The sequence below is a fragment of the Dipodomys spectabilis genome, unplaced genomic scaffold (genome assembly GCF_019054845.1).
Source record: "Dipodomys spectabilis isolate Male_0828 unplaced genomic scaffold, ASM1905484v1 ptg000098l, whole genome shotgun sequence".
Taxonomy (NCBI): domain Eukaryota; kingdom Metazoa; phylum Chordata; class Mammalia; order Rodentia; family Heteromyidae; genus Dipodomys; species Dipodomys spectabilis.
The window spans coordinates 8,900,664-8,970,197 of NW_024870775.1; the positions used below are offsets into that span (position 1 = coordinate 8,900,664).

At 50.2% G+C, this 69,534-nt stretch overlaps 3 protein-coding genes across 6 annotated transcripts; 2 read left to right on the top strand and 1 right to left on the bottom strand.

The window, feature by feature from the left end:
- The first annotated feature begins 1,461 nt into the window (after positions 1-1,461).
- Positions 1,462-31,751, top strand: LOC122113679 (zinc finger protein 316-like). The gene is made up of 10 exons (XM_042686742.1): positions 1,462-1,708; positions 2,466-2,588; positions 6,251-6,378; positions 6,820-8,495; positions 17,879-17,944; positions 21,899-22,290; positions 22,493-22,599; positions 23,148-23,274; positions 23,728-23,841; positions 28,222-31,751. Exons 2-10 carry the CDS (start codon positions 2,504-2,506, stop codon positions 30,519-30,521), a joined length of 4,995 nt encoding a protein of 1,664 aa, XP_042542676.1. The 5' UTR covers positions 1,462-1,708; positions 2,466-2,503; the 3' UTR covers positions 30,522-31,751.
- Positions 31,752-37,731: 5,980 nt separating this feature from the next.
- Znf12 (zinc finger protein 12) lies at positions 37,732-45,719 on the bottom strand. Of its 4 annotated transcripts, none has more exons than XM_042686996.1 (5): positions 45,474-45,719; positions 44,412-44,476; positions 42,035-42,161; positions 41,731-41,826; positions 37,732-39,896 (listed from the first exon to the last, which is right to left on the bottom strand). In XM_042686996.1, the coding sequence occupies exons 2-5, from the start codon at positions 44,424-44,426 to the stop codon at positions 38,266-38,268; spliced, it is 1,869 nt and encodes a 622-aa protein (XP_042542930.1). In that variant the 5' UTR covers positions 44,427-44,476; positions 45,474-45,719; the 3' UTR covers positions 37,732-38,265. The 4 variants fall into 4 exon arrangements, with proteins under 4 accessions (XP_042542930.1, XP_042542927.1, XP_042542928.1 ...); XM_042686993.1 differs by having other exon boundaries at positions 37,732-40,106; XM_042686994.1 differs by having other exon boundaries at positions 37,732-40,106; positions 45,313-45,719.
- An 11,313-nt stretch (positions 45,720-57,032) lies between these two features.
- On the top strand, positions 57,033-62,911 carry LOC122113680 (speedy protein E4-like). The gene is made up of 6 exons (XM_042686743.1): positions 57,033-57,135; positions 58,070-58,306; positions 59,231-59,289; positions 59,802-59,887; positions 62,516-62,684; positions 62,852-62,911. The coding sequence occupies exons 1-6, from the start codon at positions 57,033-57,035 to the stop codon at positions 62,909-62,911; spliced, it is 714 nt and encodes a 237-aa protein (XP_042542677.1).
- Positions 62,912-69,534: the final 6,623 nt, after the last annotated feature.

Genomic DNA, 69,534 nt, shown 5'->3' on the forward strand with positions numbered 1-69,534 from the left:
CCCAATGTGGAAAATCTCAAAATAATCAGTGCAAAAAAAGGGACAGAGGCTTGACTGAGCAGTAGAGCAACTACCTAGCAAACTCAAAGCCCTGAGTTCAATCCCAGTACAAAATTAGAAGAAAAAAAAAAAGAGAGAGCGAGAGAGAGAAAGAAAATAAGAAAAGAAAGAGAGAAAGAAAGAAAGAGAAGAAAGTAAAGAGAAAAGGAAAGAAAAGGGGCTTGAATTTAGGGCCCAGCACTCTTCAGCTCAAGGCTGGCACCCTACCGCTTGAGCCACAGTTCCATTTCTGGCTTTTTGTGGTTAATTGGAGATGAGTCTCTTGGATTTCCTTGCCCACGCTGACTTCAAACCGTGATTCTCAGATCTCAGACTCGAGAGTAGCTAGGTAAGATTACGTTAGTGAGCCACAGGTGCCCGCCAAGTGAGGATCGGGTCAATCCTTAGCAGGAGGAAACCTGTTTCTCGGGCAAGAAACATGTCTGGAAAGAGAAAGAAGTCATGAGAGGCCAAGGCCCAGAGCAGCTGGGAGAAGCGCCTGGAAAAGCAGAGCCCAGGGTGGGCCTGACCACCAGGCCTGTGGGTGAAGGCAAGGGAGGCATGGAGAAGGACCGGCCCGGCCTGCCCGTGCAGAAGGTGGCTCGGGTGGCTAGTTGGGTCTATCTGGGTCACAGCAGCTGACCTGGCTGGCACCAATTCCCCCACCTGCCTGGGCTGCCCACTGGGAGGATCCGGAGGAGGGGTCCGGAGGGTGCGCCGCTCTCCCCCGCCCCCCGGGGGGCTTCTGGTTTCATCTAATTGCTAATGACCCACAATTTGTACACTTGCCAGGGTCGCCCTGAGGCCAAGTCGGCCTCTCTTGGGGGTGGGGAGTCGGGGCCCTGGGCTGCGCCCCTGCCGCCCGGAGCGGCGCGCGCACCGGGGATGCGGCCAGGGACGCAGACGGGGAGGCGCCCCGTCCGCGGCTGCCCGGTGAGTGTCCGGGCCCGGAAGGGTTAAGCCCACCGAGCTGGCGGCGGCCTAGAGCGGCGGCGGCGGCGGCGGCGGCGGGCCGCGGCTGCGGCGGGGGACGGCGGGCGGACGGCGGGCGGGCGGGCGGGCGACGGCGGCGGCGGCGGCGGCGGGGGGCCCGGGCGCGGGGGGCGCGGCGGGCGGCGGGGGCGGGGGACAGGATGCGGATGCCGGGGGGACTTCCTGTGCCGGCCCCCGCGCCCCCGCCCCGGCCCGGCCGCTGCCCGCAAAGACGCGCGCACGGGTGGGCGGGCGAGCGATCGGGGACCCGGCCGGGCCGCGGCGCTCGCCCCCCGCCCTGGCCACTGCGGTGCCGCCCGGGCCGCCCCGGGGCTCCGGGCACCTGTGGCCTGCGGTCAGCCACGAGCCGTGTCGCCCGGGCCATCCCGCGGGACCGATCGAGGGCTCCGGCCGCGGCCCTGCTGGGAGCCGCCACGGTCCTCCCGGGCCAGCCTTGAGCCCAGCGCGCCACCCCGGGCTCTGCCTCCCGGCCGGGTTCCCCGCCCGACAGTCTCCGCCAACTTCGTCCCGGGACAACCCTCCGCCCCTTCTCCCGCCCGTGGGCCACCAGGGCAGCCCTGACGGCGCGGTCCCCTCTTCGGATCCGTCTGGATGGAGGCGCCGGCTGAGAACTGTGGCCTCCACCTCGCAGCCTCCGCGGACCACACCTCCCCTCGTTAGAGAAATGCCGCACCAGGTGAGGCCCAGGGGACCTGCACCGGGCGCGGGAACGCCTCCCTTCCGAGGGCCAGCGGGAGCCAGTCAGCCTGGGTACCCCAAGGAGGAGGCCCGGACCCGTCGCCACCTCTGGAGGGTGAACTGTGGGGAGCACAGGCCTGCAGGTGGCAACTGCCTTGGGGTGCAGTGCTCTGAACAGCTTGCTTTTCAGGGAGCTGGGGTGGCACCTGACCCATGTGGCCTGCTGGTGGCCTTGGAAAGGCTAGGCAAGCCTCTACCACAGTCTGGGATGCAGGAGGCCCTGGAGACCACAGAATTGGCTTTGGAAGGGCACAGGGGAATGTGACACAGATGGCCTCTCTTTTAGGACCTCAAATGTAGCGTGACTCCAGCTCCCTGCCCTTGTGAGGGGCTGGATTCTAATAAGAAGCAGCCATGTGGTGGAGCCTTGTGAATGTTGTTTGTTTCGTACCAGTAACTGGTCTTGAACTCAGAGCCTCACCTCACCCTCTGGGCTTTTTCACTCAAGGCTGGCACTGTACCACTTGAGCCATGCCTCCAGTTCAGTATTATTCTGATTAATTGAAGATGGAGTCTCACAGGCTCTTCTGCCTGGGCTAGCTTTAAACCTCAACCAACTTCAGTCTCAGCATCCTGAGAAACTAGGATTATAGGTATTAGCTACCAGCCCCTGGATCCCACTGCTGTTCTAAGCAGCAACCTGCCCAGGATATGCCATCACCTCCCCTCTGAACAGCTTTCTTCTCTCCTCTTAGCACAGCCAGCTAACAAGGATCCTGGAGTGACCTCCAGGATGGAGCTGGGGCCAGCCACAGAGACCTTCATGCTGGAATTGCGAAGTCTTGAGGATGGAGGTCCAGGGCCCGACCCCCAGTCAGGTGAGGGCTGGGGTTGGGGAGGAGCCATGACAGAGCTTTAGTATTACTGTGACAGAGAGAGGCCTCCAGGGCATCCACTCATGCCTGCCCACAGTTGCCTGGAGTCAAAGCCTGCAGGTTTGTCCTCTGGCTTTGTCAGGCTAAGCTTTTGTGAGTGAGGGGCTTCCTGACCTCCCCCTCCACACTTGGCACCTGTATTGGGTTGAGGCTCAGGCTCGGTTTCCCCAGTAGACAGGTGGCTTCTACCACTCTCCTCTCACCTGCCCCTGGCTCTGATTCCAGTTCCCAGATGGAGTTGAGGGGCAGAAGGGCTCTGCCTTGCCCCCTTGTGACTTTTCCCTATAGCTTCTACCCTTTCCCATTCCTCCTTGACCTCTGCTCCCACCTGTTTTCCTCTTCCTGAAGCACAGAGGTGCCTCGCCTTCCAGGCTGTCCCTCCTCGGAGATTCACTATAGGGTGGTCAGCTCATGACAGCCAGTGTTCAGTGAGGGCCTGTAGCAACAGAGTGGCTCTGAGTTTATAAAAGAGCTAGAGGTGGGGCGCTGGTGGCTCCACCTCAAATCCTAGTACTCAGGAGGCTGAGATCTGAGCATCATGGTTCAAAGCCAGCCTGGACAGGGAAGTCTGTGAGATTCTTATTTCTGATTAACCAGCAAGAGCCAGAAGTAGAACTGAGACTCAAGTGGTAGAGAACAAGCCTGAGTGAAAAAGCCAAGCAAGAACACAAAGTCTTGAGTTCAAGCCCCAGTACTAGAACTTAAAAGGAACTGGGGAATTGCAGGGGTCAGCCTGGAACCTATAGATTAAATGATTCTTCTACCTGTAAACTGAACAGAAATCTCTCAAGGGTATACAGACAATATTTAACCACATGTTTACTAAAATTTCCTTCTTGAGGCTGGGAAGGTGGCTCAGTGGTAGAGCGCTTGCCTTGCATGCATGAGGCCCTGGGTTCGATTCCTCAGCACCACATAAGCAAAAAGAAAAAAGCCGGAAGTGGCGCTGTGGCTCATAGTGGTAGAGCACTAACTTTGAGCTGAAAAACTGAGGGACAGCGCCCAGGCCCAGAGTTCAAGCCCCACGACCGGACCCCCCCCAAAAAAAAAATAAAATAAAATTTCCTTCTTGAAAATGCTGGTATTGCTGCCCCAGAAAGTCATAGTAGAGCTGGGCACGGGTTGCTCACACTTGTCATTGTAGCTACTCAGGAGGCTAAGATCTGGGGATTGTGGTTCTAAGCCAGCAGGAAACTCCTTGAGATCTCCAACTAACCACCTAAAAGCTGGAAGTGTAGCTGTGGCTCAAAATGGTCAAGCACTAGCCTTGAACAAGATAACTCGGTGATAGCACCCGGACCCTGAGGAGGGAAAGAAAGGAAGGAAGGAAGGGAGAAAGGGAGGGAGGGAGGGAGAAAGAGAGAGAGGGAGGGAGGGAAGAAGGAAGGAAGAAAGGAAGGAAGGAAGGAAGGAAGGAAGGAAGGAAAAAAAGAAAGGAAGGAAGGAAGGGAAAGAAAGTCAAGAAGAAAAGTTAGAGTGGCCCATGTGGCAAATCTAGACATGAAGAGATTCACAGGGGTGTAATCTATGCAGAGCAGGCAGGAGTAGAGGAGATAAGAGAAAATGGACTGCTAATATGGACAGGTTTTTAGGTCTTCATCCACTATCCCAATGGGTACAAATGTTTCATGAAAAATGAACTCTGATCTATTAGCCTAAGCCAGGGTTATTAGAAATATATTTATATATGGGTCTGGGAATGTAGCTTAGTGGTAGAGTGCTTGCCTAGCATGCTTCAGGCCCTGGGTTCAATTCCTCAGTACCACATAAACAAAACAATTAAGAAACACACACACACACACACACACAGAGGAGCCTGAGATCTGAGGGTCCTGGTTTGAAGCCAGCCTGGGCAGATCAATCTGAAAGACTCTTATTTCCAAATAACCAGCCAAATCTGGAAGTAAAGATGTAGCTGAAATAGTACAATACCAGCCTTGAGTGGAAAAGCTGAGCTAGAGTGCGAGGCCCTGAATCCAAGTCCCAGTACCTGCACAGAAAAGCATAGGAATAAAAAAAGAATAGGATTTATTTTGATATTACAACATTAATACTCAGAATGAAACTGAATGTGGATTTTGTGTAGAAGGGACAGTGTAGCAGTAAGGTGTCTCCTGTGTTTCCAGGCACAACACTGGGATTGCTATATTTATTCTAACTCTCATAATATCCCTGGGAAAGATACAGGACCTTTTGCAAAAGAAGTAGCCAGAGTTGCCAGGAGTTAAGCAGTTGGCTATGTTGACTTGAGGCTTTAAGTTAGTCCCTTATGTTCCTGAACAGCATCTAAACCTCTTCGGTCTTTGAGTGCTTCAATGGAGACAATTAATGTATTTCCAAGCTTGAGGGCATTTAGAAGCATCTTCCAGGTTCGAGAGTCTACTCAGGGTCCCTGATCCTGTGGACAGCTGATAACTGGAAGAGTGAGGACCTGCACTGAGGACGCCTGTCCCACATGAGACCTGGCAGTCTCTCTGACACTTGGGGATTTCTAGAAGCTGTTTTGTGGCAACCATTCCAGGCAGCCTTACAGAAATGCTTTATTATTGATCAAGCATGTTGGTAAACTCATAATCCCAGCTAGCTACTCAAGAGTCAGAGGTAAGAGGATAACAGTCTAATGCCTTCCTGGACAAAAGCATGAAATCCACTGGAAATGTGGCTTAGTGGGAGAGTGCTTGCCTGGCATGCATGAAGCCCTGGGTTTGATTCCTCAGTACCACATAAACAGAAAAACCCAGAAGTGATGCTGTAGCTTAAGTGGTAGAGTGCTAGCCTTGAGCTGACAGGGCTCAGACCCAGAGTTCAAGCCCCAGGACTGGCAAAACAAACAAAAAAGCATGAAACCCTATCTGAAAAAAAAGCCAAAAGGGCTGGAGACATTGTTCAGGTGGTAGAACACTTGCCCAACAAGCATAAGACTTTGAAACCAACATTCAGCACTATACAAAACAAAAACAACAAAGGAAAAGAAACCCAAAATGTTGTACTTGGGCTGGTACTGGTGCTTGAAATCAGGACTTCGTGCTTTTGCTTGGCTTTTGCACTCACAGTTGGTTCTCTACCACTCAAGTCATGCTTTAAATTCCAGCTTTTTGCTGGTTAATTGGATAGTCTTGTAGGTTCACTTGGGCTGGCTTGTCCCAAGTAGCTAGGATTGTAGGTGTGAGCCACCAGCACCCCACAGAGGTGTTATCATTTATAGAGAAGGTGGTTTTCATTTATTTAAGGTGTGATCAGGGCTGAGGTCACTTTGGTAGTTGGGACAGTGAGTTCACTGACTTCCGCTGGAATAGTGTGGGCAGCCCTTGGCACCTGCACTGGTATGGGTGTCAAGATCTAACCATGGAGCTTGTGTGAAGAGAGGGACAGAGGAGGGTATAGGGAGCTGGGATCCCTTAGAATGAGGTGACCATAGTGTAGGCTCCTTCCCCTGGCATTTCAGATTCAACCAGGTTGCCATTGTCACTTGGTCTCATGCTTATGGGTTCCTGCTGCTCGCTCCTTATTTTAACCTCGAGTAGCAGTACACTGACAAGAGAGTGGTCAGGTCCTGGGAGCCCCCTATAGCTCCTTCTCTCTGGCTTCCTATCATCCCATTACAGGTGGTAGTGGTGGAAGTGACAATCAGGAAGAGGTGCAGGAGGAGAGCAGCAGCCCACCACCAGCAACAGTCCCTGCCTCATCCGGGACCAGTACCATCACTGAGGAAGCCCAGCTGGGACGGCAGGACGTGCAACAGTCAAAGCAGCAGCCAGAACTGCAACAGCAGCAACCACAGAACCAGCCAGAATTGTCACAAGAGCAGCAAGGGCACGATGGGCAGAAGCAGCTGTCTTCACCACAGCAGGAACTGCAGGAAAGCCACCAATGCACACAGCACCACGAGCCCCAGCTGCAAGGAATGGAAAAGCAGAGCCAGGAGCAAGTGCCAGAGCCACAGCTGTTGCAGCAGCCCCAAGTGCAAGATCAACAACTGCCACGGGAACAGCTGCAGATAAGGCAAGAGCAGAGCCAGGAGCAAGTGCCAGAGCCACAACTGTTAGAGCAGCAACAGGAGCAATTACAGCAGCAGCAGCAAGTGCAAGATCAGAGGTTGCAGCAGCAAGCACAAGATCAACAACTGCCACAGGAACAGCCCCAGAAGCAAGAGCAACATCTAGTGCAGCAGCAGCAGCAATTACAGCAGCAGCAGGCACCAGATCCACAGTTAGAGCAGCAGCAAGAACAAAGTCAACAATTGCAGCAGGAACAAGTGCAGCAGCAAGAGTACCAGCTGTCACAGCCAGAGCAGCAGCAGCAGCTACAGCAGCAGCAAGTGCAAGAACGGCAGCTGCAGCCACAGGAGCAGCCACACCAGCAGCAAGTGCAAGAACAACAGCTGCTGTTACAGCAGCAGCAGCAGCAGCTGCAGCACCAGCAAATGCAGGAGCAGCTGCAGCAACAGCAGGAACAGCTCCAACAGCAGCAAAGGCAGCAGCAGCAGCTATCACTGCAGCAGCAAGAACAATTACAGCAGCAGCAAGTGCAGGTGCAACAGCTGTTGCAGGAACAGCTGCTGCTGCAGCCACAAGGGCAAGACCTACTACAGCAGCAACTGCTCCATCAACAGCAACTGCTCCAGCAGCAGGAGCAGCTGCAGCAGCAACAATTCCAGCAGCAGCAGGAACAGTTGCAGCAGCAGCAAATACTGTTGCTGCAGCAGCAGGAGCAGTTACAGCAGCAGTTGTTGCAGCACCAGCAGCAGGCACAGCTGCAGCAGCAGCTCCTGCAGCAGCAGCAGGCACACATACAGCAGCAGCTGTTGCTACAGCAGCAGGCACAGATGCAGCAGCAGCAGCCTCCGCTGGACCCGGAGGAGGAGGAGGAGGAGGTGGAACTGGAGCTCATGCCAGTGGACATGGGGTCAGAGCAGGAGCTGGAACAGCAGCGCCAGGAGCTGGAACGGCAGCAAGAGCTGGAGCGCCAGCAGGAGCAGCGACAGCTGCAGCTGAAACTGCAGGAGCAGCTGCGGCAGCTAGAGAAGCAGCTGGAGCAGCAGCAGCGGCTGGAGCAGGAGCAGCTGGAGCGGCAGGAGGTGCAGCTGGAGCTGACCCCGGTGGACCTGGGTGCGCAGCCCCCTCACGAGGTGCAGCTGGAGCTGACCCCGGTGCAACCGGAGCTGCAGCTGGAGCTGGTGCCGGCGGCGGGCGGCGGCGGCGGGGCGGGCGTCCCGGGGGCCCCCGCCGCCGTGGTGGTGGCCCCTCCCGGCTACGTGGTGCTGCAGGAGCCCATGGTGCTGCCCGCCGCTGTGAGCGCGCCGGCCGTGGTGGCCATCCCGGGCCCGGCGGGCAGCGCGGCGCTGGCCCCGGCCCGGCAGCGGCGGCGGCGGCGCGCGCGGGACCGGCCGACCATCTGCGGCGAGTGCGGCAAGGGCTTCAGCCGCAGCACGGATCTGGTGCGGCACCAGGCCACGCACACGGGCGAGCGGCCGCACCGCTGCGGCGAGTGCGGCAAGGGCTTCTCGCAGCACTCGAACCTGGTGACGCACCAGCGCATCCACACCGGCGAGAAGCCCTACATCTGCTCCTACTGCGGCAAGCGCTTCAGCGAGAGCTCGGCGCTGGTGCAGCACCAGCGCACGCACACGGGCGAGCGGCCCTACGCCTGCGCCGACTGCGGCAAGCGCTTCAGCGTCTCCTCCAACCTGCTGCGCCACCGGCGTACGCACTCGGGCGAGCGGCCCTACGCCTGCGAGGACTGCGGCGAGCGCTTCCGACACAAGGCGCAGATCCGCCGCCACGAGCGCCAGCTGCACGGCGCCGGCCGCCCGCGGGGGCTCGGCCTGCTGCGCGCCCCGCCGGCCCCGGGGCCCGCGCCGCCCGCCGACCGGACCCCGCCATGACGCGGGGAGCCCTGGGGGCCGGGGAGGAGGGGAGGCCGGCGCTCACCCACCGGGCCTGGAGGGGGACAGAGGCTGACACCCCCCAGTCTGGGACCTTGACCCGGATTCCAGCGCTTGATCCCGGCCTCTCTGGACAAATCAACGGGAAAGAAAAACTCCTTTCCTGCCCAGACTTCCTGAGGTGTCTCAGGTTCATGGTTTCACCCCCCCCCCAAAAAAAAAACAAACCCATCCCCAAGAGACCCATCCCTGTGGCCAAAAACCGCGCGTGGGGAAACAGGAAGGGCAACAGGGATGCCCAAGCTCTTCTTTTATTCTCATTTTTCTTTGAGAAAATTGGGTTTAAAACTTGACGTATAAACGTTTGATGTGGACCAATCGCCAACCAGGGAATAAAATACATACACTGCGAGACACACACGGAAAGAGATTGGGTCAGACTGGACATTATTTCAAGAGAAAAATAGGGAGGGGGGAACCCTGATGCTGTGCTGAGAATTGAGGAAGGGACTGAAGCATCCCGGGCATTGATTGGCCTTGAAAAGTTCTTGCGGGGATGGAAGTTCACCAGGGAGGAGGTAATTCTGTTGGGAATAGTCTTGGCTCCAGCCAGCCACAGGTGGCTCACACCTGTAATCCTAGCTACTCAGGATGCTGAGAGATGAGGATAGAAGTTGGAGGCCAGCCTGCACAGCAAAATCTGTGAGTCATATCTTTGATTAACCACCAAAAAGCCAGAAGTGGAGGTATGGTTCAAGTGGTAGAATGCTAGCCTTAAATGAAAAAGCTAAGGAAGATCACAAGGCCCTGAGTTCCAGCCCTTGTGTGTGTGTGTGTGTGGGGGGGGAAGCATGGGCGCAAACACATGCACACACACACACACACACACACACACACACACACACTACTCCCACTATGTCCTTATTTCAAGGTCTGCTTCTTAGAAGCCTGGTCTAAGACCAACAGCACTAAAAGCAGACCTGGGCAGTGGAGTCCAAGGATGAGATTCTAGACTTAACCTTCCCTAGTAGTAGGCCAGACTCACATTGGGGCCTGGCATGGAAGGAGTGGGAATTCTCCCTGAGCTTGAAGGACATCTAGGCCATGCCTGGAGGTCACTGAGTCCCCAGAGCCACACCCCCCACCTGCCCCATCTAGGCCTGCAGACATAGACCATATTCTCTTGCAGTTGTGCTCCTTACCCTGCCCAAGACCTTGCAGAGATCTTAAGGTCCGTGTCTTTCTGGAAAGTTCTTGTCTCCCCCCTCTCTCTAAATGCTAATACTGGGGCTTGAACTCAAGGCTTCATGCTCTGGCTTTTTTTTTTTTTGTCTTTTTGCTCAAGGCTGGTGCTTTACTGCTTGAGTCACATGTCCACTTCCAGCTTTTTGTGGTGGTTGAAGGGTTGCTATGGAGATGTTTTCTTATCTCCAGATGAGAGGACACATACCTGCCATCCCAGTTACTTGGGAGGTATCAGCTGGATCTCAGGCAGAGGCCAGCACAGGCATAAATCCAAGACCCTATCTGACAACTAAAGCACAAAAGGGCTAGCGGCATGGCTCCAAGGCCAGAGTTAAAACCTTAGTACCACCAAAAAGCTGCTTTACTCATGAGGACAAAACTCCAAAGACAACCTAGCCAGGAGTCCTTTGGGGCCCGGCCCACTCTTTTTCTGTCTCCTGTGTCTTGTCTGCTTGCTTGCTAAACACGGGCAAGTCCCAGGGCCCATCTTGTGTCTCTTCCTTCTAGCTATACCCTGAGCCCAGGTGGTTCTTTCAGCCCCTGGGTTTTAAAGGCCATCCATTGTAAATAGATGCCTTACCATCTGTGGCATGATGGCTCACAGCCCAGGTAAAAAGTTAGGGAACTCCCCATCTGAACAAACAAGCTTACATTCTTTTCATCCCAGCTACATGGAAGGGAAGGAGGTTAGAGGTCAGGTCCACACTGGCCCCTGGAAAAAAATACTGAGACCCAACCTGGAAAATAACTGAAGCAAACAGTGCTGGGATATGGCTCAGTGGTAGAGTGCCTGCCTAGCAAACTTGAGGCCCTGAGTTCTAATCCCATTACCAATCATCAAGAAAAAGAATGCCAGGCACCAGTGGCTCACACCTGTAATCCTAGCTCCTCAGGAGGCTGAGATCTGAGGATCATGGTTCACAGTCAGTCCATGCAGGAAAATCCATGTGTCTCTTATCTACAATAAACTACCAAAAAGCCAGAAGTGGAGTTGTGGCTGAAGTGATAGAGCTCTAGCCTTGAGCAAAAGACGCTCAGGGACAGTGCTCAGGCCCTGAGTTCAACCTCCAGGACCAGCACCAATAGTAATAATAATAATAATAAAGAAGGCTAAGAAGAGGAGGGGGAGGAGGAGGAAGGGGGTGAGAATGCAATCATAAATCATAAAATTCAATGCATATTCTACAAAATGAAAATTGCAGGAAGGGGTGAGTTGGGAGATGTTGGAGACTGATGAAAGGGGTGGCATTGATCAAGATGCATTGTATTCTTAAGTTGCTTTGTTGAATAGCAACTCCTTTGCACAATTACTTAAAGACAAATAATTTTAAAAAAGAAAGGCAAAGAACTGAAAGTGTTAAAACCAAATTTAAGAAAGAGACCTCAGTATAGAATTAATTCCGGGCTGGCACGGTTGTATATTCCTGTGGTCTCAGCTATACAGGAGGTAGAGGTAGGAAGATCTTGCTTCCAGACAGGTCCTGGGAAAATTAGTGACCCCCATCTGAAATATAACCTAAAGCAAGAAGAGCTGGGGGCACAGAGTAGTAGAGAGTACTTAGCAAGCCTAAGGCAGTGACACACACACACACACACACACACACACACACACACACACACACAAAGAGAACTGACTCAATTCTGCCTACAACTCAGACAAATGGAAATTTATAGTGAAGTTGCTGTGATGGGGCGAGTGTCAAGGGGAGAGGAAAATTCAGAGAACATTCTGCTAAATAGAGTTAGGGTTCATTTATGGAGGCCAGCTACAGGAGATCAAATGTCACCTGGGGCGGGGGCCGAGACTGAGGCTTTAATCAGATACTGAGGATGGGGATTCTGGCTAAACTGACTTGACAGGATTTTTACTGTAACTGGACAATTCAAAAGATGGCACAAAGTGCAAACTTGAGGCTAAGGGAGAAAAGCCGCAGAAGAGCCTGAGGTCTGGTGGGGGAGAGAGAAACTTTGCCTCCCTACCCTTGGACTTCTGGGATCTGCAGGTAAGCACACCTACTTTGGTCTCTTTCTTTCATTTCACAGTGCCCTAAATTAGCCCCAAATATGCCTGCTGGGTACTTTGGTACTTTGGCACCCAGGCCAACGGGGGAGCTGGAAGCTCTTCTTTCTTGGTCTCCCTCTTCTCCAACCCCAGTGACTACTCACTCCTAGCATGCCTTGCAGCCTTCTAAACCCAACATGTCTACATTCTGATGGTGCCATCGGTAATGTGCAGCAAGTTCAAGCCTTCAGCACCCCAGACTCTTCCATGGGTCTTCAAAGTCCTCATGCTAGCCAAAATAGTCAGACATCACTTGGGCATGGGGTGAGATGGAGGGAGAGGGTGCTTGCTTCTTGTCAGCATGGAAATCAGGATGTCCTCATCTTGTTCCATGAGTGGCTCTACAGGCCTGATGCCTGTTCTGTTGTCCTACAGTTCAGATTTTCCTGATAGTTGAAATTTGCCCAAATCTGCTCGTTTCTGGGTGAGGCTGTGTGGCATCCCTGGACTGGCGCTGCAGGAGTTGATCACTGCTCTCTTCTCTCTTGCTGTTGCTGTAAGAAGTTGGCTACCTACCTATGACATTCTTAGAGAGCCTGTTAGACCTCATTGAATGAAAATCAGCAGCTCTTACGCTGGGATGCAGCTCAGGGGGGAGGTGGGTGCGCTTTTCAATGCTGTGTGCATCTTCTCATCAGTGGTGTGACCCTGAGAGGAGAGTCTGGCCTAATTCTTCATTAATTTCTTGGTAGTATGGAGTTTGAATTCAATCCTTGTGCTTGCTAGGTAACAGAGCCATGCTTCCAATTACCGCCCCCCCTTTTTTGTACCAGTTATTATGAAATAACATTTTGATTTTTGCATGAGTCTGCATCTGGACTCTGATCCTACTCAGCTTCTTTCATTGAGATGGAGTCTGATAGGCTCAGCTGGAACCCCCATCCTCTTCAGCTCAGCCTTCCTGGTAGTTTGACTGACAGGCATGCACCTCTGCACACAGCTATTAGTTGAGAGGGAGGTCTAAACATCATTTTTTGGTGTCCATGGTGGCCTCAAACTTTGATCTCAGCTAGGATTACAGGCATGAGCCATTGCACCTGGCTATAATTAATAATTTTTTTTGTTGTTGTTGTTGGTTGTGGGGCCTGAACTCTGGGTCTGGGCACTGTCCCTCTTCAGCTCAAGGCTAGTGCTCTACCACTTGAGCCACAGCACCACTTCCGGCTTTTTCTGCATATGTGGTGCTGAGGAATCGAACCCAGGGCCTCATGCATGCAAGGCAAGCACTCTACCACTGAGCCACCTTCCCAGCCCTAATTAATAATTATTAATTCCCATAGCTTGTTACTGCCACCCTCTCCTGTCTGCTGTATGAGACACCCCTTCCCCTTAAATGCTTTCAGTGCTTCCCTCATCTTTCTCTTTTTCCCTTCCTCACTCCCTCCTTTCCTTCTTTCTTGGTGCCTGCATGGGGCTTGAACTCAGGGCCTGGGTTCTGTCCCTGGGCTTTTTTTCCTTAAGGCTAGCGCTCTTCCACTTTGAGTCACAGCACTACTTCTGGTTTTCTGGCAGTTAATTGGAGATAAGAATCCCATGGACTTTCCTGCCTGGGTTGGCTTTGAACCTTGATCCTCAGATCTCTCAGCCTCTCAAGTAGCTAGGGTTATAAGCATGGCCTGCCAGCGCCCCTTGCTCTCCTCAGGTTCTTCCTGTGTGGACTTTCCTTCCTTACCGTATCTCAGTCTCTGGCACTTTTTAGAATTGGCTGGAGCGCTACCTGTCCTGGGACAGCTTCACCCCATCTTCTGCCCCATGGCTGCTGGTGTATGCCTCATCATCAGGACTTTGACACTTGTTCCATTCCAGGCCTGACACGCTGCAGTGTGGTTGTATTCCTCACTCTGTGTCTTCCCCAGGACCAGCTGGTGACCCTGTGGAGAAGCGGAGGCCTAGGATGAAGGGGCAGCTACTTCCCAGTGCAGTGTCTGTTTTTCTTATTCATTCTTCCCTGCTCTTGTCCCACAGGCAAACTGCCAATCCCCTCCCCCCTTCCCCTCTCTTCTAGCTCGCTACACAGTGGGCAACAGTGGAACCAGCCCCTGATCTGGGCAGGCCATCAGTTACATGGTCTGCTTTCAGTCTTCCTGAAAGCTGGAACTGATTGGTTCCCTTCCCTTTTTGGGTTTCCAGCCCAGCAGATGCTCCACAGGAAGGCAGGTGACTGGCAATCTTTGGGTATATCCGTATTTGGGTCCATCATAGTGAAAACTAGTATCAAATTCTACCCAATTCCCAACTGTCTACTAGAAGGAATATGGACACCTGGTCTAATAGCTGCTAGCAAAATACCCTATCACTGTCAGACAGGCCGAGTTGTGAGCGCCTCTTGTAATCCATGGTAGAACATGGGCTGAGTCTTAGTTCATGTGCTTGGCTCTGCTGCTGTCCTGGAGCCCTTTTTGCTCACAGTCTAAGTTCCCACCTTGTAGTTCCTGCTCCTCATCAGCTTTCTTCTTCCTCCTTTCTTCTTCCTTCCCTTCCCCTTTACCTCTTCCTCCTCTTCCTTTTTTCTGGGGGGGGGGGGGGGGAGGGAGGACAGAGTCTCACTATATAGGCCAGGTAGGCTTTGAACTGGAGATCTTTCTGCCTCTGCCTCCAGAGTGCTGAGATTACAGGCGTGCATATCCAGGCCTGGTCCTCTTCCCACCTTCACAGTCCTGCTATACTTCATCAGCCTGTCATATCCTTCTGCCCATGATTCCCACCTAGATCTGGAATAACATGCCCCTCACATGGGGCTAGGTGGGATTGAAAGTTGAAATTTTAAATATTTACTTATTTATTACCAAAGTGGAAGACAGTGTCTCTTGTAGACAAGTGCTCTACCAATTGAGCCATATCCCTAGACCTTCTGGTTTTGTTTTTGAGGCACAGTCTTGCTACCTTTGCTCAGGTTGGTCTCAAACTCACTATCTCCTGCTTTGCTTCCCAATAACTATTATAGGTGCACACCACTACTCAAGGTAGAATTAAACAGTAAATGAAACATGGTAGTGATCATGCATGGTTGTACACAGCTGTAATCCCAACACTTAGTAAACTGAGGCAGCAGGATCATAAGTAGAAAGCGAGTCCAGGCTACCTGGCAGGTTCTGGGTCAGCTTGGCTATGAGACTGTCTCAAAATGTTGAGAGGGGTGTGGGCTATGAATATCCCTGTAATGAACTGAAGGGTATTGGGGTCTTGGGTAAGGATCAAGCCTGGGGAAGGCCAAGGGGAGATCTGGATGTTGGTATAATGTATGCGTGGGACTCTAAGGCAGGGGCAGGACAGTTGATTTTTACCCTCCCCCACATCAATTTATTTTCTGGCTCTGGATCCAGAGACTGACCCTTGAGAGCTGTGTTCTTTGGGTCCCATCCACCAGTCTCAGAAGTACTGCTAGGAAGTGGCGCTGTAGCTCAAGTGGTAGAGCGCTCGCCTTGGGCTGAAGAGCTGAGGGACAGCGCCCAGGCCCAGAGTTCAAGCCCCACAACCGACCAAAAAAAAAAAAAAAGAAGTACTGCTAAATGCCCGTTGCTCATGCCTGTCATCCTAGCTACTCAGGAGGCTGAGATCTGAGGATTGTGATTGAAAGCCAGTTTAGGCACACCAAGGCAGTACTGGCAGGTGACTAGGTGCAGGAGGGATGTTCTCTTTGCTCTGTCTCCCACTGTCTCTCTGCAGTCAGTTTCCACTGGGTGACCTCAATCTGCACACTTCTAGCTCGTTCTTTCTTTTCCTTCCTCTCTGTCTCTGTCTCTCTCTCTCTCTGGGCCTGGGCGTTGTCCCTGAGCTCTTCAGCTCAAGGTGAGCGCTCTACCACTTGAGCCACAGCACCACTTCTGGTTTTGAGTGGTTTATTGGAGATAAGGGTCTCATGGCCTTTCCTGCCCAATCTGGCTTTGAACTGTGATCCACAGATCTCAGCCTCTTGAGTAGCTAGGATTACAGGTGCAAGCCATTGGCATCTGGCTGACTTATAGCGCTTTCTAAGCATGATGGCACCCAACTTTTGTCTATCCTTCAAATCTAAGGGTGTGGGGGAGGGGGACACACTGATAGGCTCATACTCTCCACATTCCCATGCTTTTCTTTGCCTGGTGACACTGCTTTTGGTTAAATTATTCTGTCCCTTGCCCCTTTCTTGGGACCTTATGGGGGGAAGGGTTCCTGCTGTATCTAGATCAGGAAGGATGCTCAAGGGCCTAAGCTGGGGATCTGAGTTTCCCAACCAACTCCTCCCTCCCTCTCTTGTTCCCTCTTTTTAAAATAGGGACTCAATTTTTAATCTAAAAAAAAAAAATGTGTGTGCTGCTACTAGGACTTGAACTTGAACTCAGGGCCCTAGTGCTGTCCCTGAGCTTTTTGGCTCAAGGTTAGTGTTCTACCACTTAAGCCATTACTCTACTTCTAGCTTTTTGGTAGTTAATTGGAGATAAAAGAGTATTACAGATTTTCCTGCCTAGGCTGGCTTCCACCGTGATCCTAAGATCTCAGTGTCCTGAGTAGCTGGGATTACAGGTGTTAGTGGCTGGCACCTGCCTTTCAAATCTTAATCCCTTTGTCCAGTTGAGGTTCTGAAATTGAGTGAATTTATTTGTTAGGAGCGAGAAGTTCTTTTAGTCTCCTCCTAGTTGCTGCCCTGTTTTTGAAGGTTCAAGGCTGGAGTTCATTACAGAACGTATAACAAATCATGGTGGGTGGGAGCTGGGGAAGAAACTCATACCACACCATTCCAGACTGAAGAAAACAAACAAACAAACAAAAAAACGCCCAGGACTTCCGTGGGTTTCACAGCGCACGGTTAACCCTCGTTTGTGTCCCCCCTTTGTGGATGCGGACAGATTTTTGGAGGGGATTGTGCCAGCGATCAATGAATTCACACATCCTCCATTGCTCCCGCCCCTGCCTGTTTATCACTCCAGACTGCTTGTGAGGGCCATCTATCTGCTGATCTTCTTTTCTCCCTACGGTCCACAACCCTGCCTGCTTCCGACTGCCGCTGTCCACTGAACGCTTCAGTCCTTGATCGCTGCTGGCCATCTGCCCTCCGCATTCCGCCCTAGACAGTTACCAAGCATTGTCCTCACATGAATGGACACCTGGTCCACCCACCTGGTCCAGCTCTGCTCCTGCCGACAGAAATAGAGACAGCAACAAGACAGAGATGACAGAGAAGAGAGCGAGAGATCAACCTCTGGGGGGCTCCCTGGAGCCAGACCGGCCGGATCCAGGCCCGCTGGGGGCCGGTCCTTCGTGGGGCCGGGGAGGCGCACGGACGCGGCCCTGACACCGAGCACGCGCCGCTCTGTGGACCACGCGGGGGGGGGGATGGAGTGGAGGCGGTGTTCCCGCAGAAGATGGGGGAGCCCCGTGGCCCAGGCACGCTGGATTGTGGGGACCTACGAGCGTCCAGGGCGCCCCGCGCCCCGTCCTCGCGCGCATCCCGGCAGCGCCGGGGCCGGAGCGCTGGGCGACCGCGCGCCGCCGGGCCCCGCGTGACCGGAAGTTCCCCCCCGTGGGCGCGAGCGGGGCGGGGCCGGCAGGCGGCACTTCCGGTGCCCACGCGCCGCCACCGCCGCCGCCGCCGCCGCCGCCGCGCAGCTCGCAGCCGTCACTTTGTGCAGCGCGGGCGCCCGGCGGCCTGAGGCGCGGGCCCGTGGTCGGGGCCCGGCCCGGCGCGCGCAGTGAGTGGGGCGCGCAGGCGGCAGGTGCGGGTGGGCCCGACTCACGCTGGGGGGGGCACGGTGGGGCGCTGGAGGCCGCGGGGGAGGGGCACGGGGCGGCGCGGGGGTCCGGGCCCGGAGGGATCACCCGCTGCCGGGGGGGGGGGGTCCCCGGCCTTCCCCGGCAGCACGGGGCTCCCCACGGGGCGCCGTGGCCCCCGCCCGGGCCTGCGCAGCAGGGACGGCCGCGACCCGCGGAGCCTGGCAGGCAGGCGGCGCCGAGGGGGCGGGCAGGGGAGGACACGCGCGGCGCGGCGCGGCGTCGGACGGGGACCTCCCCTCCTGCCGGGGGCGGGGCTGCAGCCGCCCCCGCCCCCGGGACACACCCATCCAGGAGGGGGCCCGTCGCCGCCGCCGCGGCTCCGGCGGGAGGTGGAGGCAGGCTGAGCACCCCCAGGAGGTAGGGAGAGAGGGCCGCTTTTCCAGGCCCCCCCCCACAGCCTTGCTTTGTGACCTTGGTGGGGGCCCCCACGGCTGAGCTTGCCCTCATCTGCAAATGGAGGCCCTGCTGGGCCTCTATGCTAAGTCTTCTCTTGCCAGCAAGGGGGAGGGGGTGTCAGGTTGAATGGAGCCTGGGGTGGCCAGAGAGGTGGGAGAGGAGTCAGGGTTAGGTCAGAGTGGACATGGGCCCCCAGGAAAGGGAGGATCCATCCCTAGCTCAGCCTGTGCCAGCGGGAGGTTTGGCAGTTGGTTTGGTTTAATCAGTGTGGGTAGGTGGGGTGGTGGCGGCTGTCACCCCCCCCCCCCCCCCCCCCCCCGCTGCCCCCTGGAATGGAGAATGGCTGCTATGGGTACACCTGCACCAGGAGGGCAGGGATTGCTGAACCCCAGGGAAGGGTGGTGAGGGTCATGTTGGCCAGGGAGGGCCATCTTCCCGGTGGAGACCCAAAACTCTGAAGGGCCTTGCAGTCAGTGGTGCAACAGGGAAAGAAGGTAGGCGTGTCCTGCAGCCTCCCTCCCTCACCTCCCCCAGGTGGGTTTCCCTGGTGTGGACACTTTGGGGTAGGTTCTAAGACTTTTCAAACTTGGCCACTTCTTTTGTCCTTGTTCTCTCCTTGTCCCAGCTTGTCACCTCCACTTCTAAATGTCTGTAGCATTTTACCTAGGGTTCAGGAGTCCAGTGGAGAAGAGGGTCTGGGAGGACTCAGAGGCTGAGATGATGAGTTTTTTTTTTTTTCTTGCCTGAGCTTCTGACCTAGAGTCAAGGCTGAATGAGTTTCTCCCAGGGCTGAGAGGCTGCCTGTGTGTGTGATTGGGGGTGGGGGGAAGAGGGAGGGAGAGTACGATTCTAGGGATGACAGGGAGACTTCAGAGCCTACATTGCTCTAAGTTGTGACCTCCCTGCCCCTGAGGTCCATTTTCAGAGCCTTGTGCTATGAATTCTGGTCAGGTATATAGAGGGGCTGTTGTTGGTCCTGGGCTTGCCTACTGACCACTGACGGGGCTCTGCTTCCTTTCTGGTCATGAGTGGGTAGACTTGTCAGCAGAAGGGACTTTACCTATTGCCCTCTTTGGAGACAAGAGGCTCCAACAGCCGCTGTGAACTAGGGTCCTACTTCAAAGCCCCCTGTCCCCTCAGCTGTAGTCCTGTTCTGGAAGATGACAGCAGGGCCTAAACTCTGAGTTTGATAAATTCATGTCCATCACATCAACTGTGCACCTTAGACACTGCTTCATCAAATATGGGAGAGCTTACTCTAGGTCTGGAATGGGGATAGCAAAAGGAGCTCCCACTGTCCCCCAGTTAACTGTTCTCAGGTCAAGAAAATGTGGTGCTACCAGAGAAGAGAAAAAGGACTGGCACAGGATGGCTGTGGAGCATCATCCAAACAGTGGGAAGAGTGCTGGGGGAGGGAGAGGACTAGGGAAGCAGAAGGGTACAATGAGCCTCTGCAGTGATGAGGCAGGGCCTCTGTATTCCCAAGTCTCCGGGTTTCCTCCTTTGTTGGGTTCTTAAATATCATGGCCTCACTCTGGGGTGTCTGAGGTTGCTGCCCTAGGTGGTGGCCAGGTAGATGCTAGCTTTGCTAGTGTCTGGGCTCGCCTGGAATTTGCAGCCTGAGGCCTGAGAACAGCCTTCCTCTTGGTGGGTGGTGGTTGGAAAACTGCTGGTGAGTGTTCGCCGTGTCTGGGCAGGGCTGTGTCCTAGGGCAACATCAGGACCAATGTTTCTACACTCCAGCATCTTCCCACAGTAGAGGAAAAGGCTGAGGCAGGCAAGGCCTCCCTAGATTCAGTGTGTGTGTGTGTGTGTGTGTGTGTGTGTGTGTGTGTGTGTGTGTGTGTGTGTGTGTGTGTGTGTGTGTGTGTGTGTGTGTGTGTGTGTGTGTGCGTGCGCGCGCGCGCATGTGCGTGCACATGCGTGCATGTGCGCTCACTCGTGCAGGTTCTGGGGCTCGTACTTGAGGCTCGTACTTTAGCTTTTTTTTTGCTCAAGGCCAGCACTCTACCACTTGAGTGATAGTTCCTCTTCCAGCTTTTGTGGTGCTTAATTGGAGATAGAGTTTCTCGGACTTTTCCTGCCCAGGCTGGCTTCCAACAGAGATCTTCATATCTCAGCTTCCTGAATAGCTAAGAGATAAGCAGGACTGTTAGGACAGAAGTGGCATCTGGATGCCAGGTGGTCCTGGTCCCTAGTCTTAGTGAGTCTGCACAGAGGCTCAGTTTTCTAGATGCTGAAGTATGTGTTTTAAACAGCTGCTCAGAGCAGTGTGGGAGATGAGCATGTGCCATCTGAGCAGAGAAGTCCAGTCCTTGGGTAGTCTCTTGTGTGTCCACAGGCATTTTACTCAGGCTGCTGCAGTCTGATTTTAGTTGTTTTCCCTCTCATGTGGTCGTGTGGCCTGCACTTCAGGATCCTTTGGGAATCATCTTCAGGGTTGTGGAATGGTCCGACTTGCTTTAGAAATGTCTCATTAGACTGGATATGCTTCAGGGGCCAGTGCTGGTGTGAGACTCAGTCTTTGAGTTCATAGCCCAAAGGTAACCACAGAGACAAGCCAAGTCAAGATCATAATCATGGGCTGGGAATGTGGCTTAGTGGTAGAGTACTTGCCTAGCATGCTTGAAGCTCTGGGTTCAATTCTGTAGTACCACATAAACAGAAAAAGCCAGAAGTGGTGCTGTGGCTCAAGTGGTAGAGTGCTAGCCTTAAGCAAAAGAAACTCAGGGACAGTGCCCAGGCCCTGGTTTCAAGCTCCACCACTGGCAAAAAAAAAAGAAAAAAGAAAAAGATCATAATCATGACTGTCCTGCCTGTGGGACTCCACAGGGGCTGGGGAACGACGCACAGCAGGGCCCCAGAGGGCTCCAGACACAAGGCCCTGAAGCAGTGTGGCTGGTATGCCCTTTACCCCTGGGTTAAGCCATCTGTGAACTTGGCAGGAGAGTAGGACCCCATGGGCCGAGTCTCATCCTCAAAGTTGAAGGAATGTCCCAGGGAATTTTATTCATCTGTTTTGGCCTGGCAATGAGCCCACCTCCATGACCCTCTGAGCTTTTCCCAGATGCCCTAAAATGCTGCTGGAGGTAAGGGCAGAGGGGAGGACGACATGTTCTCTTGGATCCCTTCTCTTGCCTAGCTCTCAGGAAGGAGCCTGGCCCTGCTTGATTCTTAGCTCTGGTCTCCCCCTCCCCCAATACAGTCCAGCAAAGCTGCAGATCCTGCCTCGTGCCTGTCCAGCCTTGGAAGTGCCTGAAGTCTGGCTGCATGCAGGCCTTGCCACCTTCTGCCTGGTTCATGCATGCTGAAGGCTGGGTAAGCACTCTGCTGGCAGTGGGCTGCCTCTGTAGGTTAGGCTCACCATTACCCAAAAAAATATAAGCAGCCATGGTCTATATTGATTACCTCTTGTGGGTCCTGAGGACCCAGACTCTGTAAAATGCTCTTTGTACCCAACAAAAAGGATGGCAGCTTAAAGCCAGGTTCTAGCAGCCAGAGAGAAAGCGTGGAGGATATGACCCAGGGATTTCCAGTGAGGGGCTCTTGAGCAAGTGAGGCTCTTTGTGGATCTGGAATGGGCCAGTTACATAGTATAAGATGATGGACAGCCAGGTGCCGGTGGCTCACACCTGTAATCCTAGCTACTCAGGAGGCTGAGATCTGAGGATTGCGGTTCCAAGCCAGCCCTGGCAGGAAAGTCCGTGAGACTCTTATCTCTAATAAACCACTAGAAAACTGGAAGTGGCGTTGTGGTTCTAATGGTAGAGCACTTGCCTTGAGCTGAAGAGCACAAGGACAGCGCCCAAGCCCAGAGTTCAGGCCCCATGACCGACCAAAAAAAATGATGATGGACAGTGTCCTGGTCTGTCATCAGCTCTATTGGCTGCATCTGTTTCTCCACCTGTGTTTCAGGCCAAGAGGAGGCTTGCTCCCCAGGAAGATGGCAGCTCTTCACACGACTTCAGATTCCTCGGCTGTCCAGCTGGAGAGGGTAGAGGACAGAGTGGAATGTGGTACTGACCAGGAGGAGGAGGAAGAGGAGGAGGAGAAGCAGGGAGAGGTAGAAGATTTGGAAGAAGAAGAGGAGGAGGAGGAAGAGGAGGAGGAAGAGGAGAAGGAAGCACAGGTACAGAAGGTGGCAGAGGTGGAGGTGAAGGCCAACTTGCTGGAGGAGGAGAAGAAAGAGAAGGAAGAGGAAGAGGAGGAGGATGAGGTCCTGGCAGAGGAGCCGAGTCCTGGCTTGGAGACGGGGGATCAACATAGCCATGATGGTGACACCAAGTCCACAGTTCTTCTGAGAAAGTGTAAGAAAAAGGAGCAGCCCTTGCGGGAGGAAGAAAAGGGGCCAGGGGGGATCCAGCTGGGGAGAGCTCTGGGGCCCCAGGGAGAGCTGGAGCTGGAGCTGTTGGCATAGCCCAGCACAGGTTTTAAAATGAGGGAGCAGCTAGGTTGCTGCAGCTCTGCTTGCTGTCTGAGCACTGGCCCCTCAGAGATCTTTTCCTTCAGCCCTGCAGGCTTCCCGGCTTGTAGTTACTGCTCTAGATGAAGAAGAGGAGGAGGAGGAGGAGGAGGAAGAGGAGGAAGAGGAAGACTTCCTGACAGCTGGGTCCCAGGTGAGCTGCCCTCTGATTTGGAGCAGGTCATCAGGCAGGGTTTCCCCACAGTGCCTCTCCCACCTGCAATCTGGAGCCCTCTGTGGGCAGCAGACAGGACAGGACTGTAGATTCCAGACGGAGGGGCTGAGCTCTGCTTGTTCAGTGACCTCAGGGACCTAGCTGTCTCCCAAGGTCAGGCTGCTGCCTCATCTGTCCAGGGCCCATTTCCATGCTGCTCAGTGAAATCAGCCTACACTCATCTGCACAGGTGCCCTTGCCCCTGGAGTAGGTCCTCACTGTTGACGTGGCTGTTGACATGGAGGGGCTGTGGAGGCTTGGTTTTATGCCTCCATAAGATTATCATTTTCCGTCTAATCTGGAGTCCTCATCTCTGGATGGGAATGGCCCTCACCTCCAGGGCTGGAGTGCAGCCAGAGGGGGCCCACAAGGTATCTGGAACCCCATCCAAATCCACATTGCAGGTCCTTACAATGTTCTCACGGGTGGTGCTAGCAAGCTCCCTCAGCTGTTTACCTGGAGCAGCTGACCAGGGATGTGTTTTCCAGGGATTGGTGACCTTTGAGGACGTGGCTGTGTACTTTTCCCTGGAGGAATGGGAAAGGCTGAATGTGGAGCAGCGGGCCCTCTACCAGGAAGTGATGCAAGGGAACTATGGGATCCTGGTGTCCCTGGGTAAGGAAGGAAGGGAAGGGAAGGCGGGATGGAGGGAGTGGAGAGAGGGAATGCAGGTGGGCAGGCTGGCCTTTGATTCTCAAAGGCTGTCTGCTGGCATGGCTGTGGTGGTGAAGCCAAGGAGGAGCTTCTCAAGCCCATGGTCTCAAATTGGGCAGGTTCTGAGGCTAGCCTATTCCAGGGAAGACCTATCACCGCCTTGGCCTGTGGGGTGGGGAGGTGAGCCAGGTGGACCCATTCTGTGGAACTGCTGGCCCAGGGGCTTGGCTGGGGAGCAGGGGAGGGTTGGGGATGGGGCCTGGTAGGAGAGTGGGGTAGTGAGGGCAAGGCTTTCAGGAAGCACAATCTCCAGGGCAGAGCAAGGAGATGAGGGCTGGACCTGGAAGCAGGAAGCAAAGCTCTGTGCTATGGGGTCTCCTGTAATGGCTACTCTTTTGCTTCTCTTTTGGGTAGGCTACCCAATCCCCAAACCAGATTTGATTTTCCGCCTGGAACAAGGGGAAGAACCTTGGGTTCCAGATAGCCCCCATCCTGAGGAGGGCGACATTGTCACTGGAGTCTACACAGGTGAGCATGACAGGGGATATGGAGATCTTGTCAGACTTTGGCCTCTACCCAAGCTGTCTGCAGGCCTGGAACCCAGTCCTTCTGCCACCTCCACTGGTCAGTACTAGTGGTTTGTAGGTTGAGTGGCTTTGAGAAGCCAGAGCTGCTGTGTGACATCTGTCCTCTGCCCTTACCTCTTGAATTCTCCTGTTCTGGCTCCATAAGAGCCTACAGGCAGGCTAAAGAATGGCTCCCAGTTCATCTTGTAGCCTGTTTTTTTTTTTTTTCAATACCACTTTTTTAATGGTATAAAAATGATGTAAGGGCTGGGAAGGTGGCTCAATGGTAGAGTGCTTGCCTTACATGCATGAGGCCCTGGGTTCGATTCCTCAGCACCACATAAGCAGAAAACACCTGAAGTGGTGCTGTGGCTCAAGTGGTAGAGCATTAGCCTTGAGCTGAAGAGCTGAGGGACAGTGCCTAGGCCCACGGTTCAGGCCCCAGGACTGACAAAAAAAAATGTGCAGAGGGATTAGTTATGTAAGTCTGGTTGTAGCCTCTTTTTTGTTGTTTTACAAATGAGAGCAGCTGTCAAGGTGTTGGTACAAGTTGCCCTGTAGACCACAAGTATATTCTTTCTGCGTCCAAAATCTTCACGAAGCCTCTGACTTCTCATTTGTCCACTTCTGGAAAAAGGGCCACTTCAGATGAGCCATGGCAGACTGTGGCCTGGGTGGGCAGTTCTGGGCCTTGTGCAGAGACTTGGGGACAGTGTGTACAGAGGCATTCAGGTACCAAGCCTTGGGCCTGTTCAACTTTGTGAGCTCCACTTGATTAGTGTGAAGAAGAATTAAACCTGTCCATTCCAGCCCGAGCATGTCCAACTTGTGGTCAAGTCAGGGTACCTTGTGGAGTCTGCAACCACCCTAGGGTTCTGTGGGGTTGGGTGGGGGTCCTGGGCCAGTAAGGGTCTATGATGCTGTCAGACTGGGAGGGGGTACTAAGTAGCTATTATTGTCAGCCATCATTATTTTCCTTCTTGTTGATATTGGGCTTGGAACTCAAGGCCACACATTTGTGAGGCAGGAGCTTTACCAAGTGAACCATGCTCCAGTCTTAAACTTACCCTTTTTTGTGGCATTACTGGGGTTTGAACTCAGGATCTTATGCTTGCTAGGTAGGTATTCTTCCTGCTGGGCCATACCCCCACCCTCGTTGAACTCATTTCCTGTCAGCCCCAGTTTGCTCTGGAATGGAGAATGTGGCTGCAGGCTGCACATGGTGTGTCATTACCTGGCTGGTGTGTCCCTGCCTGGTCGATGTCTGGCCCTGAGTGTCCATGCTGAGCTGCTGTTCTACTTTCTCAGATGGACTATTGTGCCCCAGTGTCCCTGCTTCCTTGTTCCTGCACCCCCTTCCTAACACATTCCGAGTGGGCACCGGGGTTGCTCACCCTTGTGTATCTGTGCCACCCAGAATACTCATGGTGAGTCAGTGATGGCTCCTATAGGACCTGGTACTGTGGGGTGGCTCCTGCACCTCTACTGAAAGTGAAGGGTAAAAGACAAGCGCAGCACCCAAATAGAATTTACACAGGAGAGGACAGAGTTGAAGTTTCAGAGGGAGTAAGAGGTAGATGATTAGCAGCAAGCAGCCAGGGGCCTGGAGCCCCCGTGAGATCTCCTCCTACAGGTAGAGGCAGACAACTCAGCAATAAACGTTGGGAACCTCAAAGAGGCAGACTGTTGAGTGGAGGGGACCTTGGATATCAAGAGTCCCATTTCTAGTCCTAGTCAGGGGACTGGGAGGGCCAGCTTATCCCTGGCCTGGGAATGCTTTTTTCCTTGCAAATCATATGTGAGGCTGGGTGCTGGTGGCACACACCTGTAATCTGAGATCTAAGGAGCCAAAGCCAGCTCTGGCAGGAAAGTCTGTGAGACTTTTGTCTCCAATTAACTACCCAGAAAAAGCCAGAAGTGGCTTTGTGGTTCAAGTGGAGCCATTGTCACTGGACATCTCAGGGTCAAGAACTAGAAACCCTGAGTCATTTCAGCCATAAAACAAAAACAAAAAAACAGAGGATGGAGCCATCTCCTGGGCAGGCCAGCTTCTCCAGGATCCCACTGGATCCTCCCAGTGCTGCAGTGATTTTGAGAGCTTATCGCTTAAGACTGCAGCCAGCCTTGACCTCCCCAAGGTATGGGTGCCCTTCCTCTCCCTTGCTATGTGTTCTCAGTGGTCTCTGTTCCCTTGATGCATGTTTAGGACAGTGGCCCCTGCCCAAGCTCTGGAGGTAGTAAGGTGTGTTCCCCCTTTGGGGGTGGGGGTCAGGATGGGGCTTGCTCATTTCCCTAGTCCACTGGCATTCCTACTGCCCCTGCTGCTTTCTGAACAGAGGTGGGTGGGAGGAAGCCATGGGGACCCACCACCCTCCCAGCTCCTGGCAGCAGGGGTGCCTACCTGGCAGCAGGTGGCCCTCACTGGCCCGGTATCCAGTGCTGTGACTCTCCTGATATAGCCAAGTGTTTTTAGTCTTTGACTGTCCTGAGGGGTACAGACTCATTTGCTCACAACTCTACAAGAAACAGCCATTCCTTAGTGTGGATTCCCTTCCTGTTAGGGTGCTCTACTTACCATCTACTTCAGACCCTCATCAGAGCCTGGGGAAAATTCTTTTACCCAGCTAGGCTGTCCTGAGGCCCAGCCTTCCCACACTGGGGAGCAAAGAAGAGCACTCAGCCAGGAAAGGGGGGGGGACTTTTTTGTGCCACTTTTCTCACTAAAGTGGCCATGATAACCAGATGCTGTTCATTTAAACCTTATGTTTACTATAGTAGTATAATATTATTAGCTATAGGAAATGTAGACTGAATCACAAAGTATTGCTGGGTGTGATGGTGCGTGCCTGAAATCCCAGCCACTAGGAGGCGTAGCTTCTAAGAGGCTCATGGTAGGCCCTGCCTGGGCAAAAAGAGGAGACTACCCCCAAAATAAGACTAAAACAGGTCAAGGGTGTGGCTCAGTGGGAGATGAGTAGTGATAGATCACCTCCCTACCCAGTAAGCGTCCCTGAGTTCAAATGCCAGTAACATAAAACATTAAAACATTACAAAATATAAAAAGAATTACCCAGTATTTTGTCCTCCTATTTGATCCGTGTGTGGCATTGTCACTGCTGTGGTCAGGTCTCTGCACTTCCATCTGGCTTAGTTTCACTTGGCACTCTGCAGCATCCTCCCATGTCACTGGGTGATCCTTTTGTGCAGAATAGGGGCCTGGAGAAGGGCAGCGTTTGCCATGAGGGGCTCTGAGGCTTCCAGGGCTCTGGTCCTTCCTTGAGCTCTAGCTATGGGCTAGAGTCTGGGGGGAAGCCAGGTGGGGTGAGGTGTGTCCACACTAGCTGTGTGTTCTTGAGCCTTCCAGATGCTGTGTGCTCTGATCACCTGGGCTGCCAGGGCCTGGGTGATTTTTCCCTGTGCTACCTGAGTAACTCTCTCAGTACTGTGATGGATATAGACTGATTCCAGAGCTGTGCTCAGTGCCAACCCCACAGAGGGAGAGGTTGGGGTTCATCTTAGAGGAGGTGGCAGAAATTCTGTAGTCTGGTGGCTTGGGGTCTTAAAAGCAGTTTCAGAAGACCCACGCTGAGGTGTCTCTGGAGGGATTAAAACCCTGCAGCACAGACGCTGGGACCTGTTGGGCTGCCCCCAGGCCACTCTGCCCAGTGCTGTTGTGGGAGTGGGAGGAGCCTCTCGCTGCTAGTGGAGCCCAGCAGAGGCTCAGCTGCCAGCCATGCTGTGCTGTGCCTCTAGGCTGAGCTGCTGGGGAGACAGCCCCATCCATGCCTTCCCTCTGTGGGCCCAGAATCGCTGTCATGGCTTAGTTTGGGTCTCACAGGAAACTGCAGCCAAACTCACCCATTTCATTTTTTTTTTTTTTGTCAGTTGTGGGGCCTGAATTCTGGGCCTGGGCACTGTCCCTCAGCTCTTCAGCTCAAGGCTAGTGCTCTACCTCTTGAGCCATAGCGCCACTTCCGGCTTTTTCTGTTTATGTGGTGCTGAGGAATCGAACCCAAAGCCTCATGCATGCAAGGCAAGCACTCTACCACTGAGCCAACCGCCCAGCCCAAACTCACCCATTTCACAGTCTCTTGTCCTCTGCAGCTGACGAGCCCCAGATGGCCTGGGGAACCAAAACCTGAGCCTTCCTGGTTAGGTGTTCATGCCCCATCCTCACCAAGTCCCCAGCCACTGGTAAGTGGCTTTACCACCAGGGACCTGCTCGGGCTGGCAGGGAAGCGGACCACCTCTCAGTTGCGTGGAGGTCTCCGTCTACAACTCTTGACCCGCTCCTATCACATCCTCTTATCCCTCTCTTCTGGCCCAACTTTGTCACCTCCAGGAGCCTGGTACTGGACTGACGACCTAGAGGACCATGAAGAGGAAGACGATGAAGACTTCTTGGCAGAAATGGCTGAGGAGGAGAATGAGCCACCCGGGCTGTGGTCTGCCGCCTATGGAGTTGGGGACGTGCCTGGGACCTGGGGCCCCGACGACTCGGATTCCGGGCAGACTGCGGAGGGGTGGGGACCAGACTCGGGTGGCCTCGGAATCCTGGCAGATGAGGCTGGGGCAAAGCCCTTCCTGGGGCGGGAAGAGCTGGCGCCCTGGGCGTTCCCAGTAGTGGCCGCCCCAATTGGGCGACCGGAGACCACATGTGACGTGTGCGGCAAGGTGTTTCCGCACCGGTCCAGGTTGGCCAAGCACCAGCGCTACCATGCAGCCGTCAAGCCCTTTGGCTGCGATGAATGTGGCAAGGGCTTCGTGTACCGCTCGCACCTGGCCATCCACCAGCGCACGCACACCGGCGAGAAGCCGTTCCCGTGCCCGGACTGCGGCAAGCGCTTCGTCTACAAGTCGCACCTGGTCACGCACCGGCGCATCCACACCGGGGAGCGGCCCTACCGCTGCGCCTTCTGCGGCGCGGGCTTTGGGCGCCGCTCCTACCTGGTCACGCACCAGCGCACGCACACGGGCGAGCGGCCCTACCCATGCCCGCACTGCGGACGCAGCTTTAGCCAGAGCTCGGCGCTCGCGCGCCACCAGGCTGTGCACACCGCCGACCGGCCGCACTGCTGCCCGGACTGCGGCCAGGCCTTCCGCCTGCGCGCCGACTTCCAGCGCCACAGGCGCGGTGGGGGCTGCACGGAGCCCGGCGGCAACGGCTCGCAGCCGGAGCCCCGCAACGTGGCGATTGCGCCTGGGACCGAGGAACTGGAGGTCGGGCCCGAGGAAGCTGAGGAGCCAGAGACCAGCGCCGCAGATGGAGCCCCTGAGATCGACGAAAGAGGCGCAGAGGCCTCTGTCCTCGAGAACACTAAGGAGCCAGAGCCCGGCCAGCGGCCCCTGGAGGTGGGCAACGGCCTAGGAGAGGGCCAGGGCCCCTCCTCACACCCGCTCGGCTTCCACTTTCCTGTGCATCCCAAGTCCTGGCTCCGACCCGACGGCTTCCCAATCTTGGGCCTCCCTGAGTTCGGAGAGCGTCTGCCAGCCGACGGGCGCCCCGTGCTGGGTCCCCTGGGGGGCCCACTGGCCCTGGTGGAGGGCGCGGGGCTGGCGTGTGGCCCTTTCAGCGGTGGCGGAGGCAGCGCCGGTGCCGCGGGCGGCGGCCTGCGCGCGTTCGGGCCAGCCGTCGGGGGGCTGCTGGCCGAGCCGGCGCCCGCCGCGCTGGCCGAGGAGGAGAGCCCGTGGATCTGCTCGGACTGCGGCAAGACATTCGGCCGCCGCGCCGCGCTGGCCAAGCACCAGCGCTACCACGCGGGCGAGCGGCCGCACCGCTGCGCCGACTGCGGCAAGAGCTTCGTGTATGGCTCGCACCTGGCGCGCCACCGGCGCACGCACACGGGCGAGCGGCCCTTCCCGTGCCCGGAGTGCGGTGCGCGCTTCGCCCGCGGCTCGCACCTGGCGGCGCACGTGCGCGGCCACACCGGCGAGAAGCCTTTTGTGTGCGGCGTGTGCGGCGCGGGCTTCAGCCGCCGCGCGCACCTGACGGCGCACGGGCGCGCGCACACGGGCGAGCGGCCCTACGCGTGCGGCGAGTGCGGCCGCCGCTTCGGGCAGAGCGCGGCTCTGACGCGGCACCAGTGGGCGCACGCGGAGGAGAAGCCGCACCGCTGCCCCGACTGCGGCAAAGGCTTCGGCCACAGCTCGGACTTCAAGCGGCATCGGCGCACGCACACAGGCGAGAAGCCCTTCCGCTGCGCCGACTGCGGCCGCGGCTTTGCGCAGCGCTCCAACCTGGCCAAGCACCGGCGCGGGCACACGGGGGAGCGGCCCTTCCCGTGCCCCGAGTGCGGCAAGCGCTTCTCGCAGCGCTCGGTGCTCGTGACGCACCAGCGCACGCACACGGGGGAGCGGCCCTACGCCTGCGCCAACTGCGGCCGCCGCTTCTCACAGAGCTCGCACCTGCTCACGCACATGAAGACGCATCGAGGCCCGGCTGCGCCCGGCGCGGCGCCGGCAGCCCCTTCGCCCAAGACCCCAGCGCCCAAGGGACCGGCGAGCGCGAGTCCTGGCCGGGGCCTGGGCGGCAGCGCCCTGCTGGAGTTCGCGGGAGGGACAAGCTTCGGCTCGGAGCCCGCGGCATTCGCGGGGCCCTCGGGCACCTACGTTGGGAGCCCCGGGAAGGAAAGCGTCCCGTGAGGCGCCGCGGCCCGCGCGCAGCCCGCCCCGCCCCGCCCCGCCGAGGGGCGCCACCCATGGCCCCGGCTTCCCTCTCTCCCGCCTGAAGAACGAGGTCTAGTGAGGAAGCAAGGGGAGCGGTGGGGCAGCCCCTAGAACAGACGGCGACCCCCACCCCACCCCACCCCGGCGGCGGGCCAGGCTATTTATTGTGCCCGGATTCCCACATGCGCTGCTGCTGGTCGCCGATGGTGTTCAGGGCGGGAAGTTGAGGAAGAGCGCGGGTTAGCGCCCGTGGGGAGACCCTGGTAGGTGTTGGCCTCTTCCCCCCTTCCTCAGCGGGAGCTCAGGGCCCAGAAAGCCTTGGGAACGCCAGGCCAGGCCTTGATGGCAAGGACCGCTTTGGTCTCAGCTCTCTCCACCCATCCCTTGGCCCCGGTGGCCAGAGGTGGTGGCATTTGGACGTCCTTGGGGTGCCCTCTGGGTTCCCACAGACCCGGGCCCCATCGTCGTTCCCTGGACTGTCCCCTCCTGCAGCAGGCAGACACCCGGGGCCCTGCACCTCGGAGCCCAGGGCTCTTTTAGCTTTTATTGCCCAGTGCGGGTCCAAGGATCTCCCCTTCTGTCCACCTGGTGCCAGGGCCCCCGCAACCTCCTAAGGCCCTTTTAGCTGCTTCTGTCGTCGTCCACACTACATTCCTGCCCCACTGGGGGCCGAGAGGTGGCAGGCCACACCTGAAGGGAGTGGGCCCGAACCCCTGGCGCAGTGACACCAAGCAACCAGCTATGCAAGCTCTGGCCTGGTGGACGGCAGTCGCCGCGGGCTCAGGGCTCAGGAGCGGTCACCTCGCATTATACTGTTTGGGCCAGAGAAGTGAGGTTTTGAAGCACTGCATTCCCTTTTAGAGCTAGTTCCTTCTGTGTTAGTGTAGACACGGCCGCAGGGGTGAGAGCCAGCGGCCAGGCTGCTAGGTGCTGGTTGGGTTGGTGTGGTAGTGGCGGGTGGTGGGTTGGGAGGAGAGCGGGGGTCTCAGGGAGGCCCGAGTGCTGGGTCATGGCCTCTCTGCCCCGGGCCTTTTCCTTCCCATGTCTTCTGGGACACGAGCCTCAGAAGGAGCCAAAGCAGGGTGGGCCGGAGGGCAGCCCCGCCCCATCCCTCGGGCCTGGCTACTTCAGCTCTGCCCAGCAGCGGTCGGCAGGACCTAGCTTTAATAAAGATGGCGAAACGAGCTTTCCGACTGGACTCAGTGCTGTTGCGGCCCCTTGAACTGATCAGAGGCTCCGTGTGGTCTGGAGCCCACCTTGTTTCTGCAAAGGGTTTGTAGTTTTCTTATAAGAATCTAGATTTGGTCCCAGAATGGCTCCTAGAAGTCAGTTCCAGGAGGACCACAGGACTCTGTGGTCTTGTGGGCACACCCCCTTCGGACACACGTGTGTAGTAAGTACATACTGCCCTGAGATACCACGGGGTGGGGGTAGGCAGAGATTTTTATTTTTTAAGGAGCTGTACAAAGGGATTACAATTTCCTAAATCAAGTTATGAGTTCAGTGCTTCTTGGGCAAAGTCACACCTTCCTTTGCTTTTGGGGGGGCCAACCTGCTGGTGGTCAGAGGGGCAAGGGGCCTCCCTACCTGGTGATCTAGATATGCCCAGGCCTTTCCTTTGTGGTCTGAACACCATGTGAGTTTATTTTGGCAGACCTGCCTGCTCCAATGCCACATCCAGCTCCTTACCTAGAGCACTAAACGCCTGCTTGTAAACTCATGCATTTTCATTTATATCCCAGGAATCAGCTCTGACTCTCATTCTTTTCCTATGGAGGAAATAGGGAATTATGAACCAGATGTCCTTCACAAATGTGACGAGGGGGTGGAGAGTGGGGTGAACAGCACGCGGCAGCCTAATGTTTCATTTAAACTGCAGGTGGGCTTTTAAGGTGAATATTGTGTAGTTGAATACTGTGACCTAGTTAAAGTGGGTGATGTTGGGGGTTCACTAAAAAAAATTATGAGAGCTGAAAGATTCCCTGACAGGGAATTCCCTGATTAAACAGCTAACAGCGAAAGTCATTTCATTTTTTCCTTCCCTTCCTCCCCCTCCTCCTGCCTCTTCTTTCCTCTCCCTTCCTCTTCTTTTCTCCCCTCCCCCTCCTCTTTTTTCCTTCTTGTCCTGGGGCTTGAAACCAGGGTCTGGGCACTGGCCCTGAGCCTCTTTGTGCTCAAAACTGGTGCTCTACTACTTTGAGCCACTGTGCTACTTCTGGCTTTTTGTGAGTAGTTTATTGGAGATAGGTCTCACAGACTTCCTGCCTGGGCTGGCTTTGAACCGTGATCCTCAGGTCTTAGCCTCCTGAGTAGCTAGGATTACAGGCCGAGTCACTGATGCCTGGCTTGCATATTTTTGGTTGTATGGGAGACCCCATCTCAATCCAGAAGCAAACAGACACTCTTCGTTACCCAGGAGTGGAACCAGTGAGCTCCTGGAGTCACTAGGCCTGAGCGCCCCATATTCCCCTCCTTTTCCTTTTTCCCTCCTGTCTCCCCAACTTGTTCCCATTCCTTCTCCTTACATTTTTACTTTTTCTCTTCAAATATTTCCTTTTTGTTTTCTCCAGTGGGCCTTCTATGGAATCACTTTGAACATTTTGGTCACTAATAAAGCTTATGGTCATTGTTCATAACTAATTTTTTTCCAGATTATAAAATGCATGTGGGTTGTAAAAATCCCAATGGGTCAAACTCCTTGTTCATCTCCTAACAGGCATCCAGCAGCCAGGCATATGGACCACACTTCTGTGGATGGGGAAATGGCTTAAACGTGGGAACACTTTTTACTTGTTACCTGGCCACTTGCTCTGTCCACTTAAAAACAATGAACATTGTTTCTTTTTGTTGATACTTGGATTTGAATTCTGAGCCCAACACTTGCTAGGTGCTTTATTTTTTGAGTCACATCTGCAGCCCTCTCCCACCCTTTTTTTTTTGGGGGGGGGGGGCGCTATATTTTACAGAGCTAATTGTATCTCTGTAGCTAGATTACAGGTATGGGCCATCAACCTGGTTGTGGACATTCTGATAGCTACCTCATTCATTTTAACCTGTCATGGTATTCTATCCTCAGAGATGGAGGGCAATTTACATAATCACTTCTCAGTGGTATTTGGTTGCTCCCATTTTGAAGAGCAAGTCTGTCTTCATTCTGCTTTTCAGAACCTTGATTTTTTCTACATTAATTCTTAGATATGGCCAACAGAATGGACTTATTAGGCCCTCCTTTCCAATCCCTTTCTGGGGATCGGGAATAAATTTATAGTCTCAATGAACTATCCACTGAGGAGGTCCACTCTTACTAGGGTGTGAAATCAGGCACTCTCCCACATGAGCCTCACCCCTAGTCCTTTTTGCTTTAGTATTTTTCAGATAGGGTCTAGCAGTGTAAAAAAGCATTGTAAACCAAAGCTTATTAAGGTATGGTGGTCATTCACCATACCTCAATTCACCAACATACCAGAGGAGCTGTGCAGGAGGGTATGCAGGAAGGGGGAGGCCCAGAGGCCATCCGTGGATTGGTGAGAGGACACTGGAATTCATGGAAATGGTTTCATCTAAATGCCCCATGGGCTAGATCAGAAAGCTCAGGTTCAGTGAAAGTCCCCATAGAGAGCCTTAGTGTGTCTCTTAATGACATCTACCACAGTATTTGTTTGGTGTCTAGTTTTGTTTTTTCTTGTTGGTTGTGGGGCTTGAACCCAGAGCCTAGACACTGTTCCTGAGCTTTTTCGCTCAAGGCACTCTACCACTTTGAGCCATAGCACCACTTCCTTGGTGTCTAGTTTCTTAAGTTCAAAATATGGCTTTGGGGCTGTTAAATATCCAATTCCAACTCATTAATCTGGTTTTCATCTTCTTGACAGATATATACAGGTAAACCCCTACAATTCCTCCCCCTGGGCCTTGGAGCATAGGTTCATGCTCTTGGCTGCCACTCTGGATGGGGGGCTATCTGTGGTAGGTGGGGAGTTTGACAGCCATGGCACTGTGTGGCTGAGGAGCTGCTGCTACAACCCTAACCCTAGGTTCCCTTCCTCACCAAGCCTTCTCCTGGTGGCCTGGCTTAGGCTCAGTTCTGTTGGGAATTTCCTTCCCTGCCATCCATAGTAGGTTACCTCCCATCAGTTCCAGAGCAACCTCATTTAGGACTATCAAAGCAGAGTTTGGCCCACTCGAGTTTTGGCTTAGGGATAATCTGATTTTGCAAAATGTTCTATTTTGTGTGAAATAATACTTAAAACCAATAATACTTAAAACCAAGATCAGGGGCTGGGAATATGGCTTAGTGGTAGAATGCTTGCAAAGCATGCATGAAGTTCAATTCCTCAGTATCACATAAACAGAAAAAGTTACAAGTGGCACAGTGGCTCAAATGGTTGAGCACTAGCCTTAGCATAGAGAGGCTCAGGGACAGAGTCCATACCTTGAGTTCAAGCCCTAGGATCAACAAAAAACAAAACAACAAAAAACTGCAAATGTAATTTAACCATGCTGGTTTTTTTTTGGGGGGGAGGGGAAGGATTAGTTATGGAGCTTGAACTCAGGACCTTGGTACTGCCCTTGAGCTTTCTGCACAAGGCTAATGCTCTACCAGTTTGAGCCACAGTGCCACTTCCAGTTTTCTGGTGGTTAAGAGTCTTATGCACTTTTCTGCCTAGACTGGCTTTGAACCATGACCCTCAGATCTCAGCCTCCTGAAGCAGATAGGATTACAGGTGTGAGCCTCCAGTGCCTGGCCAATTTATGGTTTTTACACATGAAAAAGGTAGTACTTCAGCTCAGGGCATAAAATTAGATACAGGGAATTGGACTAATCAGTTGAAAGCAAACAAAATTAGACCCTTAACACACACACACACCACACACACACACACACACCACACACACACACACCACACACACACCACACACACACACCACACACACACACACCACACACACACACACACCACACACACACACACACCACACACACACACCACACACACACACCACACACACACACACCACACACACACACCACACATCACACACAACCACACACACACACACCACACACACACACCACACACACACACACCACACACACACACATACCACACACACACAATTTCTAGTAACGATCCATGTTATATGTTAGAAAAATTGCTGTTAGGTTCCAAAATTTAATTTTGTGGGTCAAGGACAGGACAGTTTAAGAGAGCATACACATTTAATTGTTTCAAGTTGATTTACAATGTTAAGGCTATTTACATAAAGCATTTACAGAAAATAATATAAATCTGTCTCCACCCTTCAAAATAAGTGATTTGCCTAAAGTCCATTTCTGAATTTCATAACTTCTACAAAAGTATAACTCTGTCAGAATGTCTTTATCACAAAAAGAACATTCTAAGTCAACTGGCTTAAAAACAAATTGTGTCTCAAAATGGAAACAGTGGAGACCTTGAAGTGACAAGACTGACTGGTTCAGTGGCATCTGGATACCACCTTCTTCCAGCCTTTCTGTGCAGGCCATGATCTGTGTATAATCCATTGCTGAGAGGCTTTGCCATGAACGATGTCTGTACAAGATAATGCTCACCAAAGACCCCACTTCACTTTGAGTCCAAGGATCACTGAAACCTTTCCCAGAAACAACCTGTGAGCTGTCTTGTCCCTTTTGTCTGTGTGGACATGGGTCCTGTAAACTGCCCATTAGCAGTGAGAAAGGACTTTCCCTCCTGGCTGGAACTCAGCAGCACTGACCTCATGCCCTGTGAGGAGGATGGATGCCCACAGTGACCTGGGGAGGCACCCACAGTGCCTGAAAGTGTTCTCCATTCCTTCAGCAATGGGGGGAGCAGGTGCACAGAGCTGAGCACATTCATAAACACTAATGACTCAAGTCAGAAGACAGCACTTCCTCTAAACACATTTATGAAAGCATCCAGAACAAGCAGTGAACACGGGATGAGAACACAGGAATGAGGACATTGTGAAGTGCATGTTTTAGCTGTAGAGTGCAGTAAGTACTAAAGCTATTTCTTGATCCTGGAGACTTCTGGCTTAATTAAAACAAAGTTTTTGTAGCATTTATTATCTATTTTACACATGTATCTTTATCTCCTTTGCAGACCCATTTATACTTGAAAATATAAACATTGTCTTCTTAGTGGAGGATAATAGTTCATTATCAATAACAAATGCACTTAATAAATCAGGGGAGTAATACAAGGAAAGTGTATCTAACCAAGTATTTGTGGCAGTTCATATTAAAATGTTAACAAGGTGCTACTTAGAATGGGTGCTCTTACCACATATGTTACAAACTAACCGAACATGTAATTCCTATAATGTAACATGCTAAAAACCAAACAAAACCTTAACTATTATATTCCTTGGGAACAGTTTATTATGAGTTCAATGTAGGCATGGTTATCCTGATGAGTTTATATCTATTTCTACAGCGTATGTTTCTTCTTCCTTTTTTCACTTTTCTTTTACAAAAAGTGTTGTATCAGAAACATGTCCTTTAATAGTAACAACATTCAAAGGAGTCTATTTCCTATACTGCTCCAATTCAAAGAACTCCCTGATAAAGCAGTCTGAATCCATGGTGAAATATATATATATATATATATATATATATATATATATACGTATATATATATATACATGCTATTTGTGCATTTTCTCCCATGTAGCCTGGCATCTAGTGAGACATGTGCATGTGGCCATGTTACAGTTGTGCAGGGCTTGGCCACATTCACCTGTGTGAGTTTGCAGATACAGATGTCCCCTAATATATGGGAGCCAGTTATGATTCTAGAACCTGGCTAGATGCTCAAATCATTACATAAATTGATGCAGTCGACATATCCTCTCACATACTGTAGTTTTGGGGCAGTACTTCAGTTTGAACTCCATGCCTTGTGCTTGCAAGACAAGCAATGAGTTGGGCCTCAAGCCTTTCTAGTTTTAGTTAAAAAACATTTTTTTTGTCAGTCATGGGGCTTGAACTCTGGGCCTAGGCGCTGTCGCACTCTTCAGCTCAAGGTGAGCACTCTACTGCTTGAGCCACAGCGCCACTTCCAGTTTTCTAGTGGTTTATTGGAGATAAGAGTCTCATGGACTTTCCTGCCCAGACTGGCTTTGAAACATTATCCTCGGATCTCAGCCTCCTGAGTAGTTAGGATTATAGGCGTGAGCCACCGGTGCCCAGCGTTTTAGTTAAAATTTTAAACAAGGTTTTCATTTTTGCTTAAGTCAGCCTGGAATTCAATACTCCTACTTAATGTTTCATGTGTAGTTAGGATAGCAGGTATGTACCACCAACCCAGGGTTTTTGTTGAGATGGGATATCCTACTAACTTACTGCTGGCCCTGAACCTTGATCTTTCCAGTCTCTAGTTTAAAAGTATCTGGGATTACAGGTATGAAGCACTGCACTTGGCCCTTTTGTGTACTTTTCAATGCTCTCTCAATTAAGTAAGATTACTTACCTAATACAATAAAATGCTATATAAATAGCTACTATAGTGCATTTAGAGTATAATGACAAGAAACATTTGTAATGTTTGGTACAAATGTAAATTTCCCCCAAGTACTTTTACTGTGTTTAATCTGTGGATTGGAAGGCCATGGATACAGACAGCTATCTGTACAACAGTGTCTGATTGCAGGCAGGAGTGTCTAGGGTCACCACACTAAAACTTTGGGCTGAGGTCTGACTTCAGAGAAGCCTTCCCACATCCACTACATCCACATTCCCTCTCCTGTGAATCCTTTGATGGCTATTGAAGGCTGACTTGTGGTAGAACTTTTTCCCACATTCCATGCATTCATAGGGCTTCTCACCCGAGTGGGTTCTATAGTGCACAGTGAGGTAAGACATCCGTGAGAAGGCTTTCCCACATTCATTACATTCAAAGGGCTTCTCTCCTGAGTGGATGCGGTGGTGGATGGTGAGATAGGACATCTGAGAGAAGCACTTCCCGCACTCATAGCACTCGTAGGCTTTCTCTCCGGTATGTGTCCTCTGGTGTCTGTTAAGGGCCGAGTTCTGGCAGAAGGTTTTCCCACACTCACGGCACTCATAGGGCTTCTCTCCTGAATGGATTCTGTGGTGGATGGTGAGGTAGGACATCTGAGAGAAGAACTTGCCGCATATGTAGCACTCGTAGGGCTTCTCCCCACGGTGAATCCGGCGGTGTCTGCAGAGGGCTGAGTTCTGGTAGAAGGTTTTCCCGCACTCGCTGCACTCATACGGCTTCACCCCTGAGTGAGTCCTGTGATGGATGGTGAGGTAGGACAACTGGGAAAATAACTTCCCGCACTCGTTGCATTCGTACGGCTTCTCCCCAGTGTGTACCCTCTGGTGTCTCATGAGGGCTGAGTTCAGGTAGAAGGTTTTCCCACAGTCCGCACACTCATACGGCTTCTCTCCCGAGTGGGTTCTGTAGTGCACAGTGAGGTATGACAGCCGGGAGAAGAACTTCCCACATTCATTGCACTCATAGGGCTTCTCGCCCGTGTGTGTCCTCAGGTGGGTCGTGAGAGTGGACTTGCGGCAGAAGCATTTCCCACACTCGCTGCACTTGTAGAGTTTCACGCCAGTGTGAATTTTCTGATGGTCATTAAGGGCTGACTTCTGGGAGAAAGTCTTTCCACAGTCGTGACACACATAAGGCCGCTCTCCCGAGTGCGTCCTCTGGTGTTGGGTGAGGTGTGTCTTCTGGCAGAAGGACTTCCCGCAGTAGCTGCACTCATACGGCTTTTCTCCTGAGTGCGTGCGCTGGTGCTGGATGAGGTGCAACTTCTGGTAGAAGTTCTTTCCGCACTCGGTGCATTCGTAGGGCTTCTCCCCTGTATGAGTTCTCTGGTGGACAGTGAGGGTCCCCTTCTGGCAGAAGGATTTCCCACACTGGTTACATTTGTAAGGTTTCTCTCCTGTGTGAGTCCTCTGATGGATGATAAATTTTGACTTTTTACAGAAGGATTTCCCACATTCACGGCATTCATAGGGTTTCATTTCCATGTGTGGTCTCTGATGGACATTGAGGTCTGACATCTGGAGAAAGGCCATTTCCGATGCATTCCAGTTATAGGACTTTTCGTCCACATGATTAAAAACTGAGTCCTTCGGGAAGGCTTTCTGGCAGTCAATGTATTCAAAGGGTTTCTCTAAAATATGAATTTTCTGATAAAAATTCTCTTCATTCAGTGTGTAAGCGTCTCCATTTTGATGATCTGAATTACCTCCAGGATGGGCTTTCTGAGGCTTCATGTGGAGGAGCGACTTCCCACACCCACTGCACTCGCTGGGTTTCATGCTTGCATAGCTTCCATCACTGCTAATGTATTCTGGAACACAGGCCAAACTCTTTTCACACAAGTCACACTTAGAGGCTATTCTCCAAGGAACAAGGTTCTTCTCTACACTGAAACCTTTCCCTGAAACACTGCTTCCCTCTCCCACCAAGCTTTTGTTCTTGTAGAACACAGGTGGCCTTGAATGTTTAGCTTCACCTTCCCATGCTCTGTTCATTAGGTTGTCCTCTCGCCAGACCTCATCTAAAAAGAGGCAAAATGAACCAACTTTTGTACAACTTCCTACACAAGACATACTGAGACTGGAACATAGCATTTCATCTAGAGGTAAGCCCTGGACTCCGTTTCCAAGTGCTTCCTCTTACTCTTTTGTTTGGAATAGCAGACACACTCCAACAAGGGGGAGAGGAAGTAAACTGACAAAAACACAGCATCTATGATGATGGTTACTCTGTGTTCTTTTGTTTACAACAGGGCATGAGGTAAAATCCAGAGCAGGGACTGGCAGACAAGGATTTGGATGGAAGAATGAGAGCGTTATGAATGGACTCACACGCAGGAGAATGGACAGGACAGGAGCCCTGCTGCACAAGGAGGGGAACAGGACTATGCACCTGGTAATGGATGAGCGCCTTCCTTTCTACTACTTCACATCATGGTGGAGGGAGGGATCAAACTTGAGGCCTCATCATCTATACTTACAATTTTTTTTTTTGGGGGTCCGGTCATGGGGCCTGAACTCTGGGCCTGGGCGCTGTCCCTCAGCTCTTCAGCTCAAGGCTAGCACTCTACCACTTGAGCCACAGCGCCACTTCCAGCTTTTTTCTTTTTTCTTATGTGGTGCTGAGGAATCGAACCCAGGCCCTCATGCATGCAAGGCAAGCACTCTACCACTGAGCCACCTTCCCAGCCCCTATACTTACAATTTTTGTGGCAGCACTTTCACTATTCTACATTCAGCCACCCAATTTTGCTTTTTTCTCAATTCACACAGTACTGCCAAATATATTCATACTTAAATTTCCTCCTCTTTTTTTTTTTTTAAACTGAAAGTGGGAGCTGGGGGAAAGTGACTCAGGCCTAGCTACTAAAGAGGCCATGATGTGAGGAATGTGGCTTAAAGGCAGTCCAGGAAGACAAATCTGTGAGACCCTTATCTCAATCACCAAAAAGCCAGAACTGGAGGCAGTGTTCAAGTGGTAGCGTGCTAGCTGTGAGTGAAAAAGCTGAGCAAGAGTGAGAGGCCCTGAGTTCAAGCTCCAGGATTGGCACAAAATAAAAAAACAGCAAACTGGAAATGGGACTCTCCCTTACTCTGCTTCACTTGGAAGGAGAGTTCTGGAACATCCAAAGGGGTATAAAAGGGTCGGTCCTAAGTTATTCTAGTAATGGTGTGATTTAAGCTTGGACTCATCTGACAAATTCCTTTTGTTTCCTACTTGTACAATGTTGCATGAGCTCTGGTGAGACTGCTCAGGGAAAGTAGTGATGACTGGAGATGACAGCCCCCACCTCACAGGGCTGTTGTGGGATAAGGGATTTGGCAAGATGCTCAGAACAGCACTTGACACAAAGCACATGCCCTATTACTCAGCAGTTACTTTTCTCATTTTCAATCTCCTGACAATTTTGTTAAGTCACTTCTACCTTATGACCCCATTTAAGACCGAGTAGTGGAAAGCAGGACAAAACTCTATTATAAACACATGAACTCTAGAAACATGTTTTTATGGGGAAAGAAGACGTTTTTAGAGAAGGTACCTACAGCAGAAGAGTAACTACCTTCAATCACTTCTAAAGGTTTGGGGCCATGAGAAAGTTCCTGAAACACTCCCCAATCATCTCCTCTCTGCCTCCACTAACATACCTGGGTAGCTCTGAGGCAGGAATGCTCCTTCTACTATCCATGGCTCTTCTCCTTGCTCCAACTTAGTGATAACATCCGGTTTGATAATGTGATATCCTGTTATGAGAGATGAAAGAGAACCTGAGACCAGACTCATGGTAGCTGCACAGCTGAAGTGCCCCAGTGCTTCATAAAAATCAGAACCTTTCACAGGGAAGTCAAGACCAAAATGCCCCAAACAGACCAAAGTTGTTTAAGGTCAAACCCTTAAAGTTAGAGGAATTTCATGATGCATTTTAGCAGCTGAGAAAGCAAGCTGCCTTACCTAGGGAGACGAGGTGGCTGTAGTTCTCCAGCATCACATCCCTGTATGTTGTCTTCTCATCAGCACCCAGCTGCTGCCACTCCTCCTGGGTGAAGCCCACAGCCACATCATTGAAAGACAACGGCTCCTGAAATGATCACAGTGGGGTGACACGGGGACAAGATCTTTCCATGATCATAGGCCCATAGCATGGATGCTTGGAAACAGCCTTCTTATGAATGTTCCAAACTCAGTTTTTATGTAGTTATGGCCCCCCCTCTTTTTTTGGGGGGTGGGAGGGGGTCCAGTCGTGGGGCCTGAACTCTGGGCCTACGTGCTGTCCCTCAGCTCTTCAGCTCAAGGCTAGCGCTCTACCACTTGAGCCACAGCGCCACTTCCGGCTTTTTTCTTTTTTCTTATGTGGTGCTGAGGAATCAAACCCAGGGCCTTGAGCATGCAGGGCAAGCGCTCTACCACTGAGCCACCTTCCCAGCCCCCCTCTCTCTCTTTTTAAAAATGTTAACTTGAAAGCCAGGCACCGGTGGCTCGCGCCTGTAATCCTAGCTACTCAGGAGGCTGAGATCTGAGGATAGTGGTTCAGAGCCACCTGGGCAAGGAAAGTCCAAGAGACTCTTATCTCCAATTAACTACCAGAAAACTGGAAGTGGCACTGTGGCTGAAGTGGTAGAGATCTCGCCTTGAACTGAAGAGCTCAGGGAAAACGCCCAGGCCCAGAATTCAAGTCCTACAACCACCACCACCACCACCAAAACGTGTGTGTGTGTGTGTGGTGTGTGTGTGTGTGTTTACTTTCCTGCCCAGGCTGGCTTTGAACTGCGATCCTCAGATCTCAGCCTCCTGAGTAAGATTACAGGTGTGAGGCATCAGAGCCCAGCTAACTTTATTGTTATTAAGGTACTGTACCAGAGGGTTTACTATTGCTTAAGTCAGGTAAGTACATTTCTTTTTGGACAATGTTACCCCTTCTCCCAGTTTCCTCCCTATCACTGCCTACAAGTTACATAACTCACTTCCCATACATTGTATAACAAATAGGGTGACTGCATTTATTTACTCTTCTACCCTCCCTTTCTGTGCACCCTTTTAAAGAAAAAAAAAAAACCCAAAACAAAAACAAACACCACCACCATCTCTCTCTCTCTCTTTTTCTTTTTTGTTGGTCTTGGGGCTTGAACTCTGGGCCTGAGCTCTGTCCCTCAGCTCTTCAGCTCAAGGCAAGTGCTCTACCACTTGAGCTACATTGTCATTTCTGGTTTTCTAGTGGTTTATTAGAGATAAGAGTTTCATGGACTTTCCTGCCCGGGCTGGCTTTGAACTGAGATCCTTAGATCTCAGCCTCCTGAGTGGCTAGGATTACAGGCGTGAGCCACTGGAACCTGGCTACCATCTCTTTTTTTTTTTTTTTTTGGGTCCGGTCGTGGGGCCTGAACTCTGGGCCTAGGCACTGTCCTTCAGCTCTTCAGCTCAAGGCTAGCGCTCTACCACTTGAGTCACAGCGCCACTTCCGGGTTTTTTCTTTTTGCTTATGTGGTGCTGAGGAATCGAACCCAGGGCTTCAGGCATGCAAGGCAAGCGCTCTACCACTGAGCCAACTTCCCAGCCCCCATCTCTTTTTTTGACAGGGTTTTGCTAATCACCCAGCACTCAGGCTGGCCTGTAATTTGCTTTGCATCACAGGCAGGGTCTGAACTGCATGGCATCACATAACAGGGAAAGCTTCCTGAGGCCAAGGGACAGCAGACAGCAGTCCTCCAGTGGGAGCCCTCCTGTTAAGCAAGAAAGAGACAGCTGCTCTCAGACACGCAGACTCCAGAGCATCAGCCAGGCCTGTCCAAGGACTCCAGGGATAAGAGCGGATAACAGACCACAGACACTGACTTCCTCCCTCTCTACCACTGGTATGGCCCCTCTAAGAAACTGTACTCAATTACAGATGGAGACCATGTTCTGGCTCTTGATGCCATCATGCCAGCTTTCTCACTGTGAGGAACTAAAAATATGAAAAGATGAAGTGATTTTATGTTAGTACTAGAAAATGAAAGATGAAAAAAATGCTTCCTATCAAAAGATTTTGAGTACTTACAAGCCAACAAGAAAAACAACAAAACAACACCCTAAGAGAAATGGACATGGATATGAAGAGGTACTTCATATAAATAGGCCGTGTGCTTCAGACTGCTATGAATATAAAGAACATCAGACACTTGTATTCTGGCTTCAAGGACTCTAAGGATCATGCTATCTGCAGGAATTAATAAGAAAAAAATGCCTGATGCTGATTGTGGCTCCATTTCATCTGACTATACCTTTTTTTTTTTTAAATCTATTTCTACTTTCCAATTTATAAGAGGTGAAACATAAGAACAGAAAAACTCACCAGGGATGTATTCATTTTCTGCTGCTCTTGTACAAATCTGGAAAACTACGGAAGCAGGGGCAGACCTGAAGAAGAGAAATGAAAGTATTGTTACTATGACAAACCAAGCAGGAATCTCAAGAACATACCCAGAAAGTTTCAAGACAGAAACCTTATGGGACACTGTCACTTCAGGTGCTCAGGAGGACTTGGGGAATGATCAGGAATCTTTCTAACCCACACAGTTACTGGAGAAAAGTACAATTCTTACTGTGAATGAAGATAGTCTACCACTGTTAAGTGTAAGAAAGGAATTCTTAAACAGCACTCCTCGTGCATGTGTGTGTGCATGTGTGTGTGTCTATACTAGGGCTTTTCCCCTCAAGGCATGAGCTATTGGTGCCTAGCCTCATTTGTTTTCTAGTTGTTTTTACCTAGTTAAAATCAGAAATTCCATTGGATATTAGGATAAAAGGAAGTCAGCATGGCTAAAGCTCCATTTGTAAAAGCCAAAGTGATAATGTCCAAAAGGACATTTTATTAGGACACTTAATGTGTGAACTAATAGTTCCAGGAATCCTATAACCACACCTACCAACAAACCCCCTGGCCTTGGTCAACTCACCCACCCCTTCCTGCACCAATGCAGGCAACACAATAGAGTCTTCCTGTCCTGCACTGTGGTTCTAGGACTAAGAGCAGAGCCGGGGGTGGGGGTACCAGCAGACAGAACCGAGGCGCTGAGGGTCATCTGCAGACCCCAGAGGAACTGTAGCGAGAGCCACAAGAAGGGGCGTCAGGGAGAGGAGGGAAGAGTGGAACCCGGTCCGGTCAGACCCCCACAGGGCCGGTCAGGCCCGCGCAGCCGCTCCGCCTTCACCCCACCTGCCTTCTGGGGACGCGGGCCGCCCCCTCCCCGCACCTGTGTGCTGGCCGGGCGCTAGCTGCACGCAGGTCCGGCTCATCCCGTCCTCGGGGCTACGACTTCCCGCCCTTGCTGGGGCTCCCGAGGGTCTGGGCCTGGGGGACGAGATCGAGGCGGGCGTCCCTCCCCGGGTCTGGCCTGAGTCCCTGGGGACTCACCGACCCGCAGCGACGCCGCGACCGCCCCGGGCTCTGCTGCTCGCTGTCCCCGCCGCCACTGACGGCCGGGCCCCTCGGGCCTCGGCCGCGGGAACGGAGACCGCGCTCCCGGCTCGAGCCTCCGCCGGGCTGGCCGGCCTTCGTCCGTGCGGTCGCGCTCGCCTGGTGCCGGTTCAGCCGCTCGGCCCTCAGCCCCGCAGTGTCCGCGAAGCTCGCCCACTGGAGGCCAGAGTCCGGGAGTGAGGGCTGGGGTAACTGCGAACCCACAGGAAACCAGGGTAGAGCGAGGTTGGCGGCGGCGCGCATGCGTGGACACGCACGCAGGGCAAAACGCGCATGCGTAGCATCACACCGGAAGTTGGCGTCCCAGAGCTTCTTGCCAGAGTCAGGATAGGTACGGGGACTCTATTTCCCAAAAGTCTACGCGACACCAAGCTTAGGAACCGTCTCACAAGTCCCCACCTGGTCTCCGCTGCACGGAGGCGTCATGCCAAGGGCACTGTCCTCATTTCCTGGAGTGCCAAGAAACGGGCCTCCCGATTGCATCTAGGTTCCCTAAGTCCTCTTCCTTGCTTGAGACCCTACGGCTAGAACCGAGGTTGGGTCAGACCTAAGGAAAGGAAAGGGTGTGCCCAGCTCACTGAACTAAAGTGCTCCAAGTTTTACTCAAAAACGAGGGTGTAAAAAACCAAAAACCAAAACCATAAAGCGAGGGTGCAGCAAAAGTCCTTCAATGTTTTCCAAGGAAGGGCTGGGAAAGTGGCTCAGTGGTAGAGCGCTTGCCTTGCATGCCTGAGGCCCTGGGTTCGATTCCTCAGCACCACATAAACAGAAAAAGCCGGAAGTGGTGCTGTGGCTCAAGTGATAGAGCACTAGCCTTGAGCTGAAGAGCTGAGGGACAGCACCCAGGCCCAGAGTTCAGGCCCCACGACCAGACCCCCCCCCAAAAAAATAAATAAATAAAAAATGTTTTCTAAGGAAGGAAAAGAAAGTAGATGTGGTAGCCTTTCTAGATCACACCACTAAATGCACTCAAACTATAAAGACAACCAGAAAGTAGAAGCCCAAAGAACAACACAGACCAAAGAACAACACAGATACCTGTGATATTACCTCTCAAAGAAGATGATGTTTGAGGTTGGAAAAAGATGCTGATTTTCAAAAAATAGGACAATGACATCTCTATTTGGGGCTGAAATAGCTACAAGTATTCCTGTTCACTTATTTATTAAAAACTGACAAGGGTACACATTAAGAGGTCTTTCGCATGAATACAAGAAAATAAGAGGGGCTGGGAAGGTGGCTCAGTGGTAGAGCGCTTGCCTTGCATGCATGAGGCCCTGGGTTCAATTCCTCAGCACCACATAAGCAGAAAAAGTGGCGCTGTGGCTCAAGTGATAGAGCGCCTTGAGCTGAAGAGCTGAAGGACAGCGCCCAGGCCCAGAGTTCAGGCCCCACGACCGGACCCAAAAAAATAATAAATACATAAAAAGTTGCATCTTCAAAGAAGCACTGAGCCACACCGCAATGTCCAGACAGGCGAACCACAGCGGAGACACACCCAGGTGAAGTAAGGAGGGAAGGTCTGACGGGCGCCATAGTGGCCACATGGTGGAAGGTAGTGGTGGCCACATGGTGTGGATGGTAGTGGTGGCCACACGGTGTGGAAGGTAGGGTCTGGCATCTTGTCTTCATACTTGGGGAGGGAAATGTCCCGCCCATCACCTGCCTCCCGAGTGATGGACGTGGCCAGATCCCTGGAGTCAGGGACGGGAACTTGGCTGATAGGCTACTGGATCTGTCAGTCAAGTGCCTGGGACTGGGAATTTCCTGTGGACCCGCCCCTTGCTCCAGCCCAGCCGCCATTACGCCATGCCACGTGATCCCGTGATCCACGTGATCTCCGTGATCCTGTCCTGTGTCTCCTGGCTCATCCCCGGTCATCATGGCGTCCTAATTTAGCTCTCATGGAGCTGAATTGGCTTGTTGGTATTGTTTTTTTTTCTTTCTTTCCTTCTGTTTCCTAGCGGTGTTATGTGTAGGGGCTGCAGGCCTTTGTAGCAACGGGCGGCCTGCAGCCTGTTAACTGTATAATAAAGACTCCAATATTCCATATTCCAAAATGTGGCTTCTGGGATGATTCACCTTACAACAGAGGGTCCCAGTATAAAGGTGAAAGGACTTGGCACAGCTGGCTCTTCATTCTCACAGATTCATCTTGAATTCATCTGGTAATTGACATGGCTGCTTGATTATTACCTTTGTCTAAAGGAAAAGTAAACCTTGTCATATCTCTGTGATGACCATAGTTACAGCTCAGACTGAGGGGCCTGGACTAAACTCACAAGAGACAAGGGGATAGGGATATTATCTATCTCCCTTGAAGTTTATATTTCAGACAAATGACTCTCCAGTGCTTGCTCCTTCCTTTCCTTCTTTCTTTCTGTCTTTCTCTGGTCCTGGGGCTTGAACTCAGGGCTTGGGCACTTTTCCTGAGCTTCTTTTGCTCAAGGCTAGCACTCTACCACTTGATACACAGCGTCACTTCCCTCTTTTCCTATGTATGTGGTACTGAGGAATCAAACCCAGGGCTTCATACATGCAAAACAGGCACTCTACCACTAAGCCACAGCCTCCTGAGGTTCTTTTGCTCAAGGTTAGTGCTCTATCACTTGAGCCATAGTGTCACTTCCAGCCTTTTCTATTTATGTAGTACTAAGGAATCGAACCTATAGCTTCATGCATGCTAAGTCAGCACTCTACCACTAAGCCACATTCCCAGCCGGATTCTCGGGGCTTTCAAAAAATATTCCTAGTTAGGTTGGAAGTGGTGTGTGTGTGTGTGTGTGTGTGTGTGTGTGTGTGTGTGTGTGTGTGTGTGTGTGTGTGTGTGTGTGTGTGTGTGTGTGTGTGTGTGTGTGTGTGTGTTCTGGTTAGTAATGATGGCAGGGAGGTTATATACTTTTTAAAAAGATTTAGACATGTAACAAAGGGTTAGAATAAATGTTACCAATCAGTTGAGCTTGACTGGTCCTACTGCTCTCCTCAAATAGAAATCCTGAGTAGGCAAGGAGAAGCTCCTCCAGAGCTGTCAGTCCTTAGCTCTTGAGAGCCCCACCCTTAGCACCTGGACTGGCAGACCCAGAGCCTCATAGTTCCAAGGCCTTAGAAGGAATGGTCTATTTTCCCAGGCTTTAGAAGCCAGTGACTTGTGGTTCTAGGCACTTTGGTGAGAGGGCTATTACTGTAAGTTTTAACCACTAGTGGCTGGCACTTGGCAGCTAGTCTACTCCCCAGCTTCTAATAGGAAGTGACAGCAGCAGGCAGACCTGTTAGTGTTCCACATCCTGAGTGGGACTAGGGTGCTAGAACCCTTGGCTCCTACAGTATCTGGTGGTACAGTTGCAGTACCTAGGGTGTCAGGACCCTTGGCTTTTTTTTTTTTTTTTTTAGTCTGGTCGTGGGGCTTAAACTCTGGGCCTGGGTGCTATCCTTCAGCGCTTCAGCTCAAGGCTGGCGCTCTACAACTTGAGCCACAGTGCCACTTCCAGCTTTTTTTATGCTTATGTGGTGCTGAGGAATCGAACCAGGGACTCATGCATGTGAGGCAAGCACTCTACTACTGAGCCACCTTCTCAGCCTGACCCTTGGCTCTTGACAGTGATTGGTGGTGAAGTTCTCAGGCCTAGGATGTCTGAGACCCTGGACCCTTAAGGCTTGACAAGTCCAAGGAAGTCTTTCAGTAACCAGGCCAGTAGGGTGGTTTGTGCTTGTAAATCAAGAAATTAACAAGATTGTGCTTCAAGTCCAGCCAAGGAAAGCATTAATGAGACCCCATTTCAAACTATCCAGAAACACACGAGACTGTAGATAGGAGGAGCTCAGTCTCCAAGCAAGTTCCAGACAAAAAGTGAAGCCTATCAAATAACTAAGGCAAAAAAGGCTGGAGGTATGTGGTTCAAGTGGTACCGTGTTAGCCTAACAAACACAAGGCTCCACATTTAACCCCCTGAACTACACCAAGAAAAAAGAAAAAGAAAAGAGTAGCAAGAAAAGACCAAGGTTGGGGGCAGGGTCTTATTGGGCCTTATGTAATACCAGGATAGCCTAGGAGTTGTCTCCTAGGAGAACTCAAAATTTGATCCCAACAACATGCTTATATAATCTGAAAAGGGGTGTGGTAAGAGTGTTTGCCAATCACAGCCAACCTCCATGTAAATGAAGGGCTGTGTTTGGACTTATCACAGGCCTTCTGCTGGGCCACCTAGAGAAGGGCTACACCAATGGACTGGGTGAAATGGTTGCTGAGGTTTGTGATACCAAAAGGTCCAAAAAACTATCTTATATAGCCATGGCTGGGCAGCACCTTCTGGAGCCAAAGTTGTGCTTCAGCAGCAAGTAGCTGGGGTTGCTGTGTGGCTTCCTCAAGGTGTCCCTGGAGTGTTCAAAGTAGCCAGGCTGTCATAAAGGCAATCCATCTGGTTTGGCAAATAGTCCTCCATTGAGGGAAGCTGAGCCCTAGCCATCTAACTTGGGGAGGATCTAACAGCTGTTAATTAGGGAGTCAAATAATTACAGTTTGCAACAGCTTAGTTTATTTAAAGCAAAAAAAAAATTAAAAGGATGTTTACAAAAAAAAGACTGGTGGGGCTGGGAAGGTGGCTCAGTGGTAGAGCGCTTGCCTTGCATGCCTGAGGCCCTGGGTTCGATTCCTCAGCACCACATAAGCAAAAAGAAAAAAGCCGGAAGTGGCGCTGTGGCTCAAGTGGTAGAATGCTAGCCTTGAGCTGAGGGACAGCGCCCAGGCCCAGAGTTCAGGCCCCATGACTGGACCCAAAAAAAAAAAAAAAAAAAAAAGACTGGTCATTAGCAGGAATATATTAGCAATATTTAACAATGCTCTCTATTTTTAGCTCAGGCACCATTTAAGAGAGTTGGGTTATTTAATCTTTCTTACAGGTATTTCTATTTTGAGTCTTCTAAGGGAATACATAAAAGAGGGAGGAGAAAAGGATCTCTTTTCCTCTTGGCAACAAGCAATTTTTTTTTTTTTTTTTTTTTGGTCGTGGGGTTTGAACTCTGGGCCTGGGCGCTGTCCCTCAGCTCTTCAGCTCAAGGCTAGCACTCTACCACTTGAGCCACAGTGCCTCTTTCAGCTTTTTCTGCTTATGTGGTGCTGCGGAATCGAACCCAGGGCCTCATGCATGCAAGGCAAGTACTCTATCACTGAGCCGCCTTCCCAGCCCCAACAAGCAAAATTTAATCTTTTCTTTCTTTAGTTACTTATTTGAATTGCTGGGGATGTCACTCAAGCTAGGTCGGTATTATACTCAGCCACATGGCAAAAAGTCCACACAATGCAATTAGCAATGTCTAAGAAAATGGCAAAAGTCAATATGGTATTAAAAATAATAATGTAGATAGGATGATGGACACATATTTAGCATTACAACATACTTATAGGAATATATTAATTATAAGTAAAGATTTTTTTCTGTCAGTCATGGGGCTTGAACTCTGGGCCTGGGCACTGTCTCAGAGCTCTTTTTGCTCAAGGCTAGTGCTCTACTACTTTGAGCCACAGTTCCACTTCTGGTTTTCTGGTGGTTAATTGGAGATTAGAGTCTTATGGACCCTAGGCTGGCTTCGAACTGTGATCCTCAGATCCTGAGTAGCTAGGATTACAGCCATGAGTGCATAGCTACATTAGCTTTTAATTTTCCCAACATACTGTCCATTTTCCAAGCAAGTTAGTAAATACTCTTTCTTAATTTCAATCTGAAACGCATCTTGTGTTATAACATTAACTCATTTGTGAGATATTAATTCACTGCCATCTATTTTTATGTTTCTTCATAGCTCTTAGTTTTATTTAATTTTGGGCCCTCACCTTATATTTCAGGGTAAGCCAGGGGTTTTTTGTTTGTTTGTTTTTGTCAGTCATGGGGCTTGAACTCTGTGCCTGGGTATTGTCCCTGAACTCTTCAGCTCAAAGTGAGCACTTTACCACTTGAGCCACAGCACCACTTCTAGTTTGCTGGTGTTAATTGGAGATAAGAGTCTCACAGACTTTCTTGCCTGGGCTGGCTTTGCGCCACTTTTCTTATATTTCAGCTTCCTGAGTAGCTAGGATTACAGATTTGAGCCACTGGTGCCTGGCAGGGTAAGTCAGTTTTAAGGGCTGTAGTTTTAAACTTGACAGCCAGGTACTCTGAAATCAATCAAAAGAAAAGATAAGAGACTGATTTATCTTTTGTGAGAAGATCAGTCATGCTTTGTGTTTGCTGGGGGAAATATAGCTCTGTAATTAGTTCACCATATCTGCTCTGTAAATAGTTCAACATATTTTTTTGTGATGCTGAGCTTTGAACTCAGAACCTTCTACTTGCTGAGCAGTCATTTTGCCACTTGAGCCACACATCCAATTCCTTTTTGTTTCAGTTTGTTTTTAGGTAGGGTCTCATACTTTTGCTGCCTTTGGGCTGTGATCCTCCTGCTCTGCCTAGAATAGTTGGGATTACAGATGTGACCACTATGCTTGTTTCAACCTATTTGTTTTTTTTTTTTTTTAAATCGAGATAGTTCTGCTTACTAATAAATGGCTCAAATTATGTACAGATTCCTACAATATAGACTAATATTTGCTGTTCAACTTGTTCAACTCTGCAGTTGAAAAAAAGTTAACTTATGGGCAATCTTAAAGCAGAGATGGAGAATGTGTGGTGTTCTTCCAAGTCTTTAGGGTACACTAATCTCTACATAAGTCCTGCATTCCCCATTGCTTGGATTAAATGGCTATTCCTTCATAGCGAACCATGTGGATCGTTGGTTTGGCCAGTGCCCTGCCAACTGAGTTCAACTTCCTTAAAAGTATGTATTGGTTAATCCAGATGAGGAGGCTTGTAATCCACTCTACATCCTATGCTGCAGAAACTTGATATACAGAATGTGAGCTGCTACCACACTAGGCTGGAGGCACTGTGTGGCCCAGGACACTGTTCAGCACTCCCTGCCCATTAGCACAGCCTGCCTCTGCATTCTCAACAATGGAGGAACAAAGGCAACCTTACCTCTATCTCCCAACTACGGTTACCTGTGCCCTTCCACATGAGGTAGAAGACCAGAGTCATGTGTGGATGGTTTGGAAGCCACCCTGGGAAGGCCCATGGGCTATTAGACTGAGTTCCTGTCCCCTAGTTATCACTTGAACTGTGCTTGACTATGCTCAGCCTGAAACTTGACTCTGAGACATCTCCCCCAGATTCTTGCTTTTTTGGACACCCGTGTCTGTCCCCTTCTGCTCAAGGATATGCTTTCCCCCACCACAGGCACTCTTCTAGCTCCATGGTTTGAAAACTCCCCACCAGGGCCAGCCTCTGTCTCAGGGGTCTGAAATTCTGAGAGATGGTTATTGTAAACTTGTTTTAGTGGGACAGGAAATCTAGACTCCATGACTCCATTGTGGGCAGGAAGGGGGAACATGTCTACCTTTAGAACCTCTGTTCAAGGTCTCACTACAGATTAAGGGATATCAGAAGGCAAAGCTCTGTTTAAGGGTCAGAGATCATCACTCACCAGTGGTCAACAGGAAGGTCACAGCAGCAGACCCAGCAAGGTGTAGAGGAGGCTGTGGGATGTGTTATCACGCTCTAGGAGCCCTGTTCTGGTTCTGAGGGTTCCCACAGCCAAGAACCCAAGGCCTGCTACTACCCTGCTATGTGATGTCTCCAGCCTGCTTCACATCTCTCAAAAAGAATTTCCTGTTTTTATCCTCCAATAGCAAGAGATTTCACTGAATGTACCTTAGTGAAGAAATTGTGTCCGATAGTTCCCAATCTAATTCTATGGCACAGCCTGGTAGTTGCAAAGCATCTTTGCTTCATGCTGCCATTCTGTGTCTGTCGTATTAAACCACATCAACAGGAGTAGAAGTAAAACTTTTTAAATTATTTATTTATTTATTTGTTGTCAGTTGTATGGCTTGAACTTGGGATGCAGGTGCTGTCCCTGAGCTTTTTTACTCAAGGTTAGCATTCTACACCACTTATGGTTTTCTAGTGTCTAATTGGAGATAAGACTCTCATGCACTTTCCTGCCTGGGCTGGCTTTGAACTGTGATTCTCTGATCTCAGTCTCCTGCTTGGCTAGGATTACAGGCATGAGCCACCAGCTCCTGGTTAGAGTGATAGTATGTATGAGTCAAATTCTGAGCTGAGCCAGGTGCCAGTGGCTCACACCTGTAACCCTAGCTACTCAGGAGGCTGATATTTGAGGATTGTAGTTCAAAGCCAGCCTGGAGAGAAAAGTTGGTGAGATACTTATTTCTAATTAACCAGCAAAACCCCAGAAATGGAAATGTTGCTCAAGTGGTAGCAGACTAGCTTTGAATGAAAAAGTTAAGGGACAGTGTTTTTAGGGCCCTGAGTTCAAGCCCAGTACTGGCACAAAAACAAAACAAATTTCACTGGTTGTTGCATTTTTGGATATGGTACCCACATATTTATTTGTTTTTATTGGCTGTAGGGGTCTGAACTCTGGGCCTGGGCACTGTCCCTCAGCTCTTCAGCTCAAGGCAAGAGCTCTACCACTTGAGCCACAGCGCCACTTCCCGCTTTTTTCTTTTTGCTTATGTGGTGCTGAGGAATCGAACCCAGAGCCTCAGGCAATGCAAGGCAAGCGCTCTACCACTGAGCCACCTTCCCAGTCCCTACCTGGTTTTTGTAGCATGTCTAGACACTTGTTAAGAAGAGAAAGGAATGTGCAAACCAAGGCTTGCATTCATGCCAAAGCCAAAGCAGTCATGTGCTCTCCTGGTACATTTTAATGAACAGAATCGAGATCTGATATAGTCATATATTGCTTAGCTACTGGGTGAAGTCCTGAGGAATGTGTCATTAGGCCATTACTGTGGGAAGATCAGAGAGTAGATGTAACATAATCTAAAATACTGCAATGTCATCAAGACAATATGTTATGGTACCAGCATTGTATATAGGGTCCATCATTAAATTGACCAGAATGTCATTATTAATCACCTGTTTCTACTTGAAAGCCTGTCAACAAGGAGAAAGAATTTGTGAACCTCTGTTTTTGCTGTGGAAGAACAGTACCAGCATGGAGGAGTGAAAGCCTCATGAACACACATCAGAATTCAAGACAGACACAGCTTCCTGGCCATTGGGTATCTTCCTTATTAGACTCTGCTTCTTGGTGCAGCAGCATCTGTCCCATCAGTGAGGATCTTTGAAAAGGATCTTGGCCTGTGGAGATGCTGCAGTGGGACTCACAATTGTATGAATGATCACTAAGACCTTGCCTAACCCTCAATGTCCATAACTGCACACATCCCCTTTGATCTCTCAATGAACCAATTTGACTTGACTTGTGCTTGGAATGGGTTGATTGAAAATGAGTAGGAGATTCAAAATAAAACAAGGGATTAGGAATGTGTTTTAGTGGTAGAGTGCTTACCTAGCATGCATGAAGCCTGGGTTCAATTCCTCAGTACCACATAAACAGAAAAAGCCAAAAGTGGCACTGTGGCTCAAGTGATAGAATACTAACCTTGAGCAAAAGCAGCCAAGGGACAGTGCCCAGGCCCTGATTTCAAGCCCCAGGACTGGCAAAAAAATGAAATGAAATAAAATGTTGGGCATAGCCTGAGTGACAGGCTTCTTGCTAATAAGTTCCAACAATGGATGATATGCCAGATTGAGCCCAAATGTAGGAACAACCTGAATCTCCAGTGACACTTATGCAGGGATAAATTGATTGTGATCTATCTAGACAACAAGCCATTATTCTTCTTCCAAAAGGAGGAATTTGGGATCTACCCTACAACAGTGTAGATCCTGGAAGGGCACAAAAGGACCAAAAATAGTGCCTGATCCCATAGCATGTGAGCTGTACCAAGATGACCTGGAGTCTTCAGGTTCAGAGAGACAAAAAGTAGATTTGGTATCACATGGGTATAAAGTTTCTGTTTGGGATGTTGGAGGTTCTGGTGGTGATGGTGATGGTAGCACAGCAATGTGAATATGTGGAGGCTACTGGACTGTACCTCTAAAATTGGTTCAGTGGCTCATACCTATAATCCTAGCTACTTGGGAGGCTGAGAATGAGAGCATCACAGTTCAAAAACAGACTAGACAAAAAAGAAAAGCCTGCAACATCCCTTCTCAACCAAGAGCTGGGGACAGCTTGTCATCCTAAGCTATGTGAGAGGCCGAAATTGGGAGGATCACGGTTCCAGGCCACCCAGGAAGAAAAGTCCTATCTATTGTCATGGAAAGATGTTGGGCATAATTGTATGTCTCTGTCATCCCAGCTATGATGGGAAGCCTAAATAAATGGACCATGTTCCAGGCATGTACCAAGACAAGAAGTGAAAACCTATCTTGAAAAGAGTAAGTTCAGCCAGATGCCAATGGCTCATTCCTGTAATCCTATCTACAAAGGAGGCTGAGATCTGAAGATCACAGTTTGAAGCCAGCCCAGGCAGGAAAGTACATGAGACTATTCTCTCCAGTTAACCTGCAAAAAGCTACAAATAGAGCTGTGGCTCAAGTGGTAGGGTGCTAGCCTTGAGAGAATAACACTAAAGGACAGTGCCCAGAGCCTCAGTTCAAGCCTCAGGACCAGCACATAGACAAAAAAAGTAATAATGAATTTGAAAAGAGGGCTGGAGGTAAGGCTCAGCAGTGCAACACTTAACTGGCAAAGTTTAGACTTTAGTACTACAAAAAGTGGTTGAATGAATATATTTGCCTTTTTAATATTTTACCTAAATGTGAATATGGCTCAGTTACTTCTTTACCACAGACACTTATGTTCAGCAAAGTCAGCAAGTACCTCTAACCCACGAAGTTTCACTATGTTGCTTGAACTGGCATCAAATTTTTAGCTCAAGAGATCCTCCTGCTTCAGCCTCCTGAGTACTGTGAGGACAAGTGCATGCCACTGTATCTGTTTTTTATTTTACATTGAGAAATAAAAGGAAGAAAGGAAAGAGAAAGAAAAAAGAAGGAAGGAAAGAGAATGAAGGAAGGAAAGAGAAAAGAGAAAAAGAAAAGGAGGAAGGAGAGAGAAAAGAAGAAAAGAAAGAAAGAAGGAAAGAAAGAAGAAAGAAGGAAAGAAAGAAGAAAGAACAAAACCCAGGCAGTGATTCCATCAGGCCCCAAGAGCATTGTAGTCTTTTCTGTGTCATGCCCCATGCACTTTCCACCCATAAGGGGAAGGTCGTGTTCTACCTTGTACCTGACATTCATCGAGTATAGGTTAGTCAGGCAGTTACCTATGTTTGCTTTCAAACTGGTTGTCAGGCTGGAATAGCTGATGACATCAGCAGCTTCCACCTTGCTGATTGGAAGAGACCGCATTCCGAGGTGCTCGGTGATAGGATACAGTGGATAACAGCATCTTTTCAGCTTTGTCCGCTAGTGACTTTTCTCTGGTTTAGAGAAGGTCTCCTTTCTCTAGTGGCTCAACTAGAGCCCAGAAGAAAGTATTTGGACAGTTCAAAGTATAGGTTTGGTGGAAGAGAGAAAGTTCGTGAGACTCATGGCCGCTTTCCAACCATCTTCTACAAGTGAGGCCCAGAGTCCCCAGCCCTCAGGCTACTCTTCTGATATAGTGGTGGAAGAAGATGTTCCAGGGCCATCAGGTGAGGGTCTGGGATGAGAAGAGATTTAAGAGGGTGACTAGTACTGAGGAAGGGGTACACAAAAAGGAAGGAGGAACCCAGGATACCAGGGACTGGAGGAAGGGAGGACTAGAGATGGGACAAGGTTGTCCATGTGGATAGAAAACCTTCAGAGTAGTGGGGTGCTGATGGCTAATGTAATCCTAGCTATTTAGAAGGCTGAGATCTGAAGATCATGGTTTGAAGCCAACCCAGGCAAGAAAGTCCATGAGACTTATCTCCAATGAACCACCAGAAAACTGGAAGTGAAGCCATGGGCTCAAAGTGGTAGAGTGCTAGCCTTGAGTAGAAATGCTCAGGGACAGCACCTAGGCTCTGAGCTCAAGCTCTACAACTGACAAAAAAAAGAGAGAGAGAACTTTCAGAGCAAGTAAGAGTTAAGAGATGAGATGAAGAGCTGGAGCTTTTGACTCACACCTGAAATCCTAGCTACTCAGGAGGCTGAGATCTGAGGATCATGATTCAAAACCAGCCCAGGGAAGGAAAGGCCATAAGGTGCTTCAGTTAACCACCAGAAAACCAGAAGTGAAGCTGTAGCTCAAAGTGGTTGAGCTCTAGCCTTGAGCAGAAAAGCTCATGGACAGAGCCCTGAGTTCAAGCCCCACTACTTGACCCCCTCACCCAAAACAAAGATGATATGAAGGGCAGAGAAAGGGGAGGGTTGACACCTTTAGTGGAAGAAGTACTATAATGAGGAAGAGTTTTCAGAAAGGAGAGGGGACAATGACTAGGTGAACTGGGGGGAGGGGGGTTGACATAGATCATCATGGGGACAGAGAGAACAGTGGGTTGGGAGTTGAGTTTGGGGACTTTTGGGGGGCACTGGGGCAAGGCTTAGGTGGTTGAAAAGTGTTAACCCACCGGTATTACATGGGAGCAGGATTTCTTTACTCAGCCCCATGGATGAACCCCAGGCCCTCGCTTCAGCGCTCCAGTGTGAAGAGAAAGAGGGACTGGTCATCAGATTCTGAATCTGAGGAAGAGCCAGATGAAGAGATGGTACAGGAGAAGGAAATGGCTACCAAGCCCGAGTGGTCTGTGGAGAAACTGTGTGGACTGAAGATGAGATTCAAGAGGCGGCGCCGCTCACTCGTGCTCCCTGTGCATCACGAGGTGTTCGCCAGGCTGCTCGGTAGGAACAATCCCCCTGCCAGACAGCCATGGCATCCTCTACTACCAGTGCCTCCAGGGTGTGCGGTCTGGGGTGGGAGGACAGAAGATCACGGGGGAACCCTTGACTGCTCTCATCCCTGGGGCACACAGACACCACCCCCAGGGACAAATAGATGACAATGTCCACACTAGTCCTGACAAAGGTTACATCCCACCCCCAAAACAACTTAGTCTGCACTCTCCCCTCTGAAACTTGGCACTTCTTTTCTTTTTTCTGGTTTTTGTTTTTGTTTTTGTGCTGGTCCTAGGGTCTAGACACTGACCATGAGGTGTTTTGTTTTGTTTTGTTTTGTTTTCTCCCTTCAAGACTAGTGCTTAACCACTTGAACCACAGCTTCATTTCTGACTTTTTTTTGGAGGGGGGTGGAGAGGGACAGTTTGTTGGAGATAAGAGTCTCACAGATATTCCTGCCGGGGCTGGCTTTGAATTGCAATCCTCAGATCTCAGTCTCCTGAGTAGCTAGGATGGTAGGCCTGAGCCACCAGTGCTCAGCTTAAAGCATAGATCTTGCTGACGTTGCTGACCCAAGTGACTAACAGAGCCACATTCACATCCTAATGTGACATCAAAGGGTATCATTGCATGAACTACGTTTCAGCTTCTGCAGTGGTGCCTTAAGGTGCAACAAGGGGCCTCTGTTGAATCTAAGACCTGAATCCAGCCCATACTTGACTGGTACCTGGATGTTCTACTCTCCCTCTGTAGCAAATCAAGGTGGCTCAGAGAGACCACTGTCCCTTGCATGGAGAACCTTCTTCTCTAACTCTTGCCCTGCATCTGTCCTTGGACGTGGCCACTCTAAAGAGAGGCAGGACCTCCCTGCGCTCTGCTCCCACAGCAGCCCTGTTGTTTCCTACCCTCACACATGTGCTCTGTCCACAGAGGATCCCGTGGTGAAAAGATTCCTGGCCTGGGACAAGAAACTGAGGGTGTCTGACAAGGTGAGGGGACTGTCCACTGAGTGGGGCCAATGTTGGGGAGAAGCCCCTCTAACCCACAGTCTTGTGTACCTGCATGACACCTCCTGACACGGCACAGTCCTGGCCCCTGATGACCTGTCAGTCTCTCCCTTGGGGCCTGGAAGTTTGTCATAAAGGGGATGGGTGGCCCCTACTTCTGTTTGGGGTCAGGTTACCCTCTTGCCTTGGGAATCTGTGGCTGTTGCCACCTGTAAGTTTCTGCCCCTCTCCCTCCTTTCTGAGCCATCTGTCCTTCCCCCACCTAAGTGTTCCCAGTGCTGGTCATCAGGGGACATGGCTGATATCCCTCCTCTTGACTTCTCTGATTGGCCACCAGCCTTCCAGCCCTTCTCCTTCCCCGCTAAGCAGGTCATCCATACTGGGGGTCACTGCTCAGAGCTGTGCACCTGCCTCAGCTTTCCTTTCCTCTGTCCCCAACTCCCTCCTCTCCGGGGTGTGACCTCTCTTTTACTGTTTTCCTCTGTCTCCACCAGTACCTCCTGGCTATGGTCATAGCTTATTTCAGCCGTTGTGGCCTCTTCGCCTGGCAGCTTCGGCGAATCCATTTCTTCTTGGCTCTGTGAGTATTTTGTCTTCTCCTGTCCTACAGTCTCCTGTGAGGGATTGGAGAAATGGGCTGTGAGATTTCACCCACTTAACACCTCTGTTCTGTGCATTAAAGTATAGCTTTATCTCTGGTGTTCCTTAAAAATTGTTTTTATATTATTAATATAAAGGCAATGTACAGAGGGGTTATAGTTTTGTGTTTTTGTGTGATTTTCTTTTGTTGTTGTTGGTTATGGGGCTTGAATTCTGAGCCTGGGTGCTATCCCTGAGCTCTTCAGCTCAAGGTGAGCACTCTACCACTTGAGCCACAGCACCACTTTTGGTTTTCTGGTGATTAATTGGAGATAAGAGTCTCATGGACTTTTCCTGTCTGGGCTGGCTTTGAACTGTGATCCTCAGATCTCAGCCTCCTGAGTAGTTAGGATTACAGGTGTGAGCCACCAGCACCCAGCTAGAGGGTTATAGTTTTATAAGCCAGTTAATGAGTACATTTCTTTCTCTAACGCTCTCCTGGTTTTCCCCTCATATCCCCATCCACAAGTTGGATAGTTCATTTTCCACATTCCCATGTCCAGTGAGTACTACCGCTGTGTTTGTTAAGTCTGGTGTTCTTCAATTTAAAAAAATTATCTTTAAGTAGTTGTTCAAAGAGCTTTCAATTCAATAAATCAGTTTATAAGTACAATGAATCTTAATGTCACACCTTCCACTGTTCTCCCTCATTTTTCCCAACCTCACTCATACCCTCAAGTTATGTGTTATACTGATTTTACTTAATGAAAAAAAAAACCACAGCTGTAATATCAAGAGAAAAAAATGAAAACTAGGGGCTGGTTGTCCATGTTTATAATTGTCTCCTCAGTAGGCTGAGAATCATGGTTTGAAGCCAACCTCAGACAGACAAATCTGAAAGATTCTTATCTCTAATTAATCAAAAAGCCGAAAGTAGAGTTGTGGCTCAAGTAGTAGAGCGTCAGCCTTGAGCAAAATAGCTAAGAGTATGTGGCCTGGAATTCAACACACACGCATATATGTGCACATGTATACACACACATGCACAAACATATAACTGGAACACAACCAAAGGCAACATAGAGGGGTGGAAGAGGGAAGGCACAGATCTGACTTCCAAGCAAACAGGTCTGAGTGCAGCCATTTCTGACTCTCATTTCTATCCTTCCTGGACCTATCTCACTGTCACTCTATTTTCCTCCCTTGCCCTCTCAGTCAGGTGCCTAACCCAGGTCTATGGTGAAATTCTTGCTGCTGATGCTTCTTGCCAGCCACTCCCCAAATCAGTGGGTTTTGTGTGTGTCCAGAGTATCCTTCCAAACACAGGCCAACTGCACCCAGGCTGCTTGGCAACTGCACTGCTAATTATTCTCCAGACTAAGGCTGGGCTTCTCAGTGCAAATTCAGCCAGCTGTACTATCTCTACAACCAAACTTGCTTACTGTCTGGATATATTCTCCCCCCCCCCCTTTTTTTTTCTTGCATGACACCTTTCCCCTGCTCTTCCTTCTATGTGTAGTTTGTTTCCTGGGCTGCTGTCTTCCTATACATGTACCTAGAAACAATCACTATCCCTAAAGTCAATTCCAACACAAAAAAATTAGTCAGACTCATGGGACTCATGGTTAGCCCACGTGGTTGTGAGGCTGAGGGCAGGAGAAACATTTGAGCCCAGGCGTTTGACACCAGCCAGGACAACATCGGAACAACCAAACCAAATCAAAAATAGCCTAAACCATTTTGCTCCCTTCACGAATCCGCCAGTTCTGCCATCATAATAGAACTTGGGAGATTAAAGTCTCTTGCCCCCTCCCTCTGCCCCCACTTCCCCAATCCCATTTGACACCATTGAAGGCAGGACCCTGTCAAATGACACCCCAACCTTGAAACACTCAGCTCAAATCTGTTTCCTTTGCATGTTTTTGTTACAGTCAATGAGGTATTCAGTATGGCATGTGGTGGCACTCATGTAATAATTTTTTTTTTGTGCCAGTCCAGGGGCTTGAACTCAGGGCCTGGGCACTATCTCTGAGCTTTTTTTTGCTCAAGGCTAGCATTCTACCACTTGAGCCACAGCTCCACTTCTGGCTTTTTGCTGGTTAACTAAAGATAGGTATCTCCATGGATTTTCTTGCCTGGGCTGACTTCCAAACCACAATCCTCAGATCTCAGCCTCCTGAGTAGCTAGTAGTACAAGCATGAGCCACCAATGTCTAGCAACAAAATCTTATGAAAAGCTTCCTCTTTGCCAAGAGTCTAAGGTCATGGAAACAAAAATCTAAGAAATCTCGGTTGAATCAATTTTACCTCATAAACCAAGCCCTCAAGTGACCATTTGGTAGGGCAGAAAGAAATTGACAAGTAGACCAGGGATAGCCTGTGTACCTTGGGTCTGGCAGAAAGATAGGTGCACATGAGGGAAGAGAGTAAGCATGATGGTGATGAGCAAGTCTGAAGTCAGCTACGTGGCACAAGAATGGAAAATCCCAGCCTTGAACTCTCCAGATTAGTTTTGTCTTCACCATCATTCTGAGAGGGGGCCTTCAGGGGCCCCTTGAGCTCTGGATGGGCTATGAGGGTACACTAGGTACAGGTGCTCCCTGACACCTGCTCTGATTTCTCTCCCCAGCTATCTGGCCAATGACATGGAGGAGGACAACCAGGCTCCCAAACAAGACATTTTCTACTTCCTCTATGGAAAGAGCTATGCAGAACGCCCCATGTTCCACAAATTGCGCTACCAGTGGATTCGGACCATGGGCTGGAATGTTCGGGTTTCCCGAGAGGAGTGTGAGGAGGTGGGGATCTGGAGCTGGAGGAGGAAAGGCTGAATGGAAGAGAGATGGGAAGGGATGGGTAGAAGAGGGATGCGGGGACTAGAAGGAAAAAAAAATTGGAGGTTGGAGAAATGGAGGCGGTCCTTGTGAGGAGCAGCACTTGTTCAGGGAATTGTTTTTCTTTCCAGATTCAAAGTTACGATCCAGATCTCTGGGTGTGGGGGCGAGACCGCAACCACTTGTCCTAGGACTCTCTGGACTATGAAGGTCCTCAGCTTGAAGGCAGGTACGCCTGCATCTTCTGGGGTATAGATGGAAGGATCTGTCCTTTCATTAGGAAATCCACGGATCCACTTCCTTGGCCATTCTCATCCCATTCCATTGGATCAGACTGACATGGCCCAGCCATGTCACAAGGCTGGCCCCTCCCCTCATCATTGCCCAGCCACAGAAATAACAACCACAGGGACATGGCCTTGAAAGACATGCCGAGTGACTCAAGGGCAGCCTGGCCTCAGAATTACCCATTGATCACGGGGGTGGGGTGGGGGTACATTTAACTCCAAGCAGTTGGATCCAAATGATAGCTTTGAAATAATGTTGATTTCTGTTATCAGTTAATATCCCCTAGCCATAACTTCTTCCCCTCCCCCCCAAATTTGTGCTTTTAGTTTCTCTTAATTCATTTGTTGGTTCCTTGTGGGATACTAGCTTTGGGGATGTATTTGTCACAAAATGAAAGTTTTAAGAATAGGCCATTGAACAGAAGTCTCTATATTGGCAATGAAAAATAACCATTGGCTTCTTTGCATACTAATTTGCCTTCAAATAAATTGCTTATGGCCAGAATTCTTTTGCTTTCTTACTCCCTTTCACTTTCCATTGCTAGATCAAATTCTCCTCTTGAAAAATTCCAATTTTACCCTTCAGGTTATGATCAAGAGAGTCAGAACTGTGCAGGTTAAGGAATAGGAGGTTCTAGCAGAGTGCTGGTGGCTCATGCCTGTCATCGTAGCTACTCAAGAGGCTGAGCTCTGAGGATTTTAGTTCAAAGCCAGCCTGGGCAGAAAAGTCTGTGAGACCCTTATCTCCAATTAGCCACCAAAGAAACAAAAGTGGAGCTGTGGTCAAATGGTAGAGTGCTAGCACTGAGCACAAATTCTCAGGGACGGAGCCTAGGCCCTGAGTCCAAACCTCAGGACTGGCTGGCACGTGTACACACACACACACACACACACACACACACACACACACACACACACACACACACACACACACACACACGGATGATGAGGCTAGAGATGAAATTGGATCATTAAGGGGTTTTAAACTCTTAAGTGGAACTGACTTAGTGTGTCAATCATCTTCATGCCTGGAAATTTTCATCTGACATCCTATGTCTTTGCCTCCCAGATTGCAGGACCTAAGGACATGTACATTTTCAACAGGAAGTCTAACCAACACTTACCACAACCCCCGATGAAGGAAGAGAGGAGCTCTCTTACAGAAAATCTGAAGAACCCAGACTCTATTAGAAATACTTGCATAAAACTGCCACAAACCCACCTGGGAAGTGAGGGTACATTTAGGACCTCCTGGAGGGACAATGACAAACCAGGATTCTTTCTGAATCTCTCTTCCCATCACTTTTAGATTGTAAGATTCTAGTCTCTCCAAAATTGAAGGTCCTGATTTTTGTGCCAATTTTGATGGTGGAGTCAAAAGCTATCTGAAGTTAGACTGTAGGAACTCAGACTGGAAAGGAGTTACTTTGAAAAATGTATAGTTTTAATTTGAAAATAGAGTTTTAATAGATAGGATTAATATATATATACATTTTACTGTATTATTTTGAATAGGTTGGACATGGAATTATTATTGATCTTTATTTAAATGATTTAGAGATATTTATAGTTTCAAAATAGTTTCCTATAGTTTTGTGATCTCATGTATTCATAAACATTTTGACTTATATATCATTCATACCAACAGCTTCCATATCTATAAGACTTAAGCTATAAGCTTAACTTAATCTACAAGCTAGGTGGCATTAGCTCAAATTCTTGTAAATATCAATTTTGATTTGACATGTCTTCCTAATTGGCTTGTAAGCAGTGAGCTGTACTTGGTTAATTTTTCTGGATATATCTGTATGTCATTTTAAGCAGGACATTTCTTTGGAAAGAATACATGTGAATTGTGTTTGTAAAGAAAGCACTGCCACAATTTCTTTAGGAAAATGCAATAAAGATGAAATATCTCCTACCTCAAGACATGTGTGATTATATAAATATTGTTTAACACCATTGTGCCTATTTGGGAAAATTCTGAGCCCTGAAACAGAACCATGGATTTTTTTTAATGTAGGGGAGGAAATTAAAAGGTGACAAATCTTCAGCTAGAACTTGAAGCCCCAAACAAGGGGAAAGGTATTGAGGGAAAATCATTCAGAAGAATAGAAAGAAGAGAATTTCATGGGTGGGAAAAAATAATCCCCCACTGAACTGAAACAAAAATGGTCCAAACTTTGGTATTCCCTTCCTTAAATCTGCCCAGTTCTGCCTCTGGATGGAACTTCTCAGTAAGGTAAGTAGAGGAGCATGATGATCTTTCTGAAGCTGTGAAGATACTCGAGGTTCCTGTTCTTCACACGATGAATCAGGGGAGATAGGAAAGAGAAAAAAAAAGTCTTTCTGATCCTGTATAACCGAAAGCATGCTGGTCAGTTAAGCGTAGTTACTGAAGTCACTGCAGTTGTGAGCATAGTTAGGTGCCTGCTCCTATTACATTTTGTTGTCTGAATAACTGACTGCAACATCATACCAGGAAATCCACCTAGATGCTGGGAACATGCCCCAAATCTGAACTTCAGATTTGAATGACCTTCAGAAAAGAATGTCTACCATGAGGGGCTGCTGGGAAGGTGGCTCAGTGGTAGAGCGCTTGCCTTGCATGCATGAGGCATGGGTTCGATTCCTCAGCACCACATAAGCAAAAAGAAAAAAAGCTGGAAGTGGCGCTGTGGCTCAAGTGGTAGAGTGCTAGCCTTGAGCTGAAGAGCTGAGGGACAGCGCCCAGGCCCAGAGTTCAGGCCCCACGATCAGACCACCCCCCCCCCCAAAAAAGAATGTCTGCCATGAATTCTCCTAAACATAAGATAGAGGGGCTTGAGGTAGGGAGTGGGGGGGGGCGGTGGACATAGAAGCACATCCCTGGAAAGGAGGCACAGAAAAGGCAGGGGCAAAGGTTCTTTCCTCAAGGAAAGAAGGAGGAAGAGTCCAGCACACCTGGAGAGGGAGGGTATGTGACTGACACCTGGCCAATCAGCAGAGACTATCTTCCTTTCCCAGTTGATTGGCCAATGTCTAGATATGAGCCCAGTCAGGTCCCATAAATCAGGACTGTCTTGGAACCCTGGGGTGGCAGTTACTGAGGCAGTTGGTGCGTCTTGCAGTTGCTGACAGTTAGTGCCATATTAGCACTTGAAAGGCAGAGCCCAGCACACAGGGCAGTAAGCAGAGCCTCAAGGTCAGGAGAGGTAATTTCTGGTGCCATCATCCAGCACTCAGGTACATCCATGCCTGACACCATCTGCCATTAGATTTCTTAGTTGTCTGATTTTTTTTCAAAGCTAGGGATTGAACTCAGGATCTCATAGTTGTTAGGGGAGCAATTTACCCCTTTGCCATACCCTGGTAATTTTGTTTTTACTTTGTGTGTGTGTGTGTGCGCGCGCGCGCCAGTACTGGGCTTGAACTCAGGGCACAGAGCCTGAGTGTTGTATTTGAGCTCTTGCCACAGCTCTACTTCAAGCTTTCTTGGTGCTTAATTGGAAGATAAGCATCTCACCAACTTTCCTTCCTGGGCTGACTTTGAACTGTCATCCTCAGATTTTAGCCTCCTGAGTGCAGGATTACAGGTGTGAGCCTCCAGCACCCCGCTGCTTCTACTTTTATTTTCAGTTAGAGGCTTATGCTTACTGTACCCAGAAGGGCCTCCAACTTGTGATTTTCCTGTCTCCTCCAACTATTTTAAGAACACAGGCGTATACCACCATGTATACCTATACTCCTTAGTTTTGTTAATCCTCTCCCAATTTGGTGATCTAAGCCACTTTGAATTTTATTCCAGTAGCCAACCAAGGTCAGCCAGTTCCTCCAGCTGTCTTAAGGGGCGAGCCAGGAGCTGCAGGAGCATGGACTTAGGCTAGATACCAGGATGGGCATCCTGGGTACAGTGTGGTGTGGGACTGCCAGCACACATGCCCACGAAGCTCTAATCTGGAGGATTCGAGCAATGTCGATGATGGCAGGCAGAGGTCAACACACCTAAATTCCCCCGAGAATGCTCTGAGGACGAACCCAGATCAGGAAACAACGTGGACTCACTGAGAGGACAAAAGTGAGGCTCAGGGAAGAGCAGAATCAGAAAGCGCAGGTGCAGAGCTGCAGTGTAGACCCTGTGAGTGTTCAGGAAAGCAGCAGGCGCACTGTGAACTGTCTAGATGATGGTGCTCAAGCGCTCAGTGCCCTTCCCAGTGCTCTGGGGGTGTCTGACCCCCAATTTGGGGGGGGGGTTCCACAACGGCAGGATGTCCACAGCCATCTCTCATCTTCATGAATTTATGGCAGGTATTTTGGTTTCAGTCTAATGCTCTGGAAAAGCCTATGAGGATTTGTGATTTTTTTTTTTCCTCCTCAGGAGCAGTGTTGGATCCTATTTCCTTGTGGCTACTTTGCTGCTTTTGCTAGAAACCCAAAAAGCAAAAGAGCCAACACCAAGGGCCCATGAACACAAATGAAAGAACAAATTGAAAGAAACATTTTTACCATTTTGTTGTCCTCTCAATGAAAGTTTATTTTATTTCTCTCCCAATTAAAACTAATCATCATTCCAGCACTTAGTGGAGTCAGTCATATGCCATCATAAAAGGAGACCTTGAGGGTCCTAACATAATGCTATCAAGCATAACTACTGGACTAAATTGCTGTATGGAATTAGAATAACTAATTGCTAAATATTTATTTTTTGAGTGCTGTCCCTGAGCTCTTTTGCTAAAGGCTAGTGCTCTACCACTTTGAGCCATACCTTCACTTCTGGTTTTCTGGTAGTTAATTGGAGATAAGTGTCTCATAGACTTTCCTGCCTGGGCTGCCTTTGAACCATGATCCTTAGAGCTCAGCCTCTTGAGTAGCTAGGATTAGAAGTGTGAGCCACCAGTGCTCAGCTTTTAAAAAATTTTAACTATGACAATCCTAAGTCTTTTAAGATTGCAGTTTGGTCCTTCTATTTTTTCTTTCTTTCTTTTTTCTTTTTCTTTTTTTTTTTGTGCCAGTCCTAGGGCTTGAACTCCTGGCCTACATACTGTCCTTGAGCTTTCTTTTTACCCAGGGCTAGCACTCTGCCATTTATTTCTGACTTTTTGGTGGTTAATTGGAAAGAATAGTCTCACAGGCTTTCCTACCCAGGCCGGCTTTGGACAGTAATCCTCAGATCTCAACCTTCTGAGTAGCTAGGATGACAGGCGGGAGCCGCTGATACCTGGCCTCTTGGTCCTTCTCTTGACTGCTGTGATGCAGTTCAGGGACTTGATGGCATTCCCAGTCGTGTGTGTGTGTGTGTGTGTGTGTGTGTGTGTGTGTGTGTGTGTGTGTGTGAAACATGGTGACTACAATGTAGCCCTGAGGAGATGCAAAGGTATCTATCCAGAATGGACTTAGGAAGAAATTGGACTGGCCTTTTCCATGACAGGTTTTTCTTGTCCTTGCTTCTTCATTAGCCACCCACAGCAGCATCTGTGTGTACCACTTTGCTTGGCAACAAGAGCCAGGCTCTTGTAACATCCTGGATGGACTCCTATCTGCCATAAGTCAAGGGATGCTTTGGTGCAGGGTAAGGGCCAGCAACAGAGACTTGCAGTCTGCTGTTTGAAATAGTGAAGACCAGAGAATTTGTAACCAAGGCTCAAAACACCATGTCACATCAGGCAGGTGTTGTCCTGAAGCATTAGAGAACTTTGGAAGTGGCAGCTTAGAGCACAGAAGCATTCAGTATAGTGTTCGTGATGATGGGGACAATAGGTAAGCCAGAAATTACAGCAGGAAAGAAACATTTCCTCTGTTTAGAAGTCTTCTAGAATAAAGTACATACGGTCTCCACCATTTATGTTTTCCATGATGAGGGAAAGTTTCCTGTGTGTGTGTGTGTGTGTGTGTGTGTAAGAGTTCTGGGGCTTGAAACAAGGTCATGGGGCTTGAAACAAGGTCATGTGCTATAGCACGGTCAGCTTTCTTGCTCATGGCTGGGGCTCTACCACTTGAACCAAACCTGGCCATGGTTTGGATGATAGAAATGAGAGTGACTGCACAAGCATGGATTAATCTTTTTCATAGTTTCAGTGTCATGAGACAGGTTCCGCTCTACCTTTGGCAACCTGGGTCTTTGTAAGTTGTGGGTAGGCCAATGGAATATATAATGGTCTCTGATTTCTAGGAGGTATTGCTGGGGTCTGCTTTTTGTAAGTTTTTTTTTCTCTTTAAGTGAGATTCAGTAGGATTTGTATTTTGAGGTGATAAGAATTACTTAACTATCCTGCAGTATCTACAGATATCTGACGATTACATTGCACTCATACATATAGGCTTATGAGTGTCATTTTCAAATGACATGAAAGTGGTGGCAGAGATAACGAAGTGCAGAAGCAGAGCAGGCCCACCTGACTTGGGCTTGGTTTGTGTCATCAGTCTTGGCTGTCAGCCCCTTTCATTGGAACCAGTTTGTTCCTGAATTGTTCTTTCCTGTGGGCAGGCAGCAATATAGTCTTAGACAAGACTCCAATCAGGAGTCTTGTTCCAGGAAGAAACATGGATCA

Coding starts and splice junctions, on each gene's coding strand:
- LOC122113679 (XM_042686742.1), top strand. CDS start 2,504: ATGGAGCTGGGGCCAGCCACAGAGACCTTCATGCTGGAATTGCGAAGT. Junction 22,291..22,492: donor CACAGTTCTTCTGAGAAAGT/GTAAGAAAAAGG, acceptor CTTTTCCTTCAG/CCCTGCAGGCTTCCCGGCTT. Junction 23,842..28,221: donor TGTCACTGGAGTCTACACAG/GTGAGCATGACA, acceptor TGTCACCTCCAG/GAGCCTGGTACTGGACTGAC.
- LOC122113680 (XM_042686743.1), top strand. CDS start 57,033: ATGGCCGCTTTCCAACCATCTTCTACAAGTGAGGCCCAGAGTCCCCAG. Junction 59,290..59,801: donor AACTGAGGGTGTCTGACAAG/GTGAGGGGACTG, acceptor TGTCTCCACCAG/TACCTCCTGGCTATGGTCAT. Junction 62,685..62,851: donor CCCGAGAGGAGTGTGAGGAG/GTGGGGATCTGG, acceptor TTTTCTTTCCAG/ATTCAAAGTTACGATCCAGA.
- Znf12 (XM_042686993.1), bottom strand. Junction 41,827..42,034: donor CAGCCACCTCGTCTCCCTAG/GTAAGGCAGCTT, acceptor CTCTCATAACAG/GATATCACATTATCAAACCG. Junction 40,107..41,730: donor CCTGCCTCAGAGCTACCCAG/GTATGTTAGTGG, acceptor GCCTCTTTTTAG/ATGAGGTCTGGCGAGAGGAC.